This window comes from Falco peregrinus, chromosome 15, assembly GCF_023634155.1.
Source record: "Falco peregrinus isolate bFalPer1 chromosome 15, bFalPer1.pri, whole genome shotgun sequence".
Taxonomy (NCBI): Eukaryota; Metazoa; Chordata; class Aves; order Falconiformes; family Falconidae; genus Falco; species Falco peregrinus.
In genome coordinates this window covers 225,649-286,596 of record NC_073735.1, presented here as the reverse complement: position 1 = coordinate 286,596, position 60,948 = coordinate 225,649, and the positions used below count along the sequence as shown (strand labels likewise).

At 41.0% G+C, this 60,948-nt stretch overlaps 1 long non-coding RNA gene across 1 annotated transcript; it reads right to left on the bottom strand.

The window, feature by feature from the left end:
* Positions 1 to 5,735: 5,735 nt before the first annotated feature.
* Positions 5,736 to 51,196, bottom strand: LOC114013743 (uncharacterized). The gene is made up of 3 exons (XR_003556904.2): positions 50,925 to 51,196; positions 46,950 to 47,006; positions 5,736 to 9,795 (listed from the first exon to the last, which is right to left on the bottom strand). It is a non-coding gene; the product is annotated as an uncharacterized LOC114013743 (long non-coding RNA).
* Between the last annotated feature and the right edge of the window lie 9,752 nt (positions 51,197 to 60,948).

Genomic DNA, 60,948 nt, shown 5'->3' with positions numbered 1-60,948 from the left:
ATACCACACAGAGGCTTTTATAGAGTAGGAGAAGAGAAGGAATTAGGAAAGCTAACACCAAAGAGGCCCCAACACTCCTCTGAGCTTCGTAAAGCAGCTGGGTGAAGTATTGCAGGATGAACAGCAGTAAGCATAGATATTATTGTTATTATTGATTATATAACATCCCATATTGCTGCATTTTCAATTCACCCACAACCACCTCCTGAAGCACTTACACTGTCACTCTGTTCTTATGTTGCCCTAGTTTCCCAGCTTCCTTCTATCTAGGTAAATATAGAGGCCCCATCTCTGAAGCAGCCGAGTACCTATTATATCCTGCTGTTTCTCCCTCGCACTTATCCTATTATGCTATTACAGCTGGTGTAGGGTCGTGTGTTTTCTATTTTGTGACATAATATTGTGGACCCAATTCCACCATCACTAACACACCAGCACACAGGAGTGCTGGTAAGAGCACTTCATGTGGTAGAAGTCAGGGCTACAAATGGTTAGACTGCTATCACTCGGTGGGAATCAGGATCAGCTCATTCCCTCAGATACTGTTATGCCTTCCATTTATGTACAGATTACCATTGTATATATAAAGACAATACCAGTCTAAAATAACAACCATAGCAAATACAGCCACTTAATATGTGCAAATAGAGACAACCTGGATGCATGTCAGAATGAATGACCTCTCTCTCTGCCTTTTAAGCAGAGGAATGTATTGGGACTACTGTTCTTCTCGGCTCCTTCCACCTTCTGCAGCTGAAGGTACTGGAGCCCTGACCAGCAAAATGGGAAGTGTGTGGTGCCAGTGGTATATGGGTTTTCCCCTTCTCCTGGACTCTTTGTGCAGGGGAATTTTTGTGACCTTTTTTCCTTAAAATCTCCGCTGACATTTTTGTTCTTGGAATGAAGTGAAAGTGACCCCCTGGGATGCTCTGCAGTGGTCACTGTGTCCAGCAGCAGTTTGTTGCACCATTTTGAGCCGGTGTTCAAGAGGGGTTTGAGCCTATGTACATCGGGCCCAGTACACTGTGGATGGAGAACAGCTGATCAGGAGAGCTCCAAGCCAGATTTAAAAGCTTTGAAAAGAGATGGGATTTAGCAATTCAGAGAGAGTTCTCCACTACAATAGCAATGTAATTTTTAAGCCCAAGCTGCTGTTTCTTTGACATCAGGTCATATAGAACAAAAAAGTAACTCACAGCACACTGGATACCTGGATGTAGCAGCTACAACAGCAAACAATGGAAAACCAAAGAAGGTTGTATACCTGTGAGCACAGGTACAATATGCAACAGGGGAGGAGGACTGAGCAGAGATGCAGGATCTGGTGACAGAGAAGGCTTTAGCCTGTCATCTCTGCCTGAACAAAATACAGTGCAGGCAATGAGTATGGCCTGCAAAATTAGCACACAGTCCCTGTGACCCACTCCATAAATATACAGGGCTTATTATTTCTATTACTACACATGTAGAAGGTACCAAGCATGACTGGGTGATAATTTAATAAACGCAGTATCAACAAAGAGTGAAAACTTTGAAAGCAACGGGAATGAATCCCCTCAAATTAACAACATCTTCTGAGCCTGAGCTGAAGCGTACATCATTTTTTAAGAACAGAGTAGGTTCCTAAATCTCTTTTCAAATCGCTGCTTTCAGGGAGGTCACAGAAAAGCCACTGCAGTGCTACCACACCCAGGTCTCAGCTGCTTTGATTCCAAGCCTTGGCAACAAGAACAAAGTTCCTGGACCAAGACTGACAACATAGGGACAAGGAATTATAAGCACAATTCTATCCAATTCAGAACTATCAAATGATTGCAGAAGTAGCACAATTATCAATTAGTTAAGGTCTTTTGTCAAAATCTTCATTTTTTTAATAAGGACTACAATGAGAATCTCATTTGTATTGCAAATCTTATGTTGTATCCATATTTCCTGTTATGGTTATAGCTAACCTGCTTATCAGAAAAAAAAATTAAAAATATGCAAGTAGATTAAGAGCAAATTCTGCTTTTGGGTTCCTTCTCCTTCTCTGACTTTTAAAACCGGTTGCTCTCATCTGTCTCCAGTGCCACTGAAACAGGGAAGTTGATCAACAAGGCTAGTTCTTAATTCTGAGGAATATGGAAGCTACTCAGCCAAAGGGGATCAGGAGAGCACTAGAAAAAACATAAAGAGGAAGAAGGGACATTTGTGATACTCAGGTGCTTTTGCCCAAATCAGCACCATCCCTGAGCTCTGAGGATTATCTGCACTGAGAGCATTCCGTAAACTAAATAAAACAATAAGAAAGTCCTTCACCATTTCAGTTAAGTGAATTAACCACCATCTGTCTGGACCAGACTAACTCAGGGAACAAGCTAAGGTATTCCTGTATCTCTTCCTATGAATGGTCTTGAGGACTAAACCAAAATGGGCTCAACTCTGTAGGAAAACTCAATAGGAAATGAATGCTGTTGACCTGCCAATGACTTCCCTGGCACAGCTGAAGTAGGCTCACTAAGTAACAGTGATGCAAAATGCAGTATCACTTTACTGAGAAGTATTCCAAAGAGTCCAGTGCATGTTAAAGTAATGAGATTATCGCAGGGAGGTCACTTTTGTCTACTGTACCATTTTGGTGGCTAATTTCAGCCAGCAGCTTCTTGTTTAGAGGGGTGAAAACCCCACTCTAAATAAGTAGATATAGGATAATCCACACATTAGGAAGAATTTGATTCAAAATCCATTGGAGCTCCCTGAAAGACTCCTACCAGCTTGTTGGCTGTTGAACCAGCTTCCATGAAGTTAAAGCTTTCTCAGATAAGACTCTTTAAGAGGGATATATTTTTTTTTAGTAAAGACTGCCTTGATTTGACCAAGATTCAACTGATGCAGATGTTAAATCTCATGTTATTTTATTCAGAACAGTCCTATTGGCACCAGTGACACATACGGAAAGCAGAGTCATTCCCCTCAATCATCCCATAAACCAGAATGTCAGCTGTGTTCAGTCACGATTTTCAACCATGCCATCCTGGGTGAGGATCCAGCCCAACACTCTTATGGTGTAATGCTGCTGAATTTTTGCCACAAACTATGTAATCCTATTGAGACATCACAGCTTAACAACTTGTACCTTTACAGAGATCTTGACATAAATTTCCCACTCTCTGCTTTCGGTTTGCAATTCTTGCCAGAGTCAGTCAACCATTCACTAAAGCCAAAATCAGTTCCCAACAAACACACCAAGCTTTGGACTTCACTGAATCAAGAACAGACTCATAACTTACAGTAATTTCATAACCTGAGCATCTTGTGTTGTGTTCAACAGTTCATGTGGCAAGCACAGACATGTCAACTGAGGAGCAAACTTTGCACTTCATTTTAACTGAAAGATTCAGTAATAGTACAATGAAGAATGTATTTATAAAACTCCTGCTTGTTGAAAGAGCAGAGATTTTAAACCTACTAAGGCAAATGCCAGTTTGCACATCTATCCTGTCTCTTTTTAATTCTTTCTTTATTTTCAAATTCCCTACAACTTTTAAGGGGGTGGGGGGGATGTTGTGTGTTACTGTGATCCACTGTCCATAATATCATGCATTCCTTTGCAACCACTCTAACATCCTTGGTTTACAGCCTGTAGTGGAGAATCCCACTGAATTGAAATGATGTTACAATGAGAGACAAAGCAGTCAGAGATGAGAATTAGGTTTACTGTTTCTATTTCTCTTGTAATAAAACCAGTTATCATCATAATCAATACCCATCTTTATAGTGGGTTAGTCCATGAAGACATCTAAAGGCACCTCTTCTTTTCTTACAGTCAGCCTGTAATGTCACAGAAACAAAATTATGCATAGAGTTCACAAGCTTTCACCTACAAACATGTAGCCTAAGGCTTTTTAGCTTGCTAGTTTGTCATAGCTACCTGGACTGCACCCAGGACCTCTGAAGTTACAGCAACAATTCTTTACAGCCTGAGCTGTGGAATCAAAGTCTAAGTGCCAAGACAGACCCAGTTCCTCTGCGATCTGGACACTCCAGGGATGCACAACAAACACTGACTGGCAAACTATACCCTTTTCTGAACAGCAGAGACTGGCCTGGGGCATGTCTGTTGAGCTTCCACTAATTATGATGACAACAGTGTTGTCTAGAACACACTAGCTTGACCTAGAGTTGGGAGGCTTCAAGAAAGTCTCCATTAGCAGCATTGTGTCACATATCTGAGCTAAGTCTGAAAGACCTATTATCCCTCTGTATCTCTGCATTGCTCCAGGGACAGAGATCAGCTCAGGACCTAAAAAATATAATGGCACATTAACCTGGCATAATTAGCTTCTGCATCAGCCAGGCTGGTCCTGCTCTAAGCATCTGAACTAACCCATCTGCAGTTTGTTCTCTATACATCACAAATACCCACTGAGTGGAACAGCCAGCTGGTGAGTTCAGGGGCCAGATCCAGTTCACAAGGCAGAAAATCTGGTCTCTGGGGAGGCTGGCTGATCAACAGGCCAGACAAACTAGTATTTCTGTGTGCCTGCTTAAGTGTGTGAAAGGGCAAGACGCAGGTCAGCAGCACTTACTAAGCTGCCAGTAAAACGAGGCACACGTCAGATGCATACCAGTGGGTTACACAAACATGTGTTCACTCACATGTAGTTTCAATGACTTTAACCGGACCATTCACGTAAGCACAGTCACACACGTGCAGAAGTACCTGTAGGATTACAGACCAATTCTGTGCATAGCCGGCGCCTATATGATCTGTACATTAAGGCAAAGATTAGCATTTGATGTCTGTTTCAAATTGTAAGCAGCCCTGCTGCAATTAATCCCAGCTTGGTTGATAAATCATACTACTACACTGAAATGACAACATGCATTCTGGGAAACTAACACTGTCATCTTTAGCCACAACAAGTTTATTTTAAACCTCAGAACAATGAAGGTTTGTCACTGAGTCCCTTGTCTGATTTACTCTTTGGAATGCAGCTTTCTAAAAAGTAAGAAGCAGACAGCCCAAAAGATCATTTACCAAGGTTTAGATTTTTCTATCACCTTCTGGTTGGAGGCTTCCAAAACAGTGATCTGTGTCCTCAGAAACAACATATTGTGTTAACGACTAAAACTATCAGGTCGATATATGGAACGTAAATATTAAAGAACACTCATTCATCAGCACTCAAGGAAGAGGGTATATGCCTTGTGATGAGTTACCTTTCCATACATATTTAACTGCTGAACACTTACAACATGATTTTACTAACCGCTGAATTAAAATATATACTGGATTAATTACTGCCTTTGAAGTAATGCTGGCATTTCTTCAAATCTCTCTCTCCCCATTCAGTTTTTCCTTTTATAGTATTTTACACACTTTACCCACAATAGTTAAGTCCATCCTGGAAAGTATATAAACCTAAGTAACCATCTTAAATCAAGTGAAATGACACATAAATACTTATTTTTATTCCAACATTTTTTAAAACTTTATCAAAACTGAACCTTTCTCCCTTTCTTTGCAAGAAGATGTATATATATATATATATATATATCTCCCCCAGGATTTAACTAACCTATTATAGCTTTAAACAGATTAATATATTACTGAAAAACTCCTGATCAGATTTTGCTTTAAATTAAGGTCTTAGTTTTTATCACAGGCTTATACCAAATCCACTGCTAAAACCTGGCAAATAATATTTCCTTTCACACAGTTTCTTCAGGTTTAAAAGGAAAAAAAAAAAAAGGCTATAACTATAAGGGCAACTATTACAATGAAGAAATGTTCCATGATCTAGACTTATTCCCAAAGCCCGTCTTTATGTCAGAAACATGAGATTTGTACAGCTGAATTCTCCCAGAAAGCTAGATCCACTTTGCTCAAGAAGCATAGGCCTATCATCAAAGACAGACTGAGGGGTGTGACTTATACCAGCTGCAGCTCGAAAAAAAAAGTCAATCTGACAGATGCAGTCTTGTTGTGAGATCCCTTCTTCTTCCCCATCACAGGTTTGTCACATGTAGGCACTGTGAGGACTGTGCCCCTATATTGTGTGGGAAAAAAGCAGTAGTCCCACCAGCCAGAGAAGTATGGGCAGAAGGCACCTTCTGCAGCTCCAGGTATTGGGAATTTAGTAGATATAATGATATGGATAATGTAAAATCATGTAAGAGAAAGGCTAAGCAAGTTTCTTCCTGTAGGAGCCACAAACCTGCAACTTGTCCTATAAGATCTTTAACAGAGATTCTTTCAGACATTCAGTGTTTGGTAGATTATTTATTCTACCAGATATTAATATGTTGCCTGATAATTCAAAGATGGAACACATGCAGTAACTAAAAAGAAAAAAAAAATCCAAAAAACAAACAATAAAATATAAAATATGTAAATAGAAAATGCATATTTCTCAGATAGGCAGATGGGGCAGTGTGACATTTGCACACAAGGCAGATTTCAGGACCTTTAGATACGAGAATACTCTCCAAGGAGAAAAAAAGAAATTTGATTGAACAGGTATATTACTCCACCCAATGTTCTGACCCCTTCTTGGCTTGGCCTCAGTCTATGGTATCTCCACAGCCCTGCCCCAGCCAGCCTCCCACAACAGAGCCCATGATAGCATCAGCTGGTCATCCATCTACCATGTTCCATCAACCTGGAGCCTAAGGAATGGCAGACCTCCACAACAATTTTGCCTCACTTCTGCAGGTGCAGCTGGGGAGTTACCCTCTACCCAGATCCCACCTCAGCATGCCCCAGTAGTTGGTAAGTATTAGTCTGAATTACTCTCTTATACCAGAGATGAGGCTGCTTCTAATGGATTTGCCTAACATCGCGCACAGCAATAACAAGCTGCCAGTAGAAAAGGTGGCACTACATACAAGTTCAGTGCTCATGGGTAAAAACTTTAACAGGCCACATTTCCTGCTCCTTCCACTGGCCTGAGTTAATGGGTTTGGATGTTCATAATTCCCCAGCATCAGGCCACCTACATCCACCAAATCATAGGATAATTCAGGTTGGAAAGGACCTTGGGAGGTCTCTAGTCCAACCTCCTGCTCAATGCAGGTTAGCTCTGACATCAAACCAAGTCACGCAGGGCTTTATCCAGTCCCTCATCGACTTCGTTGCTTTCAGCAAGACATAATCCTCCACTGGTAATCACCACCACTATTTGATTCCCATTGCCCACTGTGTCTTGCAGAATCTTAATGCCAACTGGGCATTTTTCAGAGCTGCAGCTTGTACCTATAGCTTACCTATTATTTATACAGAATTCAGAATTTATAACAAGAATAAATTAAATCACTTGATATGATGTCCTGACTCAAGCAGTTTATCAGCTTCTTTCACAACAAAACAAGCAAAACAAGAAAGTTAAACAAATGAGGGAAGAACCACCATGGTTACAGTGAAAATACCACACAGTTCATTAGATACGTGCCCACAGACTAGCTAATCTCTCTACGGCCTTGACAAATATGCAGATACATTAGAAGAATAAATAATTTCAAGGTGTCAATACTGAAGAAGTGAGGGTTTAGGAGGGATTTGCATGTTGAGAAGGTGATGACTTGGCAAAGACTGGAAGAATTTTCTATACACAGGCAGGAATATGAACCAGAGATGGATATCAAGGTAGGTATCATCAGCAGACTGGAGGGAGATACAACCAGAACCAAATTCTGAGGTAAATTCTGTAGGAAGAACATGACTCTATGCAACTGGTTTATGGCACTCTCAGCATTTAAACCTAATGTTGACACATTTCTTAGGTATCCGGGGCCAGATCACTCCTGCATTCAGTGTCCTCTCAGCTAATTATACCTTCTCTCTGCACAACGTATTATCAAGCTTCTTAATCTCATCCCTTTATCATTTCACCAAGTGATACAGGATGAAGCTGGACAATATAATGAAAACCTGTGAGGGACAGGAAAATTAACTGGCAGAGCTTGATTTTTGCTTTGATAAAAGCCTGAACAGGCCTCCAAACTTACAGAAATGAGTGCACATTCTGTAGCAACTGAAAAAGTAGACCAGGACCTACAAGGTGACAAGTGCCTTCCATTAGACTTCAGTCCCCTCTTAAAGCGTGGAAAAAAATGTTGAAAAATAAGTGGCAGGTGGAAACATAATCTGTGTATGTCCTCTTCAAACCTGTAACTCAGACCCAGGTTAAGTTCTTCATCATAGTCAAAGTCAATATAAAGAAATAAAATAATGTCCACGATTTTCAGCACAATGCACAGCACTTCCACACTTGACTACACTGGTTCATAAATAAATGAAAGTGGAAATCCCACACACATGTTGGAGAAAGCAGTTGTGTAGATTTCAAGCATATAAATAAAACTGAAGTTACACCACACATAGTTTTCCTACTGAAATCATCTTGTGGCAAACTGAAACCCTGCAAAGTTGAAATGATGTTCTGAAATCTGAATTAAGACTGATGTTTGAGCACATGAGGCACATCAAAATACAGCAATTGCCCTGAGTTAGAAAGAAAACAACAATTATGAAAAAAATATTTTTTCTTTCTTGCCAATATTGTTGAACAAGAAAACATGCGAGTTTTCTGTTGTGCTAACATACTAATGGCTTTCAAAGTTCTGTTTTTGTTAAAGTATGTCACCTGTTTTGAATAATGAAGAATGAAAGCTGCCAGCATAAAACTGTCTCAGCCTCAGGGAAGATCAGACCAAGCAGGACAGAGTCCCTGACAGTTTTACACAACTTCAATCTGCCTCACATCCTGCAGTTGAAGCAGATCTCCAATTGATGTTGAACACTGCAGCAGTTTTCATCAGGAAAGGGTCTGTCCCCTTACACTCTCTGTATTCAGAATCTTTCAACAGACATAGTTAACCACAGATTTGCACTGATTTACTGAAAACCAACATAATCTTACCTATTAGAAGAATAATTGCCTGGCTAGTCTTTCACTCCACACTTCCTTCCCAGCTTCCCATGGCTAAATGAGTCCCTCCAAGCAGGCTTTTCCCAGTGGAAGATAATGTGTTCTTCCATGTCTTATTTCAGATGTTTTCACTTTTAACAGGGATGTAACCATCCTATTTTCTGCCTGTCAAGCTGAAATTGCTTTGCTCCTATTGAATAATACCTAATTCTATAAAGCAGCATATGGAAACCAGCGACAAACCCTGGGAAACATGCCGCCCATGGCATGCAAAGCCTACCTGGATACAAAATTCATTGCAATGGCTTGGTTCTGGTGTTTTGTAAACATAAAAGACCAGTAAATGCAGTGGGTTACCTAATCAGTGATTTAAAGTGATACTGCTCTACCTATGTGCACCTCAGGTGGTAACAGGATATGGATTTGGAATTAGTAAAAGGTCAATAACCCAATGGTTCAGCTTTTCCTGACATGACTCGCTAAGGGGTAGTTCTTGCATTTTGGACTATACAAACCGGCCATATTCATAAGCGTGTAATGTCACACAGGCCAGTGGCAGGGTGTGAAAGAACACACGGGGGGTACAAGAGCCTGCCTTCTGATTCATTAGAAAACTGTAATGAGAAAATTTATATGTGTGAGAAGCAAGCACTTCTAAGGACTCACCAGCGAAGCTCCAGCCAGGGAAAAAGTGATACTTGCCTGAAACCTCAACGTGGGATGGAATCTCTGGAGAAGAGGCAGTAGGTGAGATCCTCTGCTTGTGTCTTGGATGGGTATTTCATGGAGACTCCTGGCCCTGACACTTACCTTCAGAAGAATCCAGATGACCCTTTCCCTTTGTTGTTTATATGCAATTCCCACTGAAGTCATCAAGTTACTCCTATAGGGGCAGGTGGGGAAAGAAAGAGAAATTTATTCCTATGTAGAGCAGGACTATAATGGTTGTGCTTCACTGAAATCCCACAGGGAAAAGTTAAATAGGTGCCTGGGTCTTAAGCTGATACTGTACACAGAGCACTTCAACCTCAGATTACAGAATGGATGTGGCAGGGAAAAAAAAGCCTTTTTATTTTGTAATATTAAAAACCACATGAACATAAGTTGTCTTGATAAATAAGGAGATAAAATTCATTTTACAAATTAAACACCAAGTGAAGTTTTCCCTTTGCTACCTGAAACAGCTCTCTCTTAATCCAAAGGCTGTAACAGTTCTCCAGTCAATCCCCCTGAATCACTCTTTTTTGCAGCAAAATACATACATCTGTGGGGCCAAACATTTCTGTCTTTGCTCTGAATAAACTTCTTTTTCCTCTCAGGTAGACCTAATGTTGCAGCTACCACCACCACATTCTGACTGACACTGTGGAATGTCCAGACATGCAAAATTCCACCCCAGTTTTTTTGGAGAGATTAATATTTCCCTATCCAGACCTACCTAAAGCAAGCACATGAAGTTATTGAAATATTTATTACCAAATTCTGGAAGGTCAGGCTGATATCACTCCTACAAGCATGGGTCCAGCGTAATGACTGAAAGTCAGGATTTAACCCATATGTTTGCAATCAGCATAAAGTCACTCAATGGGCATCTATCATCAGAAGTGTAAAATGAGAGCTTTGCATGCATAGCTCTCACTGTAAGATAAGGCCACAGTCTCAAAAAGCAAAGAAATGAGCCAGGCCTGATTCTGATGCTGCATCAGTATTCAGCTGTGGTTTCAGTGGGACAGCTCGGTATTTACACTGGAGTAAGGAAAATCAGGATTAGGCACGATCTGTCTCAGAGAGTCAAGCGACCAGAATTGCTCTACACATGTGAGTCCTTTTCCCCATTTCTTTAATCTCTTACACATTCCAGGTTTTCCATTCAGCTCCAATGACAAAAGATTTTACAAAATGACAGTCCAGATTGAGAGAACAGAAATGACAACCCATGACAAAAGAAATACCAAACTTTTATCAACGATAAGTGCTCCTTCCACACAGACACTGGTCTGCAATGGTAAATACAAGGCAGATGTTGAATGGAAATTAAACATTGTGCTCCCAGTGTGGCCTCAGATGCATTCAGAGTTTGATTTAAAACAAGGCCAGAGTTCTTTCATCATTTCTTCAAAAAGTTTCAATTCTAAAGATATTCCAAACAAACACATAATTGACCTAGAACTTGACAATGCTAGACAATATATATGTGTAAAAAGGACTAATGCAAAGAATAAAAGGCAAAGCAAGTTGTCTTGTAGGAGGGACTAAGAGATTTTGTTCATTAAATCACTTCTATTCCAGCGTTCTGAGAGTTAGAAGTGAATTCAGGTGAAATATCTTTTCCTGTATCTTTCAAAGTAAATTAACAACAAACATTTATCATTTGGAAGACTCTGACAACTAGATATTCCTAAACATAACCTAAACAGGACCCTAACTATTCAGCAGCTTAAGGAGTTTTTCTCTGCAAGCTTTTTTAAGACTTAAACCGTATGTAAGTCTGTGAAAGCATTCTGCCTGTTATTATTAGACATGATAAAATAGCAGTAGATTTTTGCAATGACTTAGATATTCAGACTCAAGAAGCACATATTTGAACAGTCTGTAGTGTTTTCTTTTTATAATTTCTGATAAGATAATAGCTCAGTCAAAATAATGTAATACTAGACTTTTGAAAATTAAATCCCCAAACTGCTAAATATTCTGTACAGTTAGGAGAGTAAGCATAAATTTAAGAGTTGAAAAAACACTTGTATTTACAAAAACAGTTGAAAGCATAAACCAAATTGCATTTGCTCGTCTTTTACTTGGTTAGATTTTTTAAAAACAAAAAAATATTGAAAGTGAAATTACTAGATTATTTACAACTTGAATATGTAAATATCTTTGCACTCTTCTTGGAAGCCATGTTTTAGAAATAATTTCCTTTTCTAAACAATTTAATCTCAAACACAGTAAAACAAAAAAAACTTTTGAGGCCGTAACTTTGTAACCTCCCTAAAGTTTTGAACACCGGAAAAGCTGGCCTGTTCACACAAGACAATCAAACACATACCTAAATGTCAAGTAAAGTCTTGTATATATATTTTTTCCCCCATGAAAGGAAGAAATTGTGACAAGATTTTACTTTTAGATGACCTGATGAACTAGCACTTTCTGGCACAAGCAGGACAGTCATTACCCCTTCATTTCCCAGTACAAGATTCAATCGTCTGAAACAGAAACCTCATTCTACCCTGAGATATTTTCAAATAAAACCAAGGTGCAAACAGTCTCTCTGGCCTTTTTAAAAATCATTTTCAATTGCTTTAAACCATAAAAAGATGGATGGATGGATGAATGAATGGACAGCTAGAGAAATGCTTTCAGTCATGCTTCCCCCCCCCCCCCCCCCCCCCCCCCCCTTAAAATTGAAAAGCATCAGTATCCAAATAGCAACAGGAAATTTTTACCTTGTGGCTAAATAGCTCACTGTTCATTTTGCAGCTGCCTCTATTTTTTGCTGGGCAAAACACCAATACAAAAGTCTTTCCTAAGAAACCAAGCTTTTGACATAAGGGCAGCGACAAACGCAAACCTACAAAGAATTTTTCCCCATCCCGTCGTTATAATTCCTAATTTTGTGGGATGTATTGCTGGGCTGTTTATCATAACAGTGTGCAATAAAAAGGACGACTAACTCTTGCAATTTTCTCCCTACTCCTCCCCTTGACAGGGGCCACTGATAGGGAAAGAGGCTCGGAAAAGCAGAGCAGTGAAAGGCTAAGAAACAATAGGCAACCATGGCTTTGACAATGCAGCCCTGAACCCTTTTTGCTCCCGCTGTGACACTTGCATTCAAGAGCAAGGGCGGCTGCCATCATAAGAATGGACAATGGCATGAGGAATACAAGCGAGAGGGGGATAAAAAAAAAAGGAAATCAGATGAATTCAGAGCTAAGATGGCAGAGCTCTCACCTTTTCCGCTTTTTTCGAGTAATCTGGATGGAGACGTCCCGCAGAGAAGAGATAAAAAGGGTGTGCTGAACTGTTGGATGGTTCTGAAGACTTCTGCATTTGCAAACGCATTTTAGAACTATTTGTAGGGGTATATATGCTGCATGCCATCTCTCTGTCTCTGTCTCTCTCTCTCTCTGTGTGTCTCTCTCTCTTCTGTTTTATGTCCTGCTATCTCCATCACACACCTCTAATAGTATGAAGACTTTCTGCCCATGTAAGTAAGTGAGAGTGTGTGTTCCTTAATGTTTGAATCAAGACACACGTCTGCATGCATTTCTAATCTAAGGAGCCTATAGCAGTTACTACAACTATCAATTAGTCAGCAATAGCTTGAGATCCCCATGTGTCTGGATGAACAAAGGTGAGAAACACATGCAAATAGTACTACAGCACCTGGGTCACGTACAGTAACTCAGCTAGCAACAAATAATTGCATCTGTTTCTGCCTTTTTGATGCTTCTTGCTCATTGTTATGTAAAGTTACAGGTTATTAATGTGAATAGTAACACAATTAGACATGGCATTGTATATTTTCATTTGAACAACACAATAAAAGGAAATTAAGCTTAACTAGATGGAAATAAATGGTGACTTAAAGGCTTTAAACGAAAATATTCTCGGATCTGTAGCAGTGCTTCCATTTTTTGATCAATTGTTCCTGAAGTAAAGATGCAAATTACGTAGATGTATTTGGTCATTTCATATATATTAGGTAAGAAACTGATTATTCCAGAGGAGACAGAGTGGATGCCTAGTTTCCTGAAGTTATGTCCCTAAAGAGGGTAAGCTAAATCTGTTATTATTTTTTTACTTCAGCGACTGTTACTTTTAAGATAATTTTAAGGGTGTTTTCTCAGATGTTTTAGACTTAAGGCAAACAAGAAGAAAGATACAGTACCTTTTACTTTCTCCTTCTTCTTAACCTCACAAAATGAGCCTTACCTTTAAAAACTGTCAGAGTCAGAATGGACTAAACAAAATTAAAAATGCCCTGAACAAAATCAAAAACAATAAAAGGAAAAAGCTCCAAAATCCAGCACCACCCTGACTCCACCACAAGACAGAGCTAGGTTGCTATCCATGAGCAGAGAGCATTTCAAAGGTGACAACACAGTCTGTGGACAATGTTATTTACACAGATTTTGTAAGAGCAACTATGGCTCCAAACTGTAATTTAATTTGCAGAAATTATACCCCACGTTTCAAAGTGCAGGAAGCTCTAAAAATCAAGCAGTCTGACAGAAAGAGTTTGTTGCTGAGAAGTAAGCATTTCTTCCTCATGATATGCTTAGAGTCCTGCAAGGATGTACGCTGCATAACCCTTTATCGTTAGCTCTCTTTCTACTTATATCGGTTTCTATGGGAGGTTAATTAGTGACACCAAAGGAAAAACATTCATCCCAATTTTGGGTGCCAAGAAACTATCAATTTTATTTAGCTTTAGACAGCATAAAGAACAAAAAATCTTAAATTTAAAACAACAGAAATATCTCCTTAAAGAAATAACTCCCCATCTCCCTCACCTTTTAAGAACAGCCTAGCAGCTAGAAGATTACAGCCAGCCACTGCTAACAACATAGAAGGTGCTCGCAATGAAGCAAAATTAAAGAAAAGCTGCAGTAAAACAACGTCTTTGCCCAGAGAAGCCCTGAATACAAGCATCCCAGAGCTGACAGTACAGCATAAAACAAAGCAATAACGGGCTTTAAAAGAAACGGTGCTAAATGGGTGTTGTGCTGACCCACCATGCAGTTTCATTTCAAAACTTAGCTGTTGGGAATTGCAGGCGCTATGGAGACAGAAGATTTCCAATATGCCAAGCGCAGAGTTTATCGTAGGCTCTTTGCTCCCTGAAAGAAAGACATTGCATAGAGGACCAGCACAACACGGAGAGCAGTGGCTGGCTCTGCAACTCCACCAGAAACAACCACGCTCACAGTCCCTTTGCGAGAGGTCCTATCAGGCAGACAAAAGCATAACAAAACCTACAAAATAATCTCACCCTTCGCCAAACAATGAGACCTTAAAATATATGTATGCGAGGGTATTACATGCAGAATAGGCAGGGGGAGGGGCGGGGGGATGAGAACAACATTTCCCATCAATGTGTTTTATTTCTTAGTATCTGAAAAGGCTGTTTCCCACTTTAATGTGAATTACTCATCTCTTTTATCGGGCCAGTCTGTTGCCTGCAAATGCACACCTCAGGTGAAAAAGGGCATTTATTTAGGAGTTCAAACAGAAACTAATCGCTCGATACTTATCTGCTGTTGAAAAGTAGTTAAATAGAACAGTAAGACTGTAATCATTCCCATGGCTATCTATCTACTAACACCACTTGGGCATGCAGGTCTGGAAGACAGTAAGGTTGCTAAGGGAGGAAGGCAGTTAAACCAGAGAGTTGGGTACTTTTACTACTGCAGTTTATGTCCGTCTAGCTCCTAGTCTGAGTCCTGATACTGTCACTTCTTCAAACATAGCACATTCCAATAAAATAAGTCAGCTTTCTAAAAAACAAAACAACAAAAAACCAAAACCAAAAAACCGCCACAAACAACAGATGAATAGACACCACTAATCAGATGTAATGTAATCAAATGCTCTTCTTCATCTGATCTGTCTCCTCTGTGTAATCTAGCTATTCTACCAGCTCCAGCATTTGTAATAGACATCACTGATTCAGATCTCGTATAACGTTATTTCAGAATTTTATTCTTAAATGAAACTACAAGTTGGGTGGCTACTTTGCATTCAAAACTCTTCCTTGACTTTGTAAATGATATCATGTGTGAAGCAAGGCTGTTCTGCACCTTTCTTCTACTCTTTAATTGTTACATTTCATAATGTTGCAGGTATTTCTCAGAGCATAGCACAAATTTTTAAACAGACAAAACAGCAACAGGAATTTAACAACAGAACTACCTAGGATCAACAGCAAAAAATGAAGAGCACAAAACTATTTGATAAGATCTGCCTTCAGACACAAGCTGGAAAAAGATGAAATCTTGTCACCATACAGCACTGATACATTTTTATGTCTTCTAAAATGCAGAATGATTTCCTTAAAAACAAGCATTTAAATAACATCCACCTAGATTTCCCCCAAAGAAAAACCTCCTTTTATTTTACAGGACAAGCAGGATACACAGATTAACGGACAAATCAGTCTGCTAGGTAAATGACAACAGTGGAAAGAACAAACAAACCCTCTCGTACAAACAAATATATTTGAATGTAATAAAAATGTTGACAACAGTTATGTGATTAAAGCAATTGTTTTTTTCATTTAAGGCCTTACCATTGGTATAATTTAAGTGAGAAATATCAGCCCCTTGGGTTTTGCAAACGAGATTTAATTTGTAGAAATAGTTGTGGGTTTTTTAGCTATTTTCAATGTTGCAAGATAAAGCTCTCTTTTCTTTTTTTTTTTTTTTCCTAATTTTATTTTAAGAATAGACCCCATTTAGGATTTCACATTGTAAATCTCCCTATGTCTGAATGCTGTTACAAGGTTTGACAATGAAAGAATAATTCATGTCAGACAAAAAGAGCCCTTCAATCAGCTTCATGCAGCTTTTCTCCTGCAGGGCTATGCCAAAACGAATGTGGAATCCTGAACTGAACCATCCATCACATTTCCCGAGTCTTTCAATTAATGACACTGCAATCAGATCGATGGCGTGTAATAAGAAAAGAGCTTTGCATTTCTATACCTATTAATTCGCTGAGTAACTCCAGTGGTAAAACGTGACCAGAAAGGGAAAAGAAAAGAAAATTTCATCCTCCTAGCAAGATTTTTGGGGATGTTTAAGCCACTCCACACAAGCCTTGGTTCTACATTCCCATATCACCCCAAGTCCCAAATGCTCAAAGCAAAAATCACATAGGATATTTTTTGTTTAAAAGCAGGACAGTCTCCCTTCCAGACAGGTATTTTCTCTTCTGCTGCTAAGCACATGGAGCACTAAGTGTTTTCTAGGTAGACACTCTAGATTATAAAGGAGTCCATTTTTCTTCCAGGCTCAGACTGGTCAAACCAACCCCAGCAGATTCCTGTTCGCCAGAAATGTCCTCTCTGCAACGTGAGCCATGGAGAAGTGCAGTCACTTACAGGGCAAGACTCTGCAGACTTGTTCTCCGGTGCAAAGGCAGTAATTAGCGACAAAATTTCCAGATCACAGAACATGCCAAGGATGGAGTTACCTCACACAGTGATTAACCTCCAACAAAATGAGGTGGGGGAGAGAGCTGGGCAGGGGGTGAGGGCAGCAGGGACAAAAAAAAGTCTACCAGCAACCATGGGATGAAATTAGAGTGACCTCACGTCAGTGAACTGGCATAAGATTTTGGATCAATGACAAAAATCATCGAGGCTTTGCAGAATGGAGCTGCCAAGCACATTTCAATTCCCTTACTGCAAACATTGTGGGTATTGTTTGGAGAAGCCGAACACCACAGGAAAGAGAAAACTGCAATTAAGCAGAACATTGCAATTATTAAAAGGATTTAATTTGGAATGGTCTTTTCTTTTAAAAGGTAGCTTTTTGGCATTAAAATGCCTGGCTTAAAAACCACCCTCTCTTTAAATGTTATGCAGCTGCACATTTCCTAAAAAGCTACCCAGTCTCTCCTTTCTGGGTCATGCAGGGTAACACAAGCTCAAACCAAAGGCTTTACCACCTTGCAGCTGATGAGCAGCTTAGAAAGCAGTGATTTGGAGGACCTCGTGGGAGACAAGGCTGGGTCACAGGCAATGAGATTCACATCTGGCCTTCAGAAAGATCACGTTGTGTTGCCTTGGACAGGAAGCTGGACTTGAACTGCTCTTGCCAACATTAACCCCTTCCTCTGGATCAGATGAAGCCTTCAATCTCCAGCACTGACACTTATTTCAGCAGCTTTGGCTTTACCTCAAAGGAAAGAAGCTGCAGCTGTGACAGGAGATGGACCCAGGTCAAAACCTACAAAAAGACTGTCTTTTGGGAGCAATAGACTTCCCGTGAGGTTGTGTATTTTGGAAGTCTTCAGAAAGGGAAAAGAAATCCTTAGGAGACAAAACAAGAAATGGAGCAACAGAAAACAAGGGAGGTTTTTAAGGTTTACTTCACAATCCTTTTAAATATCAAAGGGCGCTTTTAAAGGATCATTTCTCACTTTGCCTCTTAGCATCTTTTATAATCCAATTTCAGCAATTCTGAATTTCAGCAGCACCTCAAAAAAAAGGCCTGTTAATGCTGTATCTGAACGTACCCATCCATGTCACACAAGGAGTCAGAATCTTTAAGTTTGCAGGCCTAGGATGGGAACTGAAAACACCATGGCAGTAAGTGAAACGGGACAATGCCCATGAGCTGACTTGCAAAATAATTGCAACTAAAGCACAGTGAGAGATGCCCACTTACTGGCAGACAAAAAAACAATAAACAAATAAATCATGTAGAAGCAAAGCCAGTCCATGTACAAACAAAACCTGAGAGTTGAATGCAGGCTAAAGAAATAGGAAGAAAGAAATCTAGAATGGGAAACCTTTAAAACCAAAAGGAACTTTGACTAGGAAGCCAAATGCAAAATATTTATATTGCATGTGACTTTATCTTGCCCTTTCTCTACAGAGCACATAAATACACACAATCATAGGTGTCTCAGGACCCCACCACATCTCAGACAAGCAGGTTTCAGAGCGCAGTTGCAGCACACATACCTCGGTGACCTCCAAAGTACAACCAGCCACTCAGGCTAGAATTCAGCCGAGATCACCTCTCCTGACTTACACGTTACACCGACAACAACCTCAACTCCTTTTTGTGCATATGTCACCATCTATACACAGGGAGGTGTCTTTAAGCCCAGGAAGGCTGCAGGAGTTGGGGGGGGATATTTCTGACATAATACAAGATTCTCACAGCGAATACGTGACTGGAGATTTACAACTCTGAACATTCAGTGCCCTGCACTGTCCAGTTGCAAAGCACAGTATGTGCTCCACAGCTTAATAATGTACAAATGTCTTGCCTGCTAGTAGGTCAGGGAGAGGGGAGAAAAGGGTGCCGCCTCGAGCCATTATTTCAGCACTGGCTGCCTTCCAGGAACTAACAGAGCTTCAGAAGGCACGGGCAGGCTTGCTTAACATCTGCTTCCCTCTGCCGTGGCTGCAGACAGACTTACACATTGATATTTTCTTTTTCTCTCTCTTTTTTTTTCTTTTTTCTTTTAATGGGTTTGGACAAGCTTTCGGTAGGTATTCTCAGGGTTCTTTTCCTCATTTCTCTCAAAGGAGCTTTGGGAGCAACCACTGCAAATGAATTTGATAAAGAGAAGGCTTCTATAATTGTTTGTCTTGTTAGGCGGCTGGGGCAATGGCAGCACCTGGCCTTGTGGTAACGCGTCTGTCTACAAAAGCTGTGGAGCCTGTTAGCCCTTGTCAACAGAAGAAGTCAGCTACCTGTCTTGTTGCCATACAGACAGGCACACAAAAATCCACCTGGACTGTTCAAAGTCATGATCAATTCTCAGCTTTGGGAGTCAGACCTTGTCCCATGTGGTGGGATGCATTCCTGCAAATTTAGCTACAGAAATACGGAGCTTCAGCTACCAAGGTTGTGGGTTCAGTCCCTACTGAACGTAACAGTTAAACAGTCATCATTGTTCAATTTCCTTCTTTCCACTGAAATAGTAACTAAAAAGACACCTTCACAATGCACCTGGTGCTCCAGCACACGATTAATACTGTAATACAATTACATATCATCATTAAAACAATCAATTCAACAAGGACACTGCAAGTCAGCCACCACCTATAACCCCCCCCCCCACACACACACACACACCCCGTGTCTCCTTATCTAGGGATCCTATCCTTAGCTTTCTTCAAATCCCCATTCAAACCGTAGCCCTGCAATCACTCCTTTCCATCAAAATAAAAGCAGGTACATTTCAGTACCTGCATTTCACAAATAATTACCTGACAACACAATATTATGAAAAGGTAGATAAGAAAATTAAAGAAAAACCTGAAAGTAAGTGAGATTATAGAATCAAAGAATGGTTTGGGTTGGAAGGGACCTTTGAAGATCATCTAGGTGCTAAAATATTCTGAGGATGTGTATGGGATTACAAGGCTGGAAGAGGTCAGACATGGTTTAAGTTCTCAGGTAAGGGTGGGGGTTTCCTAAAGAGGCAGGGACCTATTTCAGGACAGTTTTACATTTCCTAGTCACCTAAATGAGATAAGGAGGCACTGGGTCCTTTTGAAAGGACAGTATGTTGCCGCTGGAATGCAAAAAGGTTGAGGAGCACTAGTTTAGGAGTCATAAAGATGAGGGTGGGGTGGGGGATGATCCCAGCTTCACATTCCCTCATGATGCCATGGAATAAAAAAAAGCACTCTAGTTTTGTTCTGGGCTCTCTCCACCGACTGATCTCATCCTCAGATAAAACAATAGAATCACATATACAAATATTGGCAGGGTTCAGCCTTGTTTTTCACTGCAGGCCCAAAGGGCACGCGGCAGTGCAATTGCAAGCTCTTCTGAGCATGTCTAATCAGCTCTGTCTGCCAGATTTTCAATCTCTGGTGGCCAGTTCTGTTCCCAATTTATAAAAAAATGCAGCTTCTAGTATGCGTGGTGCTCTGCGGACAAGCTCCGGTCCTCAGGCCCATCTGAAACAGGAGAACGCCACACACAGAGGGAATGGGCACAGAAAGGAGCTTAATTGGCCTCTCTTGATCTTCCTGCTGGGATCTTTACTCAGAGCCATGGGGCTTGGTAAAAACAGCTCTCCAATGGATTTATTTTTTCACTGCGCCTCCTGGAGATATAACCTTGGAGGTATAGCACAGAAAGGGGAAGACTAACCACACCAGGACTCCCAGCTGCTCTGCAAGTCAGTGAAATTTGAAGGCTGCTCCACAGCAGAGAGCAAGAACTACCCTACGCACTCATCAGTCCCACCCAGCTCAGAGAGGAGCGGACAATAGTCCATCCTCAACCAGACAGAAGCAATTAGCTCTTGTTCCCTCATCAGGACTGGTTTTTTCAGTCAATTAATTAATGCCAACAAGTCAGTAGTGCCAATTTGTTTTTAAAGAACAAGAAGAGCATTTTTCTTTTTTTTTTTTTCTTTCAAGAATTCTATAAGTGCCTACAGGTGCTATAAAGATTTTCAGAAATATCCAATAAATGGCCCTTTACCTGCATCTTTCAACAACTAAATCAACTTTTAAAATATCAACATTACATGTTTAGGGCTGATGCTATACTCATATCATTTTGATGTAAAAAATCAGTTGCCAAAACTTATTCACGTAGTCTCCCTCTGCAGTGAATGGAAAAAGCAACACTTCCAATAGGCAATTCACTTCTTCCTAACACAGGAGTCAAAATAGCCAACATCATTCACTCTCTCAAAGTGCCCTCTTCTCTCCTCTGATTAGAAAGAGATACTGACTGATCAGCATAGCCCTAAACTACTAATTTTTAGATAAGATTAATTCTCTCCAAAGTGCCTGGCCCTTGTATGACTAACATTGGGATTTCCTACAGGGACATAGCAGCCTAAAACTGAGAAAATCCTTGAATACCCTATGTCATTTGGAAACAACACATTTCAAAAGCCCTAGCCAGTATCTCAACTGTCCCACACAACTTTTTGACATACAGACTGATATGTCTCATGATTCCTCTAGTACCTTAGGAGTGGAAACGTGTGAGAAAGAGGTTATGGATGTTATTTATGCTACTTAAGCAAATATCTTCTTAATTTCAAGTGCCTAACAATTTTCTTTTGTCTGTTACCTTGGTTCTCACCTTCATATTGTTCTACCTCTACTATACTTATTTATGGACAACACACACACACATATACATATATATTTGGTCTTGACAGATATGGAGATAACTCTTACAAAAAGGAGTTTGATGTTAAATAATGCCAGGATGGAGAAAATAATTAAAAAATCTGTTTACATTTCTGTGGGCTCAGAAATGTCTTATTCACTCAAAAGCTGAGAAGTGATATAATTTGAGGCGCTGTCGAATGCTTATCAGATTTATGCCAATGGTTAGTAAGCCTTAACTGCAAACACAGACATTATCAGTGTGCTTGTAAGTCAGCTGCTGCATGTTTTAAAGGGAAGTCACCTCTTCTCCAAGAGTACATTAGTCACATGTAAACTGTTGAACCTAGAGAAATAACTTTCCTGATGGTCACAGTAATTGCCTTATGGAGGACTTTATTAGCCTTACATTAGCCTATAAAATTACCATTCTTTTTGAACTCAAAACGAACCACCAGTGTTGACTCAGCAGCCCTCTGCAGCAGAATACAACAGGCTGACCATGCACTGTAAGTATGATTCATACCTTCAAAGGCAGAACACAGGGATTATATACTGCTTTAGCTCACTGGAGCATGAGTTGAAATACCTGCTCAAGAGTAATGGACTTTTTTGTTCTCCCCAAAGTATTCTGAGACCAACCACATCTCGTCTGAAGTGGGTTTATCAAAATGTTATATTCTAGTGGAAATCTCATGAAACTAATATTCTCTAAACAGTTTTTGGCATCTAAGCCCCCATGCAGAAAAGATGACCCTACTGAACACAGTGAGTCTGAATTCTTCAGTTTACCTTCAGCCCTTACACAGAGCTCAGAGGCCAACTACACTACAGAAGTTTGATATAACTCCACTGTCTGATTTCTGGACACTTTCAGCTATTTATACAAGCACTAAAACTGGCTGCTGGGCCATGGTACAATTTTCCAAGTTTTACCATCCAGTTTCATTTAGAAATTCACCTTCAGAATGTGTGGTGAGAAGCTGGTACTGTAAAAACAGCATTACTACTCTTGTGTTACCTGGGAGCTTGCTCAGACTTCAAAGAAAATGCCTGAAGAACCCCTTGTAAGCCAAGTTTAGCCTGGTGTAAGTAGGTGGTTTCACTACTAGTTGTGACGTTTCGGTCCATTTTTTCAATTGAAAATCTGGTACAGTGAAGTCTGCAGAACTGAAAAAACATATACAAACCATGATCAGAGACTTAGGTTTCTAAACTGTCTTGGGTTGCAAAAACAAATTGACATCAACATATGGGGAAAGTCTGAAGTTGCAGCAAACATTCACATATGTGAGACACTTTGGCATGCAAGAGTCCCCATTAAATTCAAATATACAATGCACAAGATTAAAGTTATTCAGAGGCATTAGTGTTTGCAAGATCAGACCCTGAAATTTCTCTGTGTAGTAACAGTTACTTTAGGTTTAATCTGTTATTGCATTAATATCTATAAAGAGCATATATAAATACAAATCCGATGGCAGCTGCAGTCTTACTGAAGGAAAACAAAAAGATTTGAGGGCTAGGGGGGAACTAAAATTTCCATGACGGCCATTTCCAGTGTGACGTATTTTGGGATTATCATCTTGCCCAAACTGCAGCTAATTTTTTTTCCATACACAATATATACACACATATGTATATATATGAGAACAAAAAAAGCAAACAAATTAATTTGGGAAAGAAGAGAAGGGCAACACTGATGAGGAAATGGACAGACTAACCTTGCACAGGAGCAAGTGATAGCGTTAAGTCTAGCAACCCCCCCTCAAACTCCTGTGAAAAGCCTGATGTGCTCTACTTAACATTTAAGAAAATTCACTAGGGAATAATGACCTCTGATTTATTTTGGCTACAGTGATCTTCATCTGTGTTTCTGTTAATCTCACTCTAAAGATTTCAGGGTACTTTTTAACTAGAGACTGACTCATTCTCTAGCCGCCTAGTAGTTAATCTGCTTAGATATTTCCCCAAATAACCATCTGCTCTACCTTGTATTTGTTTCAGTCTCTATCTTAGTTCTTGGTCTGTCCTGCTGGCTTATTCAGCACTCTTTAAATTTCTCCTCTGGCCTTATGTCTGGTTGCTTATGTTTTGGACAGACAATAGAGGTGATACAGGCCATTATTCATGAGAAGCTTCAAGTGTAACGTGAGAAACATCTCATCTCCTGACCCCTGTTAGCATAAGAATTGCTGATAAAATTCTGGACTGAAAGAGAAGAATCTTCTGGGAAATATAGAGGCAAAAGTTTCACTTGAGAGATGGGTTTTCTAAGAAGAATCCAGATTCTCTTGCCTAAGGACCAGATCTAACTCCTAGCGCAGTTACTGGGAATCTAGAGAGATAGCGCAGGAGAGACCTTACATTCTTGTGAGATTTGGAAGAGAAGGATATTCTTTACCACTCCTACAGCTCTGTGCTCTTGCATTTTATATTTTTTATCCAAGGATCATGAAGTGATTTGCACACTTCAGTGAATTAAGCCTCACAACACTCCTGGAGAGGGTGTAAATGTAATTCTATTGATTCCACATCTGGATTAAAGTTAAAGATTGAAGAGAGCTCCTTGGACCATGCATCATCAAGTTACCAAGTTTTAACCAGTTTCAACTGATTTTAACAGAGTTACATCTGAAAGAATTTGGGGTGATGCAGTAGAAAAATCACACATATTGAAAACAGTGTCTGTCAAAGGATCATCAGACACTAAGAGTATGTTTGATCATAGAAAGTAAATTTTGGTAACAGTAGAGCATATATCTACAGGTTAGAAGCAAAGGTAGGAACTGACCCACCCTGCTGTCTGCTGACACACCTACGGAAAGCCCATAAGACAGACAGATGCATTTGTCCTGAAGCAACAAATGCCATGCTACAATATAGAACACAGCATACTGAGGGCCAAATCCTTTCTAACAAAGCTTTTCAAAGCCTACTGACTTTATCCCAAGTCATTCTATTTACAGATGTATCAGTGGCTTCCAGCAGTTTTGCATTACATTTGCTACAGAAAAAGCACTGTTAACACTGCCCACGTGGAGAGCAGCAGAACACAATATTGAACTAAAACTCCAGTGGAGTGGCATGCACCTTAACCATAAGGGTATCTGATAGCACGGACAGGCAGCCACATCCATAGGATAATTTTCATTAGAAAGAAGTTCTGTCCTGCTTGCTGGGACAGGATGAGACAAAGTGTTTAGGAAACCAATTCTATCGTGTGTTCTCTGCAATTGGGATAAATTATGTGACTGAAGTTTCTCCACACCTAGCTTCGATGATCCTAACCACAGTTACTTTACTTCTTCCTTTTCCTTGTTTGCTTTGAGACACTCTGTCAGTCCCAAGTAGACTCACAAGCAAAGTATTGATGCTGTTCGTACTTCCACTGGGTATTATTTCACACCAAAGTTGGCACACACAACTGGCATCAACAGCGTTGCCTTAGCAGAAGTAGAGCACCAGAGATAACAACTTCATTTTATTTATATGACATATATAGACAAAATAATGTGCCAATTGTCGAAGTGGCAGAGAGATGTCTGGTTTGTCAGTTCTCACCCTCAGCTTTAGCTAGTGGAACTGCACAAACCAAAACTGAGATGCACTATGTGCTGATTCACCATACGGTAACAGACTACAGGACTTGCACATGAACCTTGCTGAAGCTCGTTAGCTGAATGCTTGTCACATCAGAGCACAACCTTTCAACCCATTTCTGCCCTCAACCAATACTTAAAGGTTGATCATGCATCCAAATTCAACAAGGTAAGACCTGGCACAGATGTAGGGGATGCTGACTCAAAGCAACTTGCAACAGATGGTCCCACTTGGTCTATCTGGAGCCCAAAGTGTTTGTCATTCAGTCGCAGGGCCAAGCATGGGATTCAAAAGGCAGGTGCACTCCCAAGACAGTCTCTATCTCTCCACTGGATGATCCCACAGATGAATCTGGGATGGTTAGCTCAAATTTGAGGTGAACATGGGCCAGCAACAGAAGGGGATCACTACCGCTTTGCAGATTTGCAGACACATTGGAGCCCAAATCTGACAAGCAATTTAACTGTTTAGCAGCACAAAGCTGTGGATAATAATTCACATATTTGAGAACCTACACAAGATCACCTCTTAAATGCACTAAGCTCTGCCATTAATAAAACGGAACCACTACCATTTTAATATCATATTGTACCAATACTACTAAAATCTTACCACATTCATGAGGGAGAGATGTTACTTTCATCCTATTACAGTTGGGTGAAGTGAGATGCAGAGGTGCATGATTTGACCCAGGATATAAATCATATCCGTGTCAGTCACAGACCACAATAGTTCACAGCTTTCAGGTGAGTTTTCAGTGCACTAGATCTTACTGCCTTTCACCAGTGCACCTGATTCAGCACAAATGAATCCAATACTACTTTAAAGGAAAAGTCTTAAATAAATGGCAAACAGCAAACCAAATGGGCAATTAATATTCTCGGACGGATTAAAGGAAAAATCTACATGTACATATTCAAACTATTAAAAAAAAAATCTAAACCAACTGGTAAATGTTTATAGATGTTCAAACTGCTAACAACATGCAAGAGGCTCATCTTTCAAATATCATAGGTCAATAAAAAGGAATATGCGAATTTCCAAATGTTCCTTGCTTGGATGATCCATCACTATGATAACTAATACATACTTAAACTCCTCAATGTTCTCCCTGAAATTAAAACAACCAGATACCAAAGAAAGAGCTTAAATAACCATTATCAATGGATTTCAGATAAAAATCAAGAAATAATTTCAGAAAGATCACCCAACACAATCAAATGAAACAGCTTTGGAAATGGGTCAGGGAAGTGTGAGCTGGCAACCAATTACATTTTGTATGCAGAGGCAGTTCAGCAACAAAAAGTCTCCCCAGATTAAAAGCTTGACAAAGTTGGTCCAAGCTATGCTTCTCACTAATTGATATGGAAAAGGCCTTTGATAAATAACTTTCTATTTACCAATAGTGTTCACAATAGAGTGGATGTTTGCTCAGAGACATGGTTTGGGTAGAGGCTGCACATTTTCCCTCCTTGTTTTGGGAAATCGGGAGGGGGCTATTAGTGGTCCCCACTGCCTCCCAACCCATGCATTGCACACAAGCAGGGAAGGACACACTCCCCTCCTCAACCCATAACATGTCCCCAAATGACATCACTGGAGGCAGGATTGCTGGGCATCCTTGTGCCAAGTACAGGCTAACAGGAGCTCACAGTGCCTGTAGCATTGTGTTGCCTGTGCAACCAGCACAGCTCACAGCACAGCTGGGGCACTCCTGATGTAGGATATTTTGACATATGTGTTGAGTTAGGCAAGCTGACTACCTCTGTATTAAAGCTTAAGGGAGAAAACAGAAAAAGCCTGGAATGCCTACATAGGTGCCATGGTTTAATGCCAGCCAGCAGCCCAGTCCCACACAGCCACTTGCTTACTCCCTCCCCAGTGGGATGGGGGAGAGATTCAGCAAAGTAAAAGTGAGAAAAATAGTGGGTTCAAATAAAGACAGTTTAATAGATAAAACAAAAGCCACACAAGAAAAAAGTAAAACAAGGAATTCATTTGCTATTTCCCACTGGCAGCAGGTGTTCAGCCATCTCCAGGAAAGCAGTGTTCCATCACACTTAACAGTGACTTGGGAAGACAAACACCATCCCTCTGAACATCCCCCCCATTCCTTCTTCTTCTCCTAGCTTTATATGCTGAGCATGATGTCATATGGTTTGGAATATCCCTCAGGTCATTCAGGGTCAGATGTCCCAGCTGTGTCCCCTCCCAGCTTCTGGTGCACCCCCAGCTTGCTCGCTGGTGGGGTGGTGTGAGTGGAATAAAAAACCTTGACTCTGTGTAAGCACTGCTCAGCAGTAACGAAAACATCTTTGAATCATCAACACTGTTTTCAGCACAAATCCAAGACATAGCCCCATATCAGCTACTACGAAGAAAATTAACTCTATCCCAGCCAAAACCAGCACAATAGGTTTAGTCACCAGCATTTTAAAGGCATTTCAGGTGCTAAACATAGCTAGGAACTTCACTGAGGCTTCTGCAACACTGAAACACTAAATTCCTGTTTATTTCAAGAGACACTAGAAACCATGCCTTTCTTTGTTGTTTGATTTTATCTCATTTTCAACCTATCTTTGTCATTATCAAACTGAGTACCTATCAAATTCTGGCCTTAAAAGTGCTTAAGGCACTTTGTTGTTGTTGTTTGTTTGAAATAGGACTTGGAGGTCCAAGTAATTTAAATGATCTTGTAAGTGTTACTCTGCTCTCAGTAAAGTAAGAGGAGAGTCCTAGAAGACTACAGTATGGAAAAGGAACTCACAATATGGGAAACAAAGGAACACCATAGAGGAATTAACGTGTCGTCTGCATGACAACACTTTACAGGTTTCATGTGTGAAAGTGTGGAAACACTTCCATCTTCCTTTATAAATGGTGTTGTTATGTTAACTTCAGTATGATTCAGAGGTTCCAAAGTAAATTAGGGCACCTCAATGCTACTGACATGCTCCTCTCACTGTACAGTCCAGGTCCTTCAGAAAAATATCAAGCATTACCCAATTCACCACAAAAACATGCAACTTAGGAGCACTGGAAGAGCAGTCTAACTAATTAGTTCAAGGGAGGGCATTTCAAAACAAGGCAATCAAAACATGGGTCAAGGTTAGCACTGAATTCGCACACATGAAATTTGAGAGGAAAAATGCTCTCTGGGCGTCTCTTCCTGTTAATCTTGTTTTGGTGCTGGCCGGCCCAGCTGCCTCGTGTGCTCTACTCTCTCCTGGGCGGAACCCTGCAGTTCTTTGATTTCCTTTCATATTTGCAGCTATGTCATTTCTGGCTGACCCTTCCCAAACCTCAGATGTTTTCCTCTTGGAGCTGCAGGAGCATTATGTATGCTTATCAAGAGACCAGCCTGGAGCTGGGCTAGCCTTAGGATTTTCAGGGCACTTAGCAAATCTTTGACAATTCTGAGAGGTTGGGGAAACCAGGAGGAAAGATGGGAGCTGTTTCCCTGATAACTTTAGCCTTTATTTTGCTTTCCCCCAACATGCACCCAGAAATACAACACCACATATTTTTCTGGCTGTAGAGCCATTACTGGATAATAGGACAGCTGCTTACAGACATCAGTTACTGGAAATCGTGTACAAAATTGTCCTGTCTCCACTTCCTGCTCCTCTCTCCTCCTCCACACAGAGTCTCTTCTAAAAAGAGCACAAATTACTATCATTAAAGATGAAGCCTGTGGGTTGTTAAATTTTGGCTGCTTTAGAAATCAGACAGACCAAGTCAGCTCAGTCCAACTTAAACTACAGAATCACAAGAGATGGCCAGACCACCATGGACTTTCACAGAGAGAAGCCCAAGCCACACATCTGTGCTACAGTTTGAAACCTCAGTGTTTCATTTTGGGCTGCTCAGATATAGACTACATGATTTAGCCTCTTATCCCACACAAAATTTGACTCCTATACGGGTATTGTATTGGTGGGTTTATGGGAGCTATCTGGATACTTTTTGGTTACTGAGCAAGAAACCTCTGTTAATTAGTATTCCCACAGGATGTTTCTTATCATTCCTGATTCCCAGCACATCAGAAGTACCATCTTAGCAGCTACTCCTTAAGCACTGCAGCAACTCACTCTGCTTGTGCCTGTGCATGACTGGTCAACAGTACCACACAAAAATCTCAACTGGAAACACTATGCACACCAGAAGACAGGTCACGCACAGACCCTATAAATGCCACCCATAAAAGCCTAGAGCACAACTCGTTTAATAAAAATGAATGCCCTTTGTTAATGTTACTAAAGCTTACTCATTTAAACACGGCATCATACATATTGCACTCAGAAGCCTATCAATACAATGCAAACCCACCAATTTTAGGTGGTAGCTTCTTTGAAGGGGCTGGAGCAACATAAATTAGTCCTAAACGTCTTGGACTTTCTGAGGATAAATATTTCCATGAACAAATGAAGAAAACAGACTCCCAAGGCCACTCATAAATTCTGGCACAGAAAGGCATGTGCTTCCATTGAGTACATTTCAGAACAGTATTTCCTGAGGCATTTCTGAATGGTATTGACTTACATGCAAAAGTTTATGTCTGGAGCCATGCAAAAGGACCGGACAACAAAGGTGAAAGAACAATGCATCAAGAAACAAACGTAGACCTTTTTTCTTCAAGTTAATTAAAAGAAACAAGGTCTCATTCCCTTTGTTTGACATCAGTAGGATACCATCCACTGCTCAGGAGTTAATCCTGATTTACTGCAGCAAATCAGAGTGATACACGCTCAGCATATGAGCCATGCTAAGTTGCACTCAGACAGAAGCTTCAGCACAATGCTCCCCACATCTGCAACAAACTCAGATCAAATTTTAGTAATCACCTACCTCTTTTCAATCCATTATGTTGACCATTAAGATAATCATATGAATTTGTAAGTCTGAGATGGGGAAGCCATGTGAGCCTCCATGGTTGTGTTTCTATGGAAACAATTCCCCTAGCATCTTCAGTCCACATTCGGTATTCTTGTCTCACTGTTCATCTCATTCACACACTCAAAACCCCTGTTTTCCAAACACTGGTTTCAGGAGGGCTATATTTTCTTCCTTTTTCTATTCATCCATTGAGCTGGATATCACAGGGACGATGAGGTGTCTGGCAGGTCCCTGTGCGCCATTCCTGACCCACAGAAATCAGGATGAGGGCAACAGGGCAGCACAGCCTCCACAGACCCTTTTAGCACTTTTGCTTTTCTGGTGCAACTGGAAAGACTGAAAATTAGTCCTTAATTATGTTTTAGAGGTTTGGCCGCTTTCATCCCACAGTGAAGATCATACAGGAATGACAATGGAAACTGCTATCTATAGCAACTTCTATCCAGAAGCGACTGCACTCCCACCTCCTTTCTCTGCTCTGTGGCAGCTTCACCCATCTCCTAAAAGTAATCACGTATGGGAAAGATGGCAGCTTATGAATCCACGCGCAGCCAAGCCACACCACACTTCAGCCCTGGGACAGAACGACTCCTTACTCAGCTGGAACAAGGAGCATGCAAGGGAGCTAGAAATTAATTTCTCAGTTAATATTTGGCTCTAATGATTCAATTAACGCTCCATCCTTATGAAGAGTACCACATCCCAGGCAACTGGGCCTCCATCACTTCCCTTCTGAGAGTACTTCGCAGTACAATGGGCTTCACACTTAGTTCTCCTAAGTCAGCCTGTTTGTAATTGCTCCGTCTCACTGGAATTCAATCCCCATGGACCACCAGGAACAATTCATTCCTTGTGTCTGCTAGAGTGCCCACCATCTCGATCAACTCAGCAAGGACAGAACTAAGGGTTTTTTAAGGCTGAAAACATCAGCTGCTATACCCTACTCCAACTAGCTACACTCACTAACTGGAATATTTATAGACTGCTCCTCTTTGCAAATTTGCACAGGAGGAGACTTGTCATATACATCCAGTAGCGGATTGTACCTGCAGCTTCTCAGTACATCTCAGGGCAACATCCCTCCATTTTCTGGGTCTATGTCAGGCTTCTCTCCACTGGCTTAAAAGCTCTCTGTATTTCTGCAAGAGCATGTGAAGAAAAAAGTAATAAAAGTGTCCTTTCCATCCATCCTTTTGCCAATATTCAGCTGAAGCATTAAACAAAATTATTAACCTTCTAGTACCAGCTCTGCTTATTAGCACTCTTGCCCCAGAACCGGCATCAGCAAAGGCAGGGGTGCTACAGAGGGAAGATGGCCAAATCTCTTCTGCATTCAACCACTCTGTATTCTGAATATACCAGGAATTAACTTGCAGGAGTTTAAACACCAGTTGCCTCCCTAAACTACTGGTTCCACTCCTGCGTTGCCAGTTTTAAAAAAGCACAAGGGCCACGTTTTTAGACAGTGTAATTTGGCACAAATCCCTTAGCTCTGTTGTTTTCACTGGAACTGTGGTAAGTTACACCAGGTCAGGATATAGCTCTAAAAAGATTTTGCTTTAAAACAAACACATAAACAAGAACAGGTTTAGACAAGACTGGGGATTTTGAAGCTGCACTTCTGTCTCCAGAAAATTCCAATGGCTTGCAGTAGTCTTTGCTCCACGAAGCCACAAATTTGTAACGCCTTTAATCTTTCCATGTAAGTCTGTTCCTCTACTCCCGTAATCGCTTTTGTTGCTCTTCTCTGAATTCTGTCCAATTTACCACACAGTACAGACTACATTACATCTGAAAGGCCAGAAGTATGGTGTACAGAAGCTCATTTTCAAATTCTATGACCTCAGTTCTTGGGAGGATTTCAGAGACCAGACACCACGCTATAAATGAGGAATGTGTGCCCATATAGCTAGGTAATTTAAATGCATTTTCTGTGAATAAATCTACTCAGTACTTTCTTGATCTGCACAATCTTCTGCCGTAGGGGCGTAACGTAAAAATACTTCAAAGGCTCTAACAAATTCCCTCAAGATGTGATCTTCACCATTTCAAAAGCTGAAAGACATAGACAAGGTATAAAGCCATCATGATATATTTTCAAGGTAACACTCTTCTGCAACTCCTGTTCACCCATTTCTTGAAAGTGAAATTGTCACTTCTCTCTCTATATATATCCTTTTAACTTATTGACTTTCTCACGAGCAATGCAAAGATGAAGTGAATTTGACTTTTGGTTAGGGTTTACTATACCCTCATTATCTTTAAATGAAGCACAGCAATGCTTCCTTCCTTCAAATACCTCCTAGACAGTTCCAAATGGAAATCCTCTAGCCACAGACCCTCACCACTTCCCTTGCCTCTTGCAGCACCAAGAAAGTCTAGATTTGGATTCAAGTTTCAGCCCTGATCTTTCTCCCCTTGTTGGGCTGAAACAAGACCCTGCATAGCAACAATCTTGTGAAAGATTATTTTTCTCTTACACCTCAGTCCCATCTCTGATATTAATTATACAGTTTGAGCTTTAAGCCAAAAGGTATTTTGGAACCGGTGCTCTTGGCTGAAACCAAGATTCCTCATATCCTCCAAATAGTTTCATAACAAATTCTCCTAGACTGTGGCATATTTAATGAGAATGCAGATGATCAATTGCAGCCTGCCTTGCACGGTTAACTCAATCAACAAACTGCTAATGACTCCAGCATGTTACAGCTTTTTTGGCTAATGAGAACCGTATTGACCAGATTTTTCCCTTTCTCCCAGGATCAAACGCCAATACGGAATGAGTTCTGCTACAACTGTAACATTAGCCTGCAAGGAAAATGCTGACCAGCAATAGCATGGCACAGCCTGCACGTCATTAGGGAGAGAAAGATCTCCCAGGCCTGTAGGACAGCCTTTCCTAACCCTTCCAAGTGTCTTGTCTGGTGAAACCAAAGCCCTGAGAAACAGAGCTGCAGCGCGAGCATGGAGCTTCCACCTTGGTGCATAGCATTGAGTCAGAAAAGCCTTTTGTCCCTGGCATGCTGGCTGCACTGCAGCTGTCCTGCCTCTCCTCCTCTTCCTCCCCACTGCGTTCTGCTGCCATTGTGCAGCAGAATAATCTGTAGCAGGTGATTAGTAAATACACTCTGCTTCCTCTTTCTTTCGCTTTTGTGCTGCCTGCTGCTCCACTTTACCATCACCTCCATTTCTTCTTCCGTCCTTCAAATAGAAGTCAATTGACCATTTTCTGTATGGAAATCTAACACCTGACCATGCTCTTAAGTGAAGAGCAGTATTTATGGTGGAGTCTGAGGACTGAGCTGGGAAACAGTTTGTTGGGTGTTATCTTGCCTGTTATCAACCAGTGTTAAACGAAGATTTGCTTCCATGGAAAGAATTCCCGTGACTTCAGTCATCTTTGGACTAGGCCTTTATTTCCTTACAAAATAACCTCTAGTTTCTGGTATGGTTTGATTTCTAAAATGACCAATTTCTAAAATAGACTTTCTTTTCTGTACCCTGGAGAAAACACTGCAGCCTGACCAATTTCTCTCCATGAAGAGAGCCTGGTTCCAATTTTGTCTACACCATCACTTTGCTGGGTGTTAAGTCACTTTATTTTCCCAGTCCTTCACTTCCCTCTGTCAAACAGGAATAACACAGAATGCTTTGTCCTTGAGGAAGTAAAACTGCTACAGAAAAAACCCCCAAGTATTATTTTGCTTTTGATCAGCTTCATACTGCACCACCTGAGAGCCACACCCTGCCATCCCTAGCTGCAGCCAAACCAAAGAAAAAGTATAACTACAATGGGTAAAAAAGGAGCAAGAGAAGGAGTAATTAGGACTTGTGAATCAACTGGAAAGCATCAATTCTCCAAAGCTTCTTTTCAGACTAAGCTAATTTGTTAGTATCATTTTGAACAAAAATAATAGAGAATGCACACAGTTCATCAATAAGGATTGTGCTCCTTCCTCTTTAAGAGGTGCTTCTATGCAACTCTCTCCACTTTAAAAGGCTTAAATATTAAATATCATTCAGCTGAGTCATCATGGGGGTCCACACTTGACTTCATTCCTCTCTTAACAATGTCCTCAGGCCAGCTGCCAGGAATTCAGACACTTAATAACTTCCCTGGGCTGAGAACTCTTCACCTCGGGCATGCTCTTCTCTTATCTACAGTGGGAAATGTTCCTGTTCATTTCATGGTCTGCTCTGACCACAGCACTCCTTGCTCCACTGACTATCTCCTGCATTGTTCTTCAGGTTCAAACTTCCCAGCCTCACCTGCAGGTCCACCACACCCTACCCTTTTTCTGTTAGCTTCCAGCTCCCTCTTAATTTACCCTTAGCTTTCACCCTACAACATTAAAACCCCTTGTCCCTTGTTCCTAACTTGACTTCCCTGTCTTCTGTGCCACCATCCCCTCCCTTGCAAAGGCTGAGCCACAGAGCTCTATGACTGCTATGGTGACCAGTTCTGTTAAAGGATCTCTTGCTCAGCCTTGCATTTTTAATGCTGAAGGGCCTGGTTTCAAAGCCACGTTTCCAACAGCATGCCCATATTCATTCAGCTTTGGAAGAGCAGTTCCAGTAACTTGTGAGCAGAAACTGGAGCTCCATGTTCACAAGCAGGTTACTCTTCCCTGCTCTTCCCTTAGAGCATGCTGGGAGGTCCTGCAAACACTGATCATTTTTTCTCTCCTCCAAACACTTCACACACCTTTCCATCCTCCTTTTTTCTCCAAAGGACACAAGCTAGCTAGCTAGAAACCAGGCTAGCCGCCAGAAATGTGCTTTCACTGTTTTAATCTCCTTCCTCCCCTTGAGGACAAAAAGTACAAAAGTACAAAATTTTTGAGTACAAAAGAAATTCCAAAGAAAAAATCAGAATTGGGTCCAAGTCTGTGTGATTTAAGCCCATTCTTGTCCACTGGTAGCAGATAGGAGACGTTCCCTACCAGCAAGGTTTAAGAAATGTCCAAGTCACTCTAGGCGCTTTAATCTCCTGGGCATCAAAAATCCAGTTCTTGAAATACATGACTGGCAACTTCTGGATTTGGCTGCAGTCTAAACTAAATTAGTTACGGTATATATAACTTTGCCACTGCTCTTGGTTTTCCTTTGTAAATGGAACAGGGCATTAGCACAGCCACTTTTTGTACTACAGGACTCCTTACTCAGACTGCTTTTAAGTTCACTAAGTTCCAGCTTCAGGAAGAAAATGGTAGCATTTGATTTATTGGTACAGGGGAAGAAGAATGAAGTAAACAATAAATCTAGTAGCAGCGGTGCTACTCAAGCTCACTGCAAGCCAGTCCCGAGGAGTACCCAGATTCCAGTCCAAGATTAGCATATCTATCTGATACACAGGGCAAGTCCTTCCCTTGCTCTGTGTCTCAGTTTCCCTGCTCATAATCAGATCATGCTAACTGTGAAGCTGAATTCCATTATATTTGACAGAAATATAAAAATATACAATCATGTACTCACAAGCAAATCCATGGAGACAGTGTTATCAAGCAACATCTATATAAAGTATATCTCTAGGATACACACAAAAGAACCAAAGTGAAGGCATTAGAATAATCCTGCAGTTATGACACTGTCTTAGCCCTTGAGGTATTTTGTCCTGTTAGTGGCTCTGCCACAGTCTCCCTGTGTGAGTCTGGGCAAAACATCAAATCTTTCTCCATCTGTACAACAGAAAAGCAGTCCATCCTTTCTTGTTTTCTTTTTCCTCTCAGGGCTACTGGCATTACAAGCTCTTATAGCCGGAAAGTGACTCCTGGATATGTTGGCAAAACTGATCTGACAGAGCCCCAGATTCAACTGCTGCACTACCAATAAAAATAATGGGTCACCAATGTGTGCAATACTGGATAGATCCAGGCTCGGTGGCAGAAAAGAAGGAAACTGCTTACCTAGAATGGATTATTTGTGACTTCTGAAGCAAATATGAGAAAATTTTAATGAATTTTCTGCCCCCTCCCCCACTTTTTTTTTTGCCTTCAAACAGTGCAGAGCAATGACTAGAAGGTTCTCTGGACAAATCAAATGAAACTAACACCCAACAAATGACCTTTCCTCAGTGTCTTATAAGTACCTGTCAACTTCATGAGTGCCACCACAATTGAATGGAGAGATTTAAAGCCAGACTATTCATTAGAGAGCAAACTATTATTCTAGAGACTTAAATGACTTGGCTAGTGGCCAGCCTTCCTTACTGTTAGGTACCACTAGTAAAATGGAAAGTGGCTGCTATTTGGTTTGCACAAAAGCATAAAAGAGAAAAAAGTCTTTCAAGAGGAACAAGAACCAGGCATTTCAACTGATGATGGTCTGACATCCTCACAAGATGGCATGAAGGGTAAACAGATATACAGCATAATCAGGGAACAAGCAGAAGTCTGTAAACACCAGAGATAGCCTCTATTTCATGGCATCACTAACAATCAACCAACTAAGTACGCTATAATGAATGCATTAATAAAACAAAGAGGCTAGGAGGGTGTCTCAATAACTACAATTTTCTTTTATGCAGTAGATACTACTGACTTGCCATATGAGGTTCTGAATTAAAAGCCAAATTATTATCTTCTCTGATATAGCTCACATTTGCATTAAATGCTAATATTTCAAAGTAGGAGTTACAAACCTCACCATTAATCATCTGTTTTGTATCAAGTGATATGTCACCTTTATCTCCCTAGAGCCCTTTCCTCAGTACAACCTTACTTCTCAAGTTCCCTTTCTAAAACCGCTCTTTATGATGACTAGGAGGAAAGTAAAGGGGACTAACACGAGCTCTGTTATACAACATTGCACGTGTCTGCACAGTAGTACAGCCAGGAACAGCAACTCAGCTAGCAGCAAGCAAGCCAGCCTCTGAACAAGAAGAGCACAGCTGTACTGGCTCTTCATTATTCCCAAGTAATGCCGTTAGTATACCCACACTATATTGAAAGGGAGCTGTTATTATTCTGTTAGTACACAAGAAACAACCTACAGGAGCATAAGAATTGAAAGTCTACTATGCAGAATGGACAGAAAAATTGGGGCAGCAAGAGTAAGAAGCCTCACACCTCACCTTTTTCCAGTTCCATGCTTTGCCCCTTCCTCATGTTTAGAGCAGCTAGAAAGCCTTGAGATGGTGACACTGAATGTTGCTTACCATAATGAGAAACCCTAAGTTTGTTCTGGGTTACTCTAATCTGCTAATACAACAGAATCTTACAGGTTTACTTTCTTTAGCCTCACTGTGAAGCAATTAAACACAGCAATTAAAACTCTCTGCAAGTCACTTTTCTATCAAAAAGTATCAAGCTACTTGGACAGACATTTGTCTTCTAGTGCTTCTAGTGCACAACAGTGGGACATAATTTTCTTTTTGATTAAAGCTGTCTCTAATACTTGCTAACAGCCCTCGGTGAAATATTTTAACACAAACACAGTCTCCATAACTTCTGACAAATAGCTGTCTAAGATTTACCCTGCTATGGCTCAAGAAGTCGAAAGACCGTCATACTGGGCAAGAAGATGAAAAGTTCTCTCAGAAAGAGAACATTTATACAAGCTAATCTCTCTATTACACTGGTGCTTGTGATGATGGTCAACTTGATCAGGTCCTGTGACTAATGTAGAGAAACAGTATGCAAAATCCTCAGCCAGTTGGATGACTCTGAAGCTCCATGTCTTCTAGAAAGTTCTCCTGGGTGAAAGAAGCTCCTTTTGCAGATTGCAAGGTTTGAAAGTTGAAGGAGATCCCATTACTTCATCACTATAGCTCTCCAAAGACCTTATCCAGACCCTCAGTATGATCACTACACAAATCTGCTAAAATATGTCTAAGACGTTCTTGCTATTACACATACGAGTAGCTCAATGTGCATTAAAACACAAATACAGAGTTGCCTACCTTTCCATACCCCTTTTCTTTGCCAGTGACACACAAACTGCTGTAAGGCAGCTAGATTTTTCTGCTGCCCTTCTTCTCTCCCCCACACTGCAAGATTTTGCAGATCACAAAGCAAAGAGCACTTTCCATGCTCTGTTCCTAATGTCTTTGAGATGCGTGTGCTTCACGTCCTGCCCTCCACATTTAAAGTGGCTGACTTTCCTGCATTTGGGTTGTGTCACCTCAGGATAGGTATTTTTCAGTTCAGTTAGCTGGGCACGAGGCACTTAGGTTTAAGGTCTCTGACAGATGCCATCTTCCCATTTGTTTTCCAAGAGGTGTCTACTACACTCCTGCCACTCTTATTTACTCATCAGTCCATTTGAAAACTTACTATTCTTCAGCACTTTAGCGGAAGCTCATGGTTACTTGTGGCTTTCAAAACGGAAGGGTGCATTTCAGATGACACACAGTAAAACAGCCTGACCATGTGTAAAAATAAGATTATACCATAAAGCCCATGTTCCAAGTAGTCCAGCTTTGCCACAGATAAGGCAGTTGGAGGAGGCTTGGGATGCAAATTGAGCACTTTTTCTTCAAAAACTACCTAGCTGCTGAAGGTACAAAAGACAGAGTTTTAGGATAAGCTGTACAGTGCAATTTGTTTTCCATCAAACTGTGCTTATGATGACTTAGCTGAGTGGACCCAGAATCTGTTACAGTAAAACAGGTCAAAGTGGATATGGAAAATTATATTTCCATTCTTAAAAGGCAGAAAAACCATTTTTCATCTTTTCTGACTGGATACAGTTGAAGAAGATTACAGCTGGTATGATTACTTTCAGCAGCCTCCTGTTTGACCTATAATTCTGTAAAGGTGCAACTAACCCTTCATATATTGACTGTCAAGGATTTTCCCCTACATGCTTTTTGTTCTTTTCAGCCTATTTTATATGGAAAATTTGTCATATTATAGTTCTTCATATGAAGATTCCTTGGCTTATTTCATGATCAGACAGAACAAATTGAACTAGAGTATAACCACAGTTCAAAACTATGTCTGGTCATCTTACCTGCCCAAAAGAGTGCACCTTCGAAACAGAAAAGGTAAGGAAAGGACAAAAAAGAAAAGATCACGTCTCTTCCTTGTGTCCAGACAGCTGAGAGAGCACTTCAGTGGCCTGTTTGTGGAAAGATGTCAAACAGCAGTAACTCTGAAGGACTGCAACACACGTTCCCCACTTCCAAAAATGAAACCATACTGTAGACACACAAATGGGGAGGCAGCAAATCCATCTGCCTGATCTGTCCTCCAACAGAAGACAGCACTGCTTTTTGAGCTACCACAACATGTCACACAACAGTACCACATTATAGAGCTGTTGCCTTTGCACATGGACTTTGAAACTGAGGGAAACATTTGTGCAGAAGCCCAACCTAGTGTGAATGTGTTGACAAAGCTCAGAGGAAACAGCTATCCCGCACAGAGACTTTCTGCTCACTCTGAAACAAAGAGGGAGGGGAAAAAAAAATGCAGAGTCTGAAAACTGTTTCCCAATACTGCTGCTTTGTGTAACTCTAGTAGCTTTCAGAGAAGTATCTGTAAGCACAGAAAGGTAAATTAACTCTCTCATGTCTGTAATAGAAGTAAGAATATATGAAGTCCAACATTATCCTGGCACACCACACCCAGACGCAGCCTGTGCTTTGGGGAGTCCCTAAAGTAGGGATTGCTAAGCGTGGGGAGGACACACAAACCCCACTTCTACACTCTTCCCTGAAGCACATGTTGCTCACTGCTGCCAGCGACAAGGCACAAGGCAAGAACCCAGTGTAACAGTCCTTACCTTCTTGCTGCTAACACCCCTGCAATGTGGAGCAGCTGCACATCACATCCTGATGTGCCACAAATAGTAAAACTGGATAGTCGTACTTAAAGTGAAGGGAAGCTCTCCAAGCATCTGAGCTGTGCCAGGTCCCTGCTTTCTCCATCACCAGGGAAAAATCCCTCACTTTCCTCAAAAGGCCGTTGTTCACATGCATGTTCACATGTTCACAACCTCAGCTTGGCCAGCTCACCAGAGCTGACGGGAGCTCAAGACCACATGGTAGACACAGGGATTGCCTTGTGATTTTTGGTGGCTTGCTGTTGATGACAGACATCTTAGCATATGATGAAAAAGTGAGGTTAATGCAGCTGAGCACTGAATAGGACCTGTGCAACTCCTTACTTGCCACTTTAACTTTCTGTTTACTTTTTAATTTAATGTATTCTTTTGATCTCTCTTTCTCTCCTTTCTTTCGTCTCCCTCAGTTTGCTGACACAGTAGAAGCATGACAAGCACAGACAAGCTAACCTACTTTTTTCTTTTTCTATTCTACATGTTAACGCTCCCTCTCTTCTACCTAGCATATGAAAGCATATTGCAGGTATCATTATAATGATACTTCCAATCCCCCTGTGAAGTAATTCCCCCCAGTGACAGGTGAAGAAACTGAGACACACGGCGCTCTTAAATTACTTGCTCCTCAAGCTTACAGAGGAAGCTAGCAACACAAATGGAAACAAAACCCAACAGACTTCTGTTTTTCTTGGTCCCAATCTGTATAAAATTACTATACCTCCACCAATTCAAGGTCTGTCAAATACATCTGTTTCTAAATACATTAGTAATAGCAAAACTTTAGACATCAAATACACAGACTTACACATTTCTGTGACCTAATTGCAGCCAAGGAACACTGATTGCCATGCCCTGTGTGCCTTCAGTCTGCACTGCTGCCCGTTAGGCCTGGTGCTAGGGGTCCATGCTGTCTTTGATGCTCAAGGTATGTGTTAATGGGAAGGGGCTACAGCTTACCTGCTTTCTGTGGCCCAAAGCCTGTACAGTGCATGGAACAGAGTTTGTTTACATGTTAAGCCACATAAAGTGCTCTATTTTTTTACTTTTAGCCTGAGCTTTCCAACACTCTGGACTTGGTTCCCTGTGCCTGCTCACATTTGGGAGTTTCAGCTGGACTTGGACAGGTTCAAACTCACACCTAACTGGATTTCATCGTAACCATGGATATCGCTCAGCCAAGGTGTTTTTCCTCTATGTATGGAATAATTCAGTGCTACGCCATGAGCTCGATTTTACAGAGATTAGATTTCCAGTTATGATACTGACTAAAATTCAATATCCATCACTCCCTCCAGAGTACTGAATAATCTTCAGCATTTACAAACCTGAACTTTCAAAAGCAAGTACAGCTTTAAAATTAGTCTAAAATTACTTGAATTCAGATATTGACACCTTTGGGATTAATATTCTCAAAGATGTTCTCTGCAACAAATCGAGCCTTTTTATTTTATGAAAGCTGAAATTAGCACATTATCCTGGAGCTCAGTCTTAAAGGGAAAAAATCCAACTACTACAATAAGTGATTGATAAAATAAAAAGTGGACTTTGGACAAAGCATAGAACATCTGCACCAGAGCACACAAAAAAATTAAACCATATTATTTTTTGAGGTAAGTTAATGGAGCACCATTTAAATCCCTACATAGACTTTCTACCTCACAATCAAAGTGGCTTTATAGGTTTCTCTAACTTTACTTTGGAAGCGAATCAAGTTTAAAAGTAAAAGAAATCACTTTCACCAGGAACAAGAGTGACCACAAAGGGGTTCAGTGCCGTTAAACTAATGCATTTTATGTATGCATCATTAGTTTAATACGAATTAACTTCTGACTATTCCAGTGTAGATAAGCCCACATTTCTTTACATCTAAATGCATAATAATACTCCCTTTGTCTTGTCAGTTTGAACAGTGAATTGCTCTCTGGAGCAATTATACTGAATGCACAAGACATACTACACTTAGGCCAGGATGTCTTGGGATTCAGATGCATACATCTCCTGCAAGTAAGCAGTAAGGAGCTTCTTTGGACTACTCTTGTGAGTCAAGTTACTCACACACGTACCTGCAGCATCGGATACAAAGGAAAACCTCAAGCCACCTAGCACCACAAGCAGCACTTTCTCACGTATGCACTACTTACACCCAAAAGTTTCATCTACAGTGTCTCACCCCAGAACACCAGGGTGAATCTATGCATGTGTTTTTCAGTTCTAATCTTTAATTATCTTGAACACAGCAATATTCACACCACTCTAGAAAGAAATCAATGCTCCCTGTGCTCTGAACTATAAATGCATCTATTCCATAATCAGCTTAACAGAACAGACATATGGGATTGTACATCTGGGAAGCATATGAGAGGCCTTCTCATATATAAAATTATTTTGCAAAGCATCTTTCTCAGACCCAGCTTTATGTATTTTTCCTTCATTTCCACACTGGAAAATTTGATTGATGTTTTTGGTTTATAAGATACTAAAAAATAACCACCTAGTTGCATGACTGGAATGCTTTTCACTCCTAAAGTCTCCCACTACAGCTTATACATCTTATCTGCAGTATTTCTTTGACATACTAGTACTCTCTGTTTCTGCCATTAGCCCTGTGACTCATTTCTCCCATCACTGACATCAGGCTATCTCTGGGGACAAACTGGGCACACAAGTACCTTTCTAGGCTAGACAGTAAAGGATGAAAAATCACAGGACTTCTAGAAGACAAGGACGCAGACATGAAGTGAACAGAAAATGGATTCAGACGTTTTCAGTTCTGATGGCTCTGAGGGGTTTCTAAAACCAAAGGAGGAGAATTCCTACTGCAGGGCAGCTCCTCAGGAAGGCACTGCCACTGCCAGTGACTCAGAAGACAGCAAGCACATTCCTGCACAAAACACAGAGCCGCAAGCAGAGCTGCAGCGCTGCCTGGTGCTAGACTCCAAAATGATGGTGGCCCATCACAGGCTCATAGCAAACCAAAATTCCAGTCATCTTCCCACCTAAGATCTGATTTTCCTTTCATTCCTTCATTGGCAACAAAACAATGTAGAACAGCACCCTGGGCAATCCTTCAACTGCAAACTGTCAGTAACATCATTTCACTTTTGCCACCTCCTGCCTGCCATGTCTTTAGGGTCATGGACTCTTACTCAGTACGTACAGCATTTAACACAATGAGGGGTTAAAACTAATTTGAGGGTATTAGGCATTCTAATTATTATATTTTTGTTTTTTAATTTCCAAATCTGCCCAGCTGGTGCCATCCGACATGGCAGGGTGAAAATAATGATGCTAAGATAAAATTGAGCCTCAAATGAAGCCAGACTTGTCCACAGCAGAAACCTTCATCCTGTCCCACGACACCCTCTGCAGTAAGAACTGAAGACCTCTGCCAAAACATGAGTTTCATGGAGGGACAGGCACACACAAGTAACCAAGATGTGCACATTGATTTGTACCTGAAGCACAAAAGCATTTTGATGGTGGCGACACAAGAGTGGAAGAAATGTTGAAATCTTAAGGTTTCCCTCCAAGCTGTAAACTACTCAATATTTTACTATTCAGTTAAAAATGCAGCCCTCGTGGAAAAATTGGGGAAATCACATTTTGGTCAACTCTTCTCCAGTAATCTGCTACCAAAAAAAAGAGGTGGGTTCTAGCGAGAATTAGTCTCTGAATCTCTTACTAGTGAGAGATAAACCAAACCCCAAGGTGTTGTGCTAAATCGGAAGGGTGGCTGCTACCATGTTTCAGTTAAGCATTTGCATTTCTCCTCCTCTCTTTCAGGTTTTCCTTCGAGACCCAAGAAATCATTTACATGAGCACAGGGTCTTTTCTGTGCTGGATCTGCCTTTCTTTTCTTCCTCCCTCTGTTTTGGGAGAGTGGCAATACTATGAAAAGACTGGGTCTTGTTTTATTTTATTGCTATTAGGAGCCAAGGAAAAACAGTGAGACCTGTAAACGCAAGGATGCCAAGATACAAGGAGACTACATGCTTGACTGCCCAGCTCTGGCTGCTTTGTTTTATGAGTAATACCCAATATGCTGTCAGAGTCATATATATGTTTGCCATAACACAGGAAGTGGAGGTACAAAAAGATAACACTTTATACCAATGGACCATTTCATTTCCCATGCCAGCGCATCCCTTTTCCCCTTGCAGAAACCATACACCTTCTTTTTATTCACATTTCTCCTCTGAACTAATACCTCCTGTTCCACTTTTCCTCTCTACAGCAGTAGGTGCTACAGAAATGTTTCCAACTGATTCACTGCAGAGAACATTGCGGGGAAGAAAACCAAATGTTTATGGCTGTGCAACATGGAGCCACTTGGAACTCAAATCACATGGCAAATAACAAGATTTAACTATAAATTTTGAATTCAGGCCAGAGCAGTTGAAGTTTCACTAAATTCAGTAATCCCAGGATAATTTAGTGCTTTCTGTGGCAGCGGCTCCCAGCAAATCACCTGGAAATCTCATATACTTCAACTCCACAGCACTCTGCATTCCTCTGAAGCTTGACCTTCCCAGCTGGCCTCATGCCCTGACCCAGAGCAGTAACCCTGGGCCAGGTACTCCTGGGTCAACTGTTCTGAAGTATGAGCCCTAAATTTCCAGGGAAGGCAGTAACTTTGCTTTATGTGCCGCTCGTGTTTTGACAGAGCTCCTTAAAGAGCTGCCTCTCCTCTGCTGGAGAACTCCATGAACTCCAAACTGAACAGCAAACTTCAGTCTGAATTGCAGTCCAACCAGTCAGTCCAGGAAATCATTCAGTATCATCATCATCTTGGAGATTCAGTGTTCACTACTGTGTGCCTCCAGTTTCAGAGGACTGAGTGGCTACTGATCAAAAACCTAAGTAAGCTGAGAGGAGGGGGTCCATAGAACACTATCCCAGTGCTTGCATGCAGCCCAGGAAAATGGTACCAGTCCAACCAAGTTTTCCAACAAAGTTCACCACAACCCACTGCAGCACACAATGCTCGGCCCTTCCAGGGGGAAACTTGGAAGCAACATGTTTGCCCTAGAGCAATCCTATGCTTTTGATGAACTGCATGAGGCAGGAGGGAAAGACCTCAGCTACACCAGCAGGTCATGACAGCAAAACCCACTTGTTTCAATAGAATAACGAAAAGGGCCAGGTGCTTAAGCTCAGTACTTGCAGAGTTTAAGCGTCAGTGCTTACAAATCATTTAAGCTTCACACATTATTGTTGTTTATAAAAAATGAAAAGAAAAGAATATGTAATACAATGTAAAATAAAATAAAATTTAAAAATCCGTAACAATCCCCACCACTATGGTCCAAAATGAGTTTCAGCACAAAACCAAAGTCTTTGTCCGTCCACATTCCACAAAGCAACTTTCAATAGATTAAAGCAACAGCATTCAGATCCAAGACACTTCTAGGCCATCAAGGTGAGACTTTTCATTCAGGCTTATAAACTAGGATGTCACTGTAAATGGCTTAGAAGCCTAGCAACATTTTAATATACATGCCAGTATGCATGACCAAAGGGATTACCCTAGAATGGCTCACCTGATTAGTTATACAAATGCCTTTTTTTTTCTTTACTTTTAATCCAAGACCATGCAGAATGGCAAATGGGAGAATGGAGCGGAGTACGACTGGAATGTCTGAAGGCTACAGACTTGGGATTTATATTCCATGTTGAATTCATTGTTCTCTCTCCTATCCCTGCTGCCCTCTAAAATATGCTGCAGCCATGACAGAAATAAATTAGCCTGAGGTACAGGTCACACCTTCAAGGGCAGTAAGCATTCTGGGTAAAATCAATAGAGAAGATCGGAGTCTCTAACAGCTGAAGCAGAAAGAATGACGCATTGATAGCTTTACATATACTCAAACAAAGGCACTTTGGAGAAACCCTTGTCCCTGCTGCCCTGTAAACACAAAGCTCATTTTTTCAAGCACCTGAAGCCGAACAGCAACAGAGGCAATTCAGAAAGGCACCCATTTCTTGGGAGAATTTGCATATCGATGCAGAAAATTCTGTTTGTTTGCATCTCTGCTCAGGAAGGACATCCAGATGTTGAATTTGCACCCAGGTTGAAACTCCCACAGACTGGACAGAGACAGGAATCTGCACTGAACTTCAGCTTAATTTTTGTAGCACTCTCTAGCCTCTCAAATAGCAGAAACTGAAGCCTCAAACAAAAAAAAATCCCGTGAACTTTGGTGAACACACAAACGAGTCCAGGAGGCACCAACAGACACTAATACTATGGGTTGCATTCAGTATTTCCACTTGTGATTTTAAAGCAATGGATAATATATTCAAAATCATTTACATCTACTGAGAACCTTAAACTCAGGCTTCAGTATTTATGAATCACACTTCCTCTGAAATGAGGTGATACAAGATTTATAAGGATATGGGAAATATGAAGATTCATGCAGAAGTCTGGTGGTTTTTACTAACACCTCTATGGTGACTTAAGTATTAACTCTCAGGGTGAGGCACATAACCAGCTCAGACACTTCACAGATCCCATGGGGTTCCTACCTGCGTTTTCAGGTTCGTAAAAGCTTTAGAGTCTGATTTAAGCTTCCACAATACTTCTAAAAATAGGATTTAGACTCCTCGGTCCCACAGGAGTTTTTGAAGTTGCTACCCTGGAGGTTTTTCAATAGACAAAGCTAAAAGCGTTTCTCCTCTTCTGTCCCTCTCAGACTTCTCCAGAGACAAAGGTGGCCCAAATGCAGCAGGATCTAAATTCAAATGAACCTTGATTTTGTGCAAAGCCAGCAAGAGAATGTCAAATATGTAACTTTCCCCTAGCCTCCTTATTTGATCTTTTTTCTTTTATGCCCCCACAACATTAACATGTGTATTGTTCTTTGATTGTTAGACCCACACTTCTACCTATGGTGAAGTATAGTGCAGTTTTGAACTATATTTGTACTTACATTTGTGGTTTCTGTGAACAATACTGTAAATAAAATTGTTTTCATTTCCACTGCTACCTGTAAAAATAAAAGGAGGAATTCACCATTAACACCAGTGCTGCACTGAAGGATTGTCTTTTGCTTACAGTCACTGCCCTATGCAGACACATAGCAACGATGTGGCCATACCTGCAGCATCCCAGCATCTCTCTGCCTTCTAGGAACAGTAAAATCAATACCTTGAGGAAAAGTGTCCTCAGAAGTCATCCATGTTTTGCTGCTTCTGCTCTGAAGGCCTTTGCATCTTTTATGGCTTCTTCAACCCACCAGTACACACAAAGAAATTGCTTCACTTTGGTCAGTGGAGAGGAGGAGGCACTAGTTAAGCTCCTCATCAGAGCAGATCCCTGGCTCTTCAGCTGGCCCTACAGTAGTCCTGGGCACTGATGCTCTATGTGTGGCTGTGATGAGCTCAGGAACAGACCTCAGCAAGAGGTAACTGAGGGGACAGGTTCACATGTGGTCCCTTTAGAGTGGTGGAGCTGTGAAAACACCACTGATGAAAAGGTGTTACTTGTAGATGCGCAGCCTCCACTAAAAATTATAGGTGCGGGAATCAGTTTTACCATGAACTTATAAAGATGCTTTTAGTCAGACCATAGGCTTCCTGCTCCTACACGGCTCATTCCCTGCAGCTACTTTCACATGCTACTCTTGGGGACAGAGAATGTGGGGAAAGAAAGGCACATTCAAGGTCGAATGACCAAGATCTTCTGCCTCAAAATAAACATCAGACAGAACAGCCTACAATGGACTTGCCAATTCTTCAAGGACAAAAGCACAGGGCAATAATCCACATTACTGCCTGCAATACTCTAAAATACTGCCTGAGGGACCATTATCAGCTTTTGCCTTGCATTTGTGTGTTAGGCATGAAAAAGTACAGTTGCTCATTCTGACACGTAGTGCAAACTCTGTGCCTCCTCAAAAGACATGCAATGTCATCTAGTACAGCTTTCTCTAAAATAAATCATCCCCTATTTGCTTTATACTTCACTGTGCTTAGCTATAGGGAAAGTCCTGCCCAGTTTTGGAGAACATTCCAATAACCACAAGAGTACATTATCTGAACAGATCACATTTAGCATCTGTAGGTCAAGAATGACCCATTAGAGATACACCCATTTGGGGTCTGATTTTCTACAGCAGTGCCAGATACCAGCTGGCTTGCTTTCCTGAGTGACTTAGGCAGCGTGTTTCAGGTGGGCCTTGACATCCTGATACTCAAAATGCTCTGAGCAATCACCATCTTCAAAAAAGGCCTTAGCAGGATGTCTCTATGTAAGCACTGAAACAAGGAAACTGCCACAATTAACTGCTCCAGAAACCAAAGATCATTGTGCTTCTGCTCTGCACATCCCAGGACAGGAACAGACTCACAGCAAAGGTAATTACTGCTCAAGGCAATGTGACATATCCCATTCCTGCACCTCCTGCTTTCTCCATTCAAATTTCACCTCTGCCTGTTGATTATGGCTGGTTTCAGAAGATATGCCTCCATTTCAAAGAGCAAGATCATACATGGAACTCAGAGAGGAGATGTGCATTGCTAAGTTTTCCCCCATTTAAATTGTTCAAAAAGCCAGGATTCAACATGCAAATGAAAGACAGACTGAAAACTATGCTACACACATTTGCAACAGCTTGCTCCACTCTGGAGGTAAATGAAGCCTTAGAAAGACCTGGGCCTTTCCAGGAACTATGAATTCCCCTCCCTTGTTTTCAAAACAACCAAGGATTTAAATTCAACCAAAGAACAATAGTAGACTTGCCTTGGGAATACCTGGGAAGATGAAGGATGAAAATAAAGATGGGCAAGAGGCTAAATGCTTTATTGGCCAAAATCTGGCTAATTCTCATTTAATGGACTGTACATCACAGGTAGAGTGGTTAAGATCTGAGCTCCACGGCCTAAGAATTGTTTTCCACTTATAATTTTTGTAAACCTAAAGATTGCAAAATCTCAGCCCTAGGAGGGGAAATGAAATAATCCAAAAACATTTCCTGTGCCTAATTATATTTTGCACGTGAGGTGGATTCATACAAAACTGCTGGATTTGGATACCTGAAAATGAAAAATGGCATGGGAGAGGCCATGTTGATTGTGTCTGGACAAGAACATTTTGCCTTTCCACTGTCACTAAAAGGATCTAATCTAAATCTGTGGACCTGAGGTCCAAAAGTTTGCATTCAAAACTCAAATCAGGATGTGCAGTTTTGCAGGTTGGGCTTATCGCTCCTCCGAAAGTACAAGGCGTTTTTCTTCTATAAATATGCAAAGTACCTTACAAAAGACCCTCCCAGTCACCCTCCCCGTTTCAAAGGAAATGGAGGTATCGCATGCAAAGAGGGGAGAGAGGAAGCTGTGGCCACACCGATTCTGTGTCCATCTGCAGCACAACACTGACTGCCTCCATAATCCCCTGCAGTCTGCTAAATCAAAGAGGAAAAATGCAAATAAATTTTCCCAGCCTTCTCTCATCAAAAACTTCCGTGGATCTCTGGGGGTAAATGTAAGGAAAGATCAGAGAGCTTCACATTTGGTCATTTGCAGATTCTTTCTGCTCGGCCTAGCTGTTCCCCGTCCCTCCATATACACGCGGCAGGTAATCCCGGTGGGAATCAACCAAGAGACCTACTGTAACCCAGTCACTTCTACTTTTGCTCCACTCACACCGTTTGCAAAGGAAAGATGCTGACTTTTTTCCTGTAAAGTTTTCAGCTGAGAGGCGTGAACAGCAGCATAACCTATTGTAGTCTGCAAAGATATTATGCACTTCTAATCCTGTATCTAGGAGTATGGCATCATGACTAAACTGCTACTCTTTTTTTTAATAAATCCTTTGCATGGGAAATCTGCTTCTAGTTTAAAATAACCAAATAATAAATATATATATTTTAAACACAACGACTTTACATCTGCATGTACAGTTATTTCTTCAATTATCTCAAGTTTATAAAATTCATATAATTCAAATATTAAAGGCTGAATATAGTCTTCACACTTAGAAAATTAAATGCTAACTTTTTATAAGCAATATAACCATCCTGAAGAACATCAGAAGACAAAATTCAACACTAGAAACGGCAAAATGTTTCTGACCTACTTCAAACAATCATTAACTATAGTTCCTAATTATTTGAGTCCATTTCACTTCTTAGTCAGTGGTCATTTTATTTCTTGACCATTTGGCCTATGTTCAGAAAAAAATCTGCATTAGGCAGCAGAAAGTCTCAAAACAAATTATTCTCCTTCCCCTTTCTAAGGTTGGGAATATTTCAAAACCTCAAGAGACAAGGTTCTAAATATGCCTTTAAAACCAAAAAGTAGAGAGCACTTAATTTTAAAAGCGCAATAGCCTATTACATTGAAAAATGTTGTTATCAAGTAAAATTGCTTTCTCTCACCCCTCTATTAACAGTTTTGCGACTCATTTTCCAGAAAGAACTGCGAACGTATTAAAAGGCAAAACATCTATGCTCAGGCTGGAAATGATCACATGAACAAGCCACAAGATGTGCTTGATAATATACATAGCTTATTATTCACAAGAACGAGTCTCATTTTCAGCTCTAAGGGAGAGGGCGGGGAGAGAAGGGGGAACAGTCTTTTAAAACACACACACTGGAAGCAAAGGGCTGCATTTATAGGAGCCACTAAAAAGCAGAAAGTAAAAGTAAAGAAAGCAAACCTCTATGTTACCAGCAACTTGGGTTTTCATAAACTAAGCTCAGCTCCCACAAATCTCGTAAAGTTTTCACTTGAAACAAGTTTACCTTATCAGAGAGGCTGAACAATCAGAAAGCCGCTAAACTTTTCTGAAAGTTCAGCTCTGCTAAAGATGGGAAGGGATACAGGAGAGCAGAAAACAAAAGCATTAGTTAAAAGTCAAAAGCTGCTCAAAAAGTTAGTTTCTCTGCACCCCTCTTACTGACCTAAGAAGTCTTCGTATCACAGGTAGCAAAGTTTGTCTTCCTTCTCCACTGCAAGATTCACACTTGCATGCAGGCACATTGCATTACTGAGAGTGCATTGATCCTCAAAAGAATATTGTTTCCAATCTTCCAGTGACTAAGGAGGGAAGGAAAAATGCAGTCCAGCCAGGTACTGTTTCTTTGTGAAAAGTAAATCCAGCGTCCTGGAATGAGTTCAAACATAGGGCTTGACAGGCAAAGGAGAAATGCTTTTTCACTGAGCATGCTTAGTCCTGCACTGCCTGCACACTTAATGAACATTACTTCCTTCCCAGTGGTTACTCCTAGTAGAAATCCACACCCCCTACTCTTTCAGAAGTCAGGAATGCAGCTGAAACCAAAGTCCAGAAAACATGCCCGACACCCAGACAAGGCCCCACAGATCAATAAACTCAGGTTGTGACCTGCAGGTCAGTTTGTCAAACAGGACATCATGGTGAGTTTTTTCTACACTTGATATAGTTTGCTTTATGCTTCAGCTAATGCTGCTCACTCCCCAGAGATAATAAAACTGCACTGCTTTTAAAGAATGATTAAATGCTTCAATAACAGATGGGAATTCTCTTTCAAATCTTGTATATCCAAACCTGCTTTAAAGTGAGGAAAGAATGCTATATAAAGAAGGTTTTCACACAAAATTAGGTCATTAGATTCCTGAACAGAAATTATTTGAATTTTGAATTTGTCATAGGTAAGGACTATCCGAGGGGGGGGGGGGTGAAGTGCCTTTTATTTACCTAGGGCTTAATCCTGTTCCGTTCGCAATCACATGGAATTTTGTCATTACCTTCAATGTGAATAGTGCTTGGGGTTTTAGATTACGACTGTTTTCAGGCAAGAGCTGTGTCTACTTCAGTGACCTGTACAGGACAGACTGGTTTTGGCACTTCAACTTGCAATTTACTGTACTGCTGTGTCTGAGTGTTCAAACTCTGCAGCAGAAGTCCCCCTCCTCAGAAAATCACAAGAGTTGATGAAGAAAAGCAATTCTACAAAATTACATGTGTTATTTTTAAAGCTTTTCATTATAATTCAAGCTTTTCAGTTGCTTTCCAATTTTTCCTTGAGGTTACACTTAGCTCTCACATCTCAATTCTCCTCCACAATAGGACTAGACATTTAGTCTTTCTGTAATGAAGCCTATGCTGGCCCTGACCGCCGTGTCACAGCCTTCATAAAAACATCAAGCCGTGTAAGAATTATAATGAAATAACAATAGCCATAATATTGTCAGAGTAATGCGCACCAATCAGAATTACAACTGGAAGGGCCGTTATTACTCTAAGACTTCTAAGATAATGAATATCGTTCTGCGTTTTAAAATAGGCTAAAACTCGATCATGACCTCAGTGTCTGAGGCACTCCAGGCTTCACAAGGCTGTGGGTCCTGATATGAACAGGACAGAGCACAACAGATGTTAAACCTCTGGATTCCAAATGGCCCAGACCTTTAGAATATATAACAAATTTAGACTGCAAATTTTAATAGTGCATATTGGGACTGTATTCACATGGATATGTCTCAGAACCACTGTGGTGATTGTTGGTGTTTTTTTTTTTTTTCTCTTAAGTGCTCTTAAGTGCAACCAAAGTTGCATTTTTAAAAAGTTTGGTTTAAAAAACCTGAAGTTTTTAAAAAAATATTGTTTCATTGCCCCACAACCCTGCTCTTCCTGTTTTTATTCAAGATCATAAAAGGAAAAGTCTCAAAACTGCATGACAAAACCAAGCCATGCTGTATTTCTAGGATGCTGAACTTGAACAGATTTTGGAAATCCCCAGAGAAAGTTTCTTGCAGATTTGGAGAAGCAGCCACGTTAGGCTAATTAAACCCAAGTGAACCAAAAGACTTTTCCCTTTGACATGTTTCCACTTCACAACCCAAAGCTTTTCTTTGGTCAGGAAAATCCCTAACAGGGGACTTTCCTAACAGGCAGCTAAATTGGAATTTTATCTCTGGACCATCTCTCAGACACTTTTCTTGGCTGTGCCAAGAATTAAGCCTATTAGGTGTTCATTGAGCCAGAGACATTGAAAGCAGGTGGACACTACATCTCACTCATGACTAAAAGGAATTACCTTAAACCTCTGAACTGATGAACCCAAGGCTTAAACACATGTTCGCTTAGAAAACAGTTGTGGTGATTTTAGACATCCTTGTCTCCCTTGGTCGTTCATTATCATTTCTGCAGCCCAGCTGGATGGACAGGGCACGTGCATACTTTGACATGGCATCCAGGAGCTTGAACTGCCATCAGAAGTAGGAGCCAAACCAATGGACACCACACTGAAGCACCTTAGGAGCACGTGTGTGCACTTCATCATCATGGCATGACTCTGGGATGGTAACCTGATAGAGAGACAGTCAGACATGAACACCCACCACAGCTACCCACAAACTGAACATGTGTTTCAGTCCTCCCTGGCCACTTACAAGAGAACTGCTCTCTGAACTGCTTCAGATATTCAAGCTGTAACCGTGCACTGTCACTGCAGTACTTCTCCCCATCATGCTAGTGATTGAGCTGCAGAGTACCTCAAGGCTGCTGTATGCTCAGGATCCATTTTCCTCATGAGTTCCACAGTGCTGAAGCCCTGGAAGCTAAAGGCACATTGCAAATATGCCATCTCTGATTCACAATGGAGGGAGCAGACTGCTGATTCCCTTCATGCCCAATTACCCATAAGTGGTTGGCACGGATGATTTATTTAGCACAGCGTTGGCCTAGCTTTCAGAGGAGTCCTGTGTCCAAATGGAAAACACTCCACCACCAGTTTTCTTCTTGAAAGAAAAATCATGTGGGGCATTCAAGTCCACAAAACTATTCCTTCCTGTGACTTATTTGAAAACTATATGGACCACTGTATGCCAAAGCTACAACACCTGTACCTCAAGATGAGCTTAGCTATATAGATTTTGTCCTGACACAGGATTACTGGTTTCTTTGAGAGAAACTGGGAGCAGTCGTACATGAAACTGTTCAGCTGGGGCTGCAGAGTGACATACAAGGTAACAGTCCAAACTGAATTTAAGTGGGAATGAGGTGTCTAAACACCCTTTAGGCTTTGCAGTTAGGGTTTTTGAAGAGCAAAGAGTTGGGCAGGATCACAAAACAGCAGAAAAAAAGAGCTGTCCTATGCCAGTTACTCCCAGATGGACCATCAGCAACAGACAGAGGAGAAGACAGACTCCTTCAGGCTTCCATGAGTAAGGACAAGGACTGGGGAAAGCCTGGATAAGTCAAAAGCCTGTAGGGAATGGTACAAGCTTTGGACAGAGAAGCTGCTTGGGGTTTGGGATGCTGCCCACATACTCTGTTTAACCATTAAGGTGTGCCCTAAGACACAGACCTGAAACAGACTTTGGCATGGCATCAGTCCTTCTTAGGGTGAACAATAGAGCCCACCAATACACGTTCACAAAGATCCAATAGGGAACTATTGTTACTTCAGATGTTGCCGCTTTTAATGAGAGCCAAATGGCTTCCCCTCCCAGAGCTAACAACTCCAGCTGGGACAGCTTTGCTTCTCTTTTCCCCCTAGGATGCATAAAATGCGTTTTTGCTTTCCTTCCTGACACCAGAAAAGCCTGGATTGCTTCCCACTGTACTGTGAGAGCTTGAAATTTGGCCATGCTATTTACAGAATCTTCTTTGCCCAGAGGAATTGAAGACACATCATGATTTTTCCACCATATGCAAGCAGCAGGCACTGCTGCATGTGCCAGCACTACTATATGGCAAACTCAGCCCTACCTGTCGGTGCTTCCTCATGGCCACTTGAAGCACTACAGTGAGAAAGTACAGGATTTCCCAAGGGATGCTCTCTGCTGGCTCAAATGCATCCATCCATCAGTTCTTAGTAGGAAAGGACAAATTAAACAAAGACTGTAAAGGGTGGGGCTCCGTTTCTGGTCCTCTTAAGTTTTTGGCTATAGATGCTTTTCAAAAGGACTGAAGTGACTCAAAAGCCTCAAATCTATCGTTTTACAGCAGGAGTTGGGCTCCAAGATTCCTGCTAGAATGGCAGAAAAGCGCGTTCTGCCTATGAGTGTCTGGAGAAATATCCAGTCCTTTCTGCCTCTTATTTAACAGCCCCAAGAAAGGGTATGGGCATCCAGGTGTGAGCTGGGGTATGACTCAAGGGTGACTTAGAACCTGTCATGGAGGGTTGACCTTGGCCAGCTGCCAGGCACCCACCCAGCTGCTCTCTCACTCACTCTCCTTAGAGGGACATGGGAAGAAAATCAGATTTAAATGCTCATGGGTTCCTAGAGGCTGCAGTCCTTCAGGATAAACCTGATCCAGTGTGTGCTTCCTACCAGAAGACCCTGCCCCGGCATGGGTCATTCCCAGCTTTTACCCTGCTGGTCCCAGCTCTGGAGGAGATACCAGCCAGCACCTGTGAGCACCGAGCTCTGCAGAGAAGCGGTCCTCTGCAAGGTGGTGAGCCCGGGCTGTCACACCGCAACAGCCACGAGGGAAAAGCAGCTAAGGACAGCGGATCGGCTCACCTCTGTAAACAATGTGGCCACAGAGCTGGCATCGAGTATGTCTCATGTAACGCAGCCATGCTGGAAATCTCCCAGACAGCAAACCACAGTGACCTCCATTAGCAGAACAAGCAGATGTGAGTTTCCAAAGGTGTGTTTTTCCCTTGCTTCCCATTTACTTCAGCAAAGTTTATTCCTACATTGTGCTGAGAAAATGTGACCCAGGAGACCTTATTCCTGCAGCTACTCAGCGGGCAAGTGGGCAGCCCACACAGGTAGAAGAACTCAGCCTGGTTTTAGATAATGGTGTGTGCAACATCACCAAGAGAGGTGCCTCCAGGAGATTATGTCACAGGACTAGAGGTACCAGATAATGGAGCAAAGGATGCTGAAGGAGGAAGCTTCAGAGCTGGTACCAGAGGTAAAACAGTCAATCTCAAAGGGAGGGTGATACAATAGTGTGTCTTGGCACTATCTTTCTACTCAGGGTAGCCACTGTAACACTTAACCACATTATAGAAGGGAATTGCTTGGAGGTACAGTGAAAGCTCAAATTAATTCAAATTTGGACAAAATGCTAACCAGCTTTGGAACTGTTACTCTTGTTAAAATGTCACAAAATTAAGACCACATATCCTGCTAAAAATATACTTTGATCAAATGCAGGTGGCTGGATTCAGAGGAAAGAAACTGAGTGAAAGTGAAACTGCATGATTGTATACAAAGACTGACCCAATTGTCTAAATATTTCTTCTACCATCAGGATCTACTAAAATAGAGGAATTATTGCACATATGTTTTGATTAAATACTAATTATCAGTAGCTGGCATGTTTTCCAGATTGCAGCAGGTAATCTAGGCATATTAAAAGTTAAACCTCAAGAAAATTGAACTTTGAAGATGTTACAAAGTACTTTCTTTGCTGGGACAGGAGGACAAACCAGTTACTGTGAAGCATAACAGTTTCCAGGACTGTACTACTGTCCCACAGGTCTTCCACACAACTTTGGGCAAGACACTTCACATCTCTGATTGAAAGTAATCAAAAGGAACTGGACATAATTATTACCAAGATTGGTATGATAAATCTGAGACAGCACTGACAAAAGGCTACAAATAATGCAGGAAAGATCCAGCCACAGCCACAAAATTCCAGGGTAGTCAAACTCAACTTGACATGAATATGCAAAGGAATTACATATCAGAAAGAAAAAATTGGAGCAAGCATGGTGTCATACCACTCAGCCATTGCTTTTGAAGCTCCGGATGAACTGACTACAGGACTTTTTGCAGCAGAAACCTTTTCAAGCAAGTGGTTCAAGCTAAGGGTGAGGGTAGTGACACCTTCAGAGAACCGTCTGCAACACACACGCAACAGAGAGCAGAATGCTACCTGCCAGAAATGACACCACTACACATCAGGCTCAGCCTGCTAGAAAGGGATGTAGTTCTTCTGAGGTCAAAGTGACTACTAGCTCCATTGCACTAGCTGAACCAACATTGGTCACCGTTCTGTCATCTAGTATTTCACAGGAATTAGGACTGTGGTTCACATTCACTTGCTGACTTTTCTTTTGCATTTCTCAAAAATTTGGAGTGTTTGCTTTCTCCTGACCTGTAATACCTTTCAATTACATGGATTAGATTAATTATGATTTCTCAGAGTCTTATTGTAGGATAATAAATGACAGCAAGCATTTCCTATGACAACCTACAGTTTTATATTCCAAGCAAAATAAAGTTGATTGAGGGAGGAGAAAAGACAAACTGCACGAGCAACAGCATCAAGCTCAAGGAATTCAATTTTTCTCCTCTCACAGGAGAGCTGTCTCAAGGCTAAATGTTTTGTGTGCATAGGTACATATGATAAATACTTGTAGAGAGAGGTTGAAGTGCAGTTCTTCTGAAGGAATAGAGCTACATCATTTTTGCTCTGTCTCTAATCTTAAAAAAGCTAAAGTTCAATAAGATATAATACTTAAAAAGTGACAAAAAGAAAAAAAATCAAGATTTATTAGTAATTTCCGATATAAGGCAAAAAGGTTTAGATTTTTTCTTCTGATCAAGTATAACTAAAAGCCATTATATCTTACTGAATGGGTTGGATGTGGTTTTGCTAGCATAAAAATACTCACCATCTAGAAATCCCTACAGGATTAATGAGTTTGCTGGTACCTAATCCCAGCAAAGCCATCAGTCTGGTAAAGATGTCTCAGTTGAGCAGAACATAGTGCACTGAATATCAACATCTGAACAAAAGGCAGTTGAAAGCAGATAATAACCACCAAGAGCATTGCAAAGGACAGGTCAAAAGGCAGGACTTTTCAGACATTACAGTGGTATAAGAATGAGGCTGGACCCTAAATCTAACTGTAGGCCCTACAAGATGTCTACAAGGTCAGCTATTTGCTTTTCTGGTCTCCTTGATCATACAAGCTTAACAAAGACAGAAGATTTCCTTGAAAAGCAATGCTATGTTCCTCTGATGGGCTCTTCCAATATAAATTAAGCACTCTACTATGTGGCTAGCCAGAATTAGAACCTCAGTCTACCAGTTCCCACACGCAAACCTCCAGACTTAGCACTTCCTAGGTGCTTTCCAGGAGCTAGCAGCAAAAGCAAGTCCATAAACATCTCAGAGAAAAATGACAACTGTCTACATGCACAACAACAGAGCCAAGACATTAAAAAACAAGGCAATAATATCCATCTCCTTCATCATCTCCCTCAGCTAAAAGCCAGTACAGACTGCCTTAAATTCTAGCTCCAAGTGCTTTTCACAGCATACGCATCGTCCCTGTGAATCAAATGGATCCATTTCATTTTTTCCACTTAAATTCACCGGTAAATGCAGCTCTGGCACTCCAACAAAAAAAGTCTTCGTTGCCAGCATGCACAGTGCTCTAGAAGCAGAGTGGGGTGAGGAGTGGAAAGTCATTTATAAAGCAAATTTTGCAGCACTGAGAGAATTGCTAAGCTTTACCTCTGGATTTTATATTGCATTTCTTTATGTAACACTGTGTTTAACTTGTAAAAGTCTGTGGTGGAGAGAGGGAGAAAGGTGACCATTTAATTTTCTCACTTCATTTTTGAGATTTACAATAATAGAACCATACCAATTTTTTATGAGATTTTGCTGAAGTTTTCACATATCTAGGATTATAACAGCTCACCTCTGGTGATGTCATTACTTTGCTAAGGGTTCCCCAAGCACTTTGCAAAGACATGGAACAATGTGAAAGTCAACAGACTTTCCCCAAGGAGCACCTGTGGTTTAGGGGGGTCCTTAAGTCTTGTAGAGCTACGAGCATCTGGTGGTCCCAGATGCAGTACTTCAAGTGTGACCCCCTTGATTTGAAGAACCTTTGTATAATGTAACAGTATTTTATTTGACAAGATTGAGAAAGAGAAAGAATGGCTCTTTATCATCCCATATGACAGAGCTCATGGAAAATGTCATTAAAACTGACACTATGAAAACCTCAGTTTTGGATATATTGACACTTTAGTACCCAAATTTATTTATCAAGAAATTCCCAAACAGCTTTAGCTTACACCAATTGATTTTTAACTTTTACCTGAAAACATCTGCTCTTTGGTGTGTTTTTTTTTCCATCAAATACACATTCCCTGCTTTTTCAGGCTACCGCCTGATAGCTGATCTATTCCAAGAACTCTTTTTTCTTCTTAATATCTCTCTCATCCTTTCTTTGGCTATTGGGAGCTTGTCTTAGCTTATCCTGTTTTAAGTAGAAGATTGCAGGGTCAAAGTGAGTGTCATGGTATATTTGTCTTATGTCCCATGAATTTAGAAGTAGTCTGTCCTGCAAATGCTGTTGTCTATTTATGTGGCTATCATCACCACTTTAACTGTGTGCTACACCACTGCAAAAAATACTTTTTCTTTTGACCAGCCTCTTTACTGATTTAGTAGTTTTTGACGTCTCTGGGTGAATTCACGTATCTCCGTATCACTACAGACATTGAAGTAACTACCTTGGTTATAGCTAGGGAAATGAAAGGCTTTTATTTGTTACAGAGGTAAATGCAATAAATACATACACATCTCTGTAAAGCTTTCATGCAAGCAGAATTTTGTCTTCTGTTTACTTGGAAACCACTTTAAAATGTACTTCTGCCATAAATACATAATTGTAAAAGTCAGCAGGACTAAAACTCTCAGTATTGAGTGCTACACCTAGTGGTAAGTGTTTGCAGGATTTGTAGCTTTTTTAACATTTAAACAAATAATTACATGAAAACAACATTTAGAGAAACAAGTCATAATACTAGGAGCAGGAGAGGAAAAACCTAGTCCAGAATGCTTCAGATACTTATGGAGGGGGGCTATTCTTCTATCAGCATGCAAGAAATTTATGCAATTAACTTATAATAATGAATGAAACTCCCCTATGAATATAACCTATACATGAGAAGAAAAAGCCCAGCTACTTAAGGTGCAATTTTAATATAACACAGCAAGAGCAACAGATGGTGTTCTGCTATTCCTGTTCCACGGTACAAGGGATGCTATAGTATACATTCTTGTTTACCTGTCTACTGACCCATCAAAACACTTAAGGTACCTCAGATACAGCAGCCATGTGAAAGAAAGAACAACTTACGAAGTACACATTATTACACACCTGTGTGGTTTAAAACAGATTTCTATTATGAACTTCAGCAGAAACTGTCAATGAAGAGTGAATGTACATTTTAAATGCAGTGCCTTTAAAAATAGATATTTATCACATATATGTACTTGAAAATGCAGTAGGCTTAATTCAACAATATTTCTTTTTACTTTGCATTAAACAGCCATAGGACAAAACCAAGCCAAAGTGCTTGGAATAGGACTGGCACCTGCATTCCCCTTCACCAGGGGAATGTCACAGCACTTGGCTCAAGAGTTGCATTTCCTCTTGCTGGATTAGCGACCTTTAAAATCTCTTCTGCAGAGTACACCACCTTCCACAGGCGGGCAGACACTGAGTCAACTGAAATGAAAAGCTCTCATTGCAAATAACTTCTAAAAAAAGAAAAAGAATTGCAGGGAAAAAATCTCTGCCTTCCTTCTTTATTAGCAGCTTATCTTCTGTTCAAAACTTCCAGGGGAAAACTATTGCCTCCTAAAGAGCCTCCTTCAATCTGAATGCCCCTGTCTGTTTCACAAGATCAGTGCCCACATACTTCACACAGTGAAACAGGAGCTTAAGGGCCGGGGGCTCATACATAATGGAGGGCTGGGGTAGAGAAACAGACAGCTGGGAGCCTTCACTTCAAGACATCCTAAATAGTTCTGCTCCCACTCACAAATGAGAGTTTGCAGTTATGTGTCCAAGCTTATGCATGGGAATTAATGGAAGAGATGAGACTGTGAACCAGGAGTCACAGCTTTCATTGCTAATCAGGCCCACGGCCTCCACAGTGCATTACGCATGGCAGCACACACCATCAAGATAGGACTCACAGGAAAGGAAGAGGCAGAGAGGT